This window comes from Eriocheir sinensis, chromosome 43 (assembly GCF_024679095.1).
Source record: "Eriocheir sinensis breed Jianghai 21 chromosome 43, ASM2467909v1, whole genome shotgun sequence".
Taxonomy (NCBI): Eukaryota; Metazoa; Arthropoda; class Malacostraca; order Decapoda; family Varunidae; genus Eriocheir; species Eriocheir sinensis.
This window is the reverse complement of record NC_066551.1, coordinates 1-70,825: the sequence shown is the minus strand read 5'-3', so window position 1 is coordinate 70,825 and position 70,825 is coordinate 1. Positions and strand designations below refer to the sequence as shown.

At 43.3% G+C, this 70,825-nt stretch overlaps 4 protein-coding genes and 1 long non-coding RNA gene across 16 annotated transcripts in view; 3 read left to right on the top strand and 2 right to left on the bottom strand.

Moving 5' to 3' along the window:
* LOC127010282 (calpain-9-like) overlaps positions 1–12,384 on the top strand; it is a 15,156-nt gene extending 2,772 nt beyond the window's left edge. Inside the window, exons 2-16 of the mRNA XM_050884139.1 lie at positions 891–1,071; positions 1,176–1,242; positions 3,409–3,526; positions 4,076–4,213; positions 4,819–5,005; positions 6,371–6,508; positions 6,902–7,021; positions 8,112–8,346; positions 8,547–8,737; positions 9,166–9,377; positions 9,656–9,698; positions 9,821–9,962; positions 10,070–10,191; positions 10,852–11,053; positions 12,157–12,384. Coding sequence (XP_050740096.1) covers positions 910–1,071; positions 1,176–1,242; positions 3,409–3,526; positions 4,076–4,213; positions 4,819–5,005; positions 6,371–6,508; positions 6,902–7,021; positions 8,112–8,346; positions 8,547–8,737; positions 9,166–9,377; positions 9,656–9,698; positions 9,821–9,962; positions 10,070–10,191; positions 10,852–11,053; positions 12,157–12,245 — 2,166 coding nt within the window. The 5' untranslated portion in view covers positions 891–909 and the 3' untranslated portion in view covers positions 12,246–12,384. The remainder of the gene's footprint in view (positions 1–890; positions 1,072–1,175; positions 1,243–3,408; positions 3,527–4,075; positions 4,214–4,818; positions 5,006–6,370; positions 6,509–6,901; positions 7,022–8,111; positions 8,347–8,546; positions 8,738–9,165; positions 9,378–9,655; positions 9,699–9,820; positions 9,963–10,069; positions 10,192–10,851; positions 11,054–12,156) is intronic.
* Positions 12,385–12,732: 348 nt separating this feature from the next.
* Positions 12,733–18,733, bottom strand: LOC127010283 (annexin B9-like). Its single transcript, XM_050884140.1, has 7 exons — positions 18,568–18,733; positions 18,206–18,385; positions 16,411–16,583; positions 15,775–15,947; positions 14,632–14,796; positions 13,814–13,995; positions 12,733–13,311 (listed from the first exon to the last, which is right to left on the bottom strand). Exons 1-7 carry the CDS (start codon positions 18,574–18,576, stop codon positions 13,252–13,254), a joined length of 942 nt encoding a protein of 313 aa, XP_050740097.1. The 5' UTR covers positions 18,577–18,733; the 3' UTR covers positions 12,733–13,251.
* Positions 18,734–22,827: 4,094 nt separating this feature from the next.
* On the top strand, positions 22,828–34,680 carry LOC127010281 (trehalase-like). Of its 10 annotated transcripts, XM_050884137.1 has the most exons (4): positions 22,828–22,947; positions 26,814–28,640; positions 33,712–33,746; positions 34,410–34,680. In XM_050884137.1, the coding sequence occupies exons 2-4, from the start codon at positions 26,829–26,831 to the stop codon at positions 34,426–34,428; spliced, it is 1,866 nt and encodes a 621-aa protein (XP_050740094.1). In that variant the 5' UTR covers positions 22,828–22,947; positions 26,814–26,828; the 3' UTR covers positions 34,429–34,680. The 10 variants fall into 10 exon arrangements, with proteins under 10 accessions (XP_050740094.1, XP_050740095.1, XP_050740093.1 ...); XM_050884138.1 differs by lacking the exon at positions 33,712–33,746; XM_050884136.1 differs by having other exon boundaries at positions 33,712–34,680.
* Positions 34,681–42,571: 7,891 nt separating this feature from the next.
* Positions 42,572–45,802, bottom strand: LOC127010280 (uncharacterized). Its single transcript, XR_007763014.1, has 2 exons — positions 44,963–45,802; positions 42,572–42,776 (listed from the first exon to the last, which is right to left on the bottom strand). It is a non-coding gene; the product is annotated as an uncharacterized LOC127010280 (long non-coding RNA).
* A 9,583-nt stretch (positions 45,803–55,385) lies between these two features.
* Positions 55,386–70,818, top strand: LOC127010279 (DCC-interacting protein 13-alpha-like). 3 transcript variants are annotated; one of them, XM_050884124.1, is made up of 15 exons: positions 55,386–55,803; positions 57,551–57,718; positions 57,870–57,944; positions 58,337–58,453; positions 59,229–59,351; positions 59,938–60,116; positions 60,462–60,626; positions 61,065–61,250; positions 62,216–62,357; positions 62,586–62,791; positions 63,017–63,129; positions 65,469–65,486; positions 68,670–68,865; positions 69,708–69,894; positions 70,324–70,818. In XM_050884124.1, exons 1-15 carry the CDS (start codon positions 55,741–55,743, stop codon positions 70,531–70,533), a joined length of 2,148 nt encoding a protein of 715 aa, XP_050740081.1. In that variant the 5' UTR covers positions 55,386–55,740; the 3' UTR covers positions 70,534–70,818. The 3 variants fall into 3 exon arrangements, with proteins under 3 accessions (XP_050740081.1, XP_050740083.1, XP_050740084.1); XM_050884126.1 differs by having other exon boundaries at positions 55,387–55,803; positions 57,551–57,709; XM_050884127.1 differs by lacking the exon at positions 65,469–65,486 and having other exon boundaries at positions 55,388–55,803.
* The last annotated feature ends 7 nt before the right edge of the window (positions 70,819–70,825 follow it).

Below are 70,825 nucleotides of genomic sequence, written 5' to 3'. Positions count from 1 at the left end.
GAGCGAAGACAGGGAGAGGAAAGGAGGGGGTGGGAGACAGAGGGAGGAAGGGTTAAGCAAGCGTTATGTGAACCGTGTCATGTAATAAAACCAGGGGGACAGAGCGCTGGATGATAGTATTAGGCACGGTAATCATGAAGTGAGTGGCAGCCAAATAGACACTGATGAAAGCCTTGATAAGCAGAAGGATAGAAAAGGTAGGTGGTGGTGGGTTATAGAAATTCCCTAACCTTAGCCTACTGTCTGGTCTCCTGCAGTTCGCCAGTAGATATTGATGTTTTACTGACACAAATAACTATACTACTACTACTACTAATAATAATAATAATAATAATGATAATAATATCTATACTAGTACACGATCCTCCCCACACACTACCCTCATTTCACGTGACAAAGTTCTCGCAACATATAATACCTTTTCATGCTCTTCCAAGGCACTAAAAAAGAGGTTCCAAATACATGTTCTGACACCACGCTGATAAGATTATATACTTACCAAATCGGACGGATCACGAGCCAAACCCATAGTTGTGAAGTCATTGCGTAAGCCTGGAGGAACAATTGTAGGGGAGACTAATGATTTTGTACGGTGGGGTAGGAAGGGGTTGTGTGTGGGGAAGGGGGCTCTGTGTGTGTGTGTGTGTAGTAGTAGTAGTAGGAGTAGTAGTAGTAGTAGTAGTTGTAGAGGAGGTAGAAAGAAAGAAGACTCATTACTAACACAATACACTTATACTATTGTTAACACTACTACTACTACTACTAATACTAATACTACCTACTACTAATACTAACAATAACACTAACACCAACAACAAATACTGATAACACCACCACCACCACCACCACCATCACCACCAACCCTTACTCAGCCTCCTCTCCCTCTCCAGGCGAGCGAAAGCCGTGAAGATGACAGTCACCAAGGGCTCGGTCAGGCAGTTCCGCGGCCAGGACTACGCCAAGCTGCGGAGTCGGTGCCTGGCCGCGAACACGCTCTTTGAGGACCCCGAATTCCCCGCCAGCGAGAAAGCTCTGGGCAGCGAGAAATGTGCCGAGTGGATGCGACCGACGGTGAGGGTTGTCTACGTTGTTGTTATGTGTTGGTGAGGGTTCTTTTACAGTATTAAAGTGACCACCTCCTGCCAAGCCTAACGCCGTTCCCTTCCCTTCACCAGGAGATAATGGATGCGCCCAAATTCATGGTGGACGCGGACAGGTTTTCAGCGATACAAGGCGATCTGGGTGAGTAGATAACAGGTAGATGGTAGAGTAGATAGAGTAGATAACAGAGTAGTTAGGTAGGGCAGAGATAGGAGAGGGAATTAGGGAAAAGGGGATGAAAGAAGTATGGTATAATGCTTGCCTCCTGTCTTTCAAGCTTACCAACGAGTATAGGAAAGATGATTTGTAACATATTAGTTTAACCCTGTCCTAATATGTGACGAGACCTTTTCATGCCAAACAAAACTATCTCAAATCAATATACACAATGCTCTCAAAGTCAGAGCGTCCCTCGAGCCTGAAAAGACGCCTCGAGAATACTAGTTCACAGGAAAAAATAGCATAAAAGACTACCCACCAATTAGATTTCTTCCTGTAACATACGAGAGTTCACTAAGATGATTATGAATAGAACAAGAGCAACAACAGACAAGCCAGTGGTGGTGGTGGTGGTGGTGGTGGTGGTGAGGGGTGTTGAGGTGACTGATGAGAGCACAAGAGACACACCTGGCGAAGGGGATACAAAAGAAAACACCTGCTCGCTGTCTCCTCATTAGCATAAAGTACCTACCTACATCTTACTTTCATATATTATTATTATTATCATTATTATTATTATTATTATTATTATTATTATTATTATTATTATTATTATTATCATTGCTATCATCATTTTTTTAAGACGTGGTTCGCCGGTTAATCCTGACACTATATTTCTTATGTGGCTTGCGATAGCGTCTCTCTCTCTCTCTCTCTCTCTCTCTCTCTCTCTCTCTCTTATCGCTGCAAGAAGATAACAAACATAGTCAATCAAATTCGCTGTAATGCACGTAGCTTAACGCGCCGCCGCTATCAGATTACGAACGTTATGTGTGTGTGTTTGTGAAGCCGTAACCCGCTCGCTATCTTGTTGCGGGGGGCGCCTCAATATAGCAAATGGCCCAATGCGACGGAGATAAGCACCGAGGCAACGCGTAGCTATAGCGTGTGCCCCCAACTTTACCTTCGATAGTACTGTGCATCGGCCATTACTCGTGCAGGCTAGAGGTCTTTCCTATTACTCTCCTTCTCTCTGTGATATTTCCGTAATCATTTAACATCTTCGCTTCACCCCACGGCTGGCATAGGAAAGAAAGACCACTGAGATATTTCCATAAACATTAAACATCGTCGGTTCTCCCCACGGTTGACGCAGGAAAAAGATCACTGAGAAATCTCCATAAATATTGAGCATTATCAGTCATATATACAACAAGTGAGATGAACGAGGGAGTGAGGGAGCGAGGGACCCACAAGTGAGAAACGAGGAATAGAGGGAAAGCATCTCACGTCTCAAGTCCGTCCGTCTCACCGTGATGTCACCCTGCGCCGCCCCTCGCCCCACGCCGGGAAGGGAGATATAGGGTTGTGATCCTTCTAAAACCATTACCCATCATTCACTACTCACAGGGACGAGGGCGCAGTTTAAACACAGGTGACATGCATGTAGGGTCGCTCTTCCGTCCGTCCTCGCAGCCCGAACCGAGATTTTCACGGGCTAAGGCGACGAGAGCGTAGCAACACCCATCCCTATGTTCTGCTATTGAAGCTCTGAACTCAATCCCACACGAGGACGCGTATACTGTGCGTCCTTGCGTGCCCCGTACGTAGGACGTGTCTCCTGCGCCTCGCGACGCACTTGCAAGCCTCGGGGCAGAGCAAGATGCAAGTTTCCAGGTCCTCCCCGTCGCCTGGTAAACGTTTGAGGCGACACGTAAACACAGCCACGTAGACGGAACACGGGAATGGTTGGAGAGGTGAGTCCAAGTCGTGTGTGTGTGTGTGTGTGTGTGTGTGTGTGTGTAGGCAGAGGCTAAGGTGTGAGGAGACTGACACCTGACACCTCTGATAGCACCTTTCCATCGTTCCTTCTTTCCCTTCCCTTCCCGTGATGTGCCTCCCTCTCCCCTACGCCTTTCTTCTCTTCATGTCTTCCTCCTCTCCCGCCTCGTGCCTCCCTCATCTCCCCCCTTCGCCCCCCTCTCCCCTGCCTCCCTAATCTCGCCCCTTCCCTCTCACCCTCCATGTGGCACTTCCTTCCCCTCTCCCTCGTCTCTCAAGCCTCCCTCACCTCACCCCTTCCCTCCCTTCTCTCTCTCCCCCTCCCTCCTCCTCTATCATCCCTCCCTCACCTCGCCCCTTCCTCAGGTGACTGCTGGTTCGTGTCGGCCCTAACGGCCGTCACCCTCAACCCGGAGCTCCTGCGTCGAGTTGTGCCTCGGGACCAGAGCTTCTCCGATCAGTACGCAGGGATCTTCCACTTCAGGTAAACAGAGTACGCGTGAACCAGTCTCAGACGCTTTGGACTCTCACAGCAGATATTTATCGAGGCCAAAATGGAGGTTAGTCGTTTCTCATGGCTCAAAAAACTACCCATGGAAACACCCACAATAAGGTCCGCCGGGGAGTTAATAGTGACCCTTCGGGGGATGCTCTGCGGCAGGGCCTGAGCCACCGCCTGTAACCTCTACGAAAGTCTCAGGGTGTTTTTCACGTCCATGGTGCAGAGGCCTTGTCAAACTATCACCAGGCTTATAAAACTACCCATGGAAATACTAACACAGCAAGCTCTACGAAAGCTTCATCAAACGTGGGTGTGTAAGCCCTGAAATGGAGAATATGGACCCAGGATCCCTACATTTACTCACTACTCGCTGGAATAAATACAAATAAATACAAATAAATACAAAAGGAAACGAAAAAAAGAGCCACTAACCTGTTGATTGTCGGTGATTTCCAAGTTGCAGGAACAGACAAGAAGAGGAGGATTTCGATGCAGCGGTGGATGATGACTTATTGAATGTGTGTGTTGCAGGTTCTGGCAGGGCGGGGAGTGGGTGGACGTGGTGGTGGATGACCGTCTGCCAGTCAATTACCTCAATCAGCTGTGTTTCTCCCACTCCAGCAACGCCGAAGAGTTCTGGTCCGCGCTCCTCGAGAAGGCCTACGCCAAGTGAGTGCCCGTGGGCTTGGCTGTGAGGGAACCTTGTGGTATAGGATTAGGCCGCCCCCGTGTAGGCATATTGGTGTGTGTGTTGCCTTATGTGATGGAGCTTCAGTCTGAAAAGAAGAGGAAGACCATGTTACATAACGCTACGCTTCACCATGCTTTCGAGAACACAGGGATGAAAGAAATAAAAAGACACACAAAGACGAAACTTACTAAAGTGTTAATGGCCTTGTTTGTCATAATACGCCCTAATACCCTGTTGCCGTACCCCAATACACTGTTCCCAATACCTCGCCTTTCATGCACTGCTCCCAGCCTTGTCTTAATGCTTTCATATCAGCCTAACCCTTCCCGGTATTGTCTTACTCTAATGCACTATTTCTAACCTTTCCCAGGCATACTCTGTTATCAGTTTTACGGTCCCTAACCCTTCTTAGTATTGCCTTCCCTTTTATGTATGCACTGCTCCCAGCCTTACCCTAGTGCTCCTAATCATCCTCACCCTCCCTGAATTGCCTTACCCTAATGCCCTGTTCCCATCCTTCCTTTCCATGCACTGTTCCCGGTCTAACCGTAGTGCTCTGATATCCTCCTACCCCTCCCCACAGGCTGCACGGCTCCTACAGTGCCCTGGGCGCCGGGAAGTGCTTCGAGGCCACCGAGGACCTGACGGGGGGCGTGACGGAGAGGTTTCAGCTGACGGATGACGCTGCGACGGCTGACCTGTTCTCCATCATGGTGCGCGCCAGCCAGCGAGGCTCACTCCTCACATGCAGCGTGCCCTCGTCCAAGAAGGTAAAGGGGAGATGCGAAGTAGGTGTTGATTCGTGTGGCCAGTGGTAAGGCTAGGCTAGGTCCGTATTAACATAGTAAGCATCTCTCCACCCGAAATTGACCTCTCTTTTGGCCACTCTTTATTTTTGTCTATTATGGGAGCGGTGAGTAGCGGGATTTTTTGCTACACTCTTTTTGTTGCCTTTGAGCGGTCTCCTTCGTTGTAAAAAACAATAACACTGTAATAAAGTCATTTAAAGCTGGGGGGGGTTTCGATGATAGGGAATTTCGAGGTAAGGTTTAGGGCGTCACTATATATAAAAAACCGTAAGTAATGATAAACAACTGACATATTGACACACACACACACACACACACACACACACACACACACACACACCACCTCCCATCGTCATTTCCCGCAAGCTCTTCCTCACCACCAACCGCTTTTACCCAACCCAACCCAACCCAGCCCAACCCACCCCAAGTCACCTGTCCCATCTCATATCCGCCGCCACACAATTTCTCACACTCGGGCCTCGCTTTGGGGTGTCTCGGGCCTGACGCAGCGGTGAATAGCGGCGGGAAACGTGCTCAATACTATCGCTCTTTATCCTCTTCGACAAGCATGGATCTCTTATAAGGCGAAGTGTATGGATTTTAAGTCTTCAGCGTCACCTTGAGGGAAGATAATGTACTAGGGGGTAACAATGAGGCAGAAGGAGGAGAAGGAGGAGAAGCAGGAGTTGGAGGAGGAGGAAGAAGAGAAAGAGAGGGAGGAAGAGGAGGACAAGCGGCTGAATAGGAAGACGAGGACAAGAACGAATGGAGGAGAAATAAGAACAAAAAGGGAGACGGATATTACATTGAAAAAAAAAAAAGAGGAAAAAACGGAAAATAAACGAAAAATAAGAAGTAGAAGCACAAATCCACGTAGAGAAAGAGGAGAGAATATGAGAATAAAAAGAAAAAAATAGATAATGAAGATAAAGAAGGAGGAACAAATGTAGGAAGAGAAAAAGTTGAACACAAAAGGAAGGGAGGAAGCGGAACGGTACCCTGCCTAAGCCAATCAAACCTGACCCAGCCTAGCCTTACCTAACCCAGCCTAACCCTACCTAACCTTACCTTACCCAGCCTAACTTACCTTATCCCAACCTAACCTTACCTAACCCAGCATAACCCTACCTTATCCCAACCTAACCTTACCTAACCCAACTTAACCCTACCTTACCTTACCTAACCCAGCCTAACCCTACCTTACCCCAACCTAACCTTACCTAACCCAGCCTAACCCTACCTTACCCCAACCTAACCTTACCTAACCTAAGCCAACCAGCCTACCTTGACCTGCCCTGCCCTCCCCTGACCCTGTGCATGTTCCAGGCGGCCTCGGACCCCCGCGAGAAGGGCCTCATCTCCAGCCACGGGTACTGCGTGACAGGGGTGAGGCGTTGCAAGGTGAACGTCCCCTGGAAGGACTATGTGGACCTCGTACGCCTCAGAAACCCATGGGGAGACGAGGTGAGAGGGGGGAAAAGGAGGGGATCGGGGTGGGGGGATGAGTGTGTGTGGGGGGAATGAGGGGGAAGGAAGGGGGACGGGGCGGTGGAGCGGATGAGTGTGTGTGTGTGTGTGTGTGTGTGTGTGTGTGTGTGTGTGTGTGAGGAGGTGATGAATGAGGGGGAAGGGGCTGGATGGGAAAGATGAAAACGATTACTCTGTGCATGGGAAGGATGAAGGAAAGAAGGGGAAGGAAGGGAGGGAGAGGAGGAGTAGAGTAGGCTAGGAAGAGGGAACAGGGAATACGTGAATGTATGTGTGTGTGTGTGTGTGTGTGTGTGTGTGTGTGTGTGTGTGTGTGTGTGTAACCCTACCCCCCCCCCCCCCATAACACTCCTACACACACACGCACAGACGGAGTGGTGCGGCCCGTGGAGTGACGATTCGGAGGAGTGGGGTCTGGTGTCTGCCGAGGAGAGAGGGAGACTGGAACACACGGTGGCGGGGGACGGGGAATTCTGGATGGCATACGAGGTGAGAAACAGACAAAGAAACAGTGGTGAACGAGATGAGGAGGTGCAAGGTCCAAGGTAAGCGATGCAAAAGAACGGAGTGATAAGCGAAGTGAGGAGGTGGACAGCCAAAGGAACATAGCGGTAAGCGAGGTGAGTATAAGATAGATAGCCAGAGTAATAGAGGTGAGAAAGTAGAAAACCGAAGGAACATAGCGGTGACCCAAGAGTTGCGCGCATATCCTCCCAAGGTAAGAAATGCAAAAGAACGGAGTGATAAGCGAAGTGAGGAGGTGGACAGCCAAAGGAACATAGCGGTAAGCGAGGTGAGTATAAGATAGATAGCCAGAGTAACAGAGGTGAGAAAGTAGAAAACCAAAGGAACATAGCGGTAAGGGAGGTGAGTATAAGATAGGTAGCCAGAGTAACAGAGGTGAGAAAGTAGACAACCAAAGGAACATAGCGGTAAACGAGGTGAGTATAAGATAGGTAGCCAGAGTAACAGAGGTGAGAAAGTAGAAAACCAAAGGAACATAGCGGTAAACGAGGTGAGTATAAGATAGATAGCCAGAGTAACAGAGGTGAGAAAGTAGAAAACCGAAGGAACACAGCGGTAAACGAGGTGAGTATAAGATAGGTAGCCAGAGTAACAGAGGTGAGAAAGTAGAAAACCGAAGGAACACAGCGGTAAGCGAGGTGAGTATAAGATAGGTAGCCAGAGTAACAGAGGTGAGAAAGTAGAAAACCAAAGGAACATAGCGGTGACCCAAGAGTTGCGCGCATATCCTCAGACACACTCGGCTCTCACACAAATATTTTCTAATGCCACAAAGGAAAGCAGTCGAGTTCTCATGAGTGTTTTCCCGTTCACAGTGCAGAAAACCTTGTCAAGCTATCACCAGGCTCATGAAACTACCCATGGAAATACCCACACCTACGAAAGCTTAACTAAATGTGGGTGTGTAAGCCATGTAATGTTTGAGGATACGTGTCAGGTAGAGAGATAAAATTAAAATCTTTGCCAAAGCAGAAACAAGTACACTAACATCAGACAAACAAAAGAGTAGTGAAGGAATATAGCAATGGTTGATGCGGTTGATGTTTTTTCCCAGGAATTCAAAAAGAACTTCGACGAGCTCTACATCACAAGCCTCAACCCGCAAAGCCTGGAGGACTCGGCTCGCCAGCAACTGTTCACGCTGTCCGAGGTGGTGCAGGAGGTGCTCATGTACCCGGAGAAGGTCAAGGCGGGACACCACGCCAGTAAGAGGTGGGAGGAGGTGAACTACAACGGCAGCTGGGTCAGGAACTCTACCGCGGGAGGGCGACCCCAAACAGGAGGACTGGGTGAGGCGCCCAAAACCTTCCCCCATCTCATGGCTCTACTTTAGCATTGCCCTGCCCTCCCTAATCAGCCTATCTATCTTTGTATTACCAATAAGAGTTTTTATCTGTGAATTTTCAGCCTAACGGATGCCAAAGATTAACAAACCTTTTTATTATTATTATTATTATTATTATTATTATTATTATTATTGTTATTACAGACCTGTTCAGCAGCAACCCGCAGTACTTGCTCCACCTGACGGAGGCCGACGACATGCTGGAGGTGGAGGAGGCGGGGGTGGGGCAGCGGGGCGGGGAGGGCGGCACGTGCACGGTGGTCATCTCCCTCAGCCAGAAGAACAGGCGCGCCAACAACCTCGACCTCCTCACCGTGAGCCTCTGCGTGTACGAGGTGAGGGACAGTGAGGGGGAAACTTACTTACTGAGATTATCTGCTTCAACAAGCCAGTGAAGAAGACACAGTAGCAATGGTCAGGGCTCATACGTAAGGGAGAGGACAAGAGATGGACAAGAAGAGTGACAGACTAGGTAATTACTGATACATAGACCCAGGGGATCTTTTTTTCTCCCTCTCCTCTTCCCTTTCATCCCTTCCTTTGTCCTTCCTCTCTCTCATAACCTGACCTTCCTTGTATAACCACTGGGTCGCCACTACTTCATAAACAGACAGCTAAACACCATGATTATGCTGCGCGGCACACAGTTCTCAATGCTGCATGCCAGGAAGCATGGGAGGGTAGTACCTTTATTATAACTGGTCAGCTGTACGGAACTGGTCCGCGCAGGCTGTGAGCACACACGCTAACGGTCACCCAACAGGTGGAGAAGGAACGAGCACGGCGCCCCCTGTCAGCCTCCTGGTTCGCCCGTCACCTCGCTCTCAACCGCCTAGTGTTCAAGAAGACCCGCACCGTCACCTTCCGCCTGCGGCTGCCCCCCGGCCACTACGTCCTCGTCCCGTGCACCTACGAGCCAAACAACGAGGGCGACTTTCTCCTGCGGGTCTTCTGTGAGAAGGCCGCCACCATGGAGTAAGTGGACAGCAAACTCTGGGACTAACCTTCTTGTGAATTTCCTCTCGCCTACGATTCAAACTAACACGGGACGCATCGCGATACCTCTCTAACAAACTTTGATCACGGTCTTTTCGGACTAATCCTGCCTATTGTTATATGGGTATTGGTATTCACGCAGAGATACAAAATACTGTAATGCTGCTTTCAAGGCCGATATATTTATGTAGCTTTGCAGTAAATGTAGATAAGAAATTTATTAGTCTTGATTTTTTCATACATGTTCGATCTTTCAGGGAGAACGACGAGGAGGCGAAGATTCTGGACTTGCAGGACGACGTAAGTGAACTCTTGATAACAAAAGCATGAGAAAAAACACCACACTGATCGCTGAGTTATCTCTCACTCAACGGGGGCAACTTCTGTTAAGAGTTGCGGTACTACTTCTCTCTACCCCCCAGGAGCTGACGGGCGACACAGTGGACAGCGGCGTGGCGGTGGAGCAGCGATGCAACCTGCGGGATGTGTTCTGGAGGGGCGCGGGGATGGTCGGCAGTATTGGTGCGAGGAAGCTTATGGACGTTCTCAACACCGTGTTCTCGGGTGAGGGAGTGTTCGTCTCTCTTTGGTGTGCTCCATCCTGCTCTGTGGTCACGGCACTAATATCATCTTTCCACCTGGTTCCACGTCTACCTTCACCTATTCCGCAGACGAGGTGGAGTTCTCGTTGGACCTGTCCCGCAGCCTCCTGGCCATGGTGGACCGGGACCTCTCCGGCGGCGTGGACTACTACGAGTTCGAGCCGCTGGTCTTCTCGCTGAGGCGCTGGGTGGTGCGTTGACCTTAGTACAGTGCAGCCTTGGCCATCCTTGGAGGCTTGGGAGCAGGTGGAGGAACTCGACTTCAAGGGAGGGAGTGACGGAAGCGTGTGTTCTGGGCTATTTTCAAACACTTATGGCTATTTCCACTATTGCTATTCCTCCTCCTTTACATATTACAGCCACTCGGTTTTTTCCTCCTCCTCTCTAGTTGTTGTTTTTGTTCTCCTTTCATTTATTTCCATCTCCCGTTTCGTTTTCTTTTTTCCATTTCCACACTCCACTATAATCAGCCATTTCCACGGATGTTATTCTTCGCCTTCAGATCTTACTACTCTTTTTCCACTTCCTCCTCCTCCTCCTCCCGTTCCTTACACATTTACTCTCCACTGTATTCAGCCATTCCCACTCATGTTATTCCTTCGCCTTCAAATTTTATACTCCTCCTCTTCCTCCTCCTCCTCCTCCCGTTCCTTACACATTTACTCTCCACTGTATTCAGCCATTCCCACTCATGTTATTCCTTCGCCTTCAAATTTTATACTCCTCCTCTTCCTCCTCCTCCTCCTCCCGTTCCTTACACATTTACTCTCCACTGTATTCAGCCATTCCCACTCATGTTATTCCTTCGCCTTCAAATCATATACTCCTCCTCCTCTTCCTCCATTGCTCAGGACGTGTACAACCGTAAGAAGCACCAGGAGGATGGCACTTTCTCCGGTCACGCCTGGCAGCTTGGCGACGCCCTCAAGGAGCTCGGTTACCAGGTGCCGCGTCGCCTCCAGGGGCTGGTGGTGGTGCGCTACGGCGACGACGAGGGCAACATATCCCTCAACGACTTCCTGATGGCCACCTGCAGGATCTCCGTCATGCTGGGTGAGTGGGCGACGCTGGGTTCCTATCCTCAGACGCTTTCGGATCCAACGTTACCTGATTCTCGCACTCAGTCTATTATATTTGCCGATTTCCAACCCAAAAACCGTCTCCTCTACCCCAATAGTGAGACTCATATATAGGTATCTTTATAATCATTAATTACTGATGTTTTTTTGGCAACAGTTATGGGTCAGAGGCCGGAAAATACGATGCTCTGAGTACGATAATCTGGCACGCTGTTCGGATCTCGCAACAAAGATTCCAAAGCCACAAAGGGTGTTTTTCACGTTCACGGCGCAGAAGCCTTGGCAGGTTATCACTATCTACTATACAAAGGGCGACTCGCGTCCGTCTGTATGTCCTTTATAGACGTCCAAACGGTGATAGCTGCAGACATAGGCTTTATATGTTTTTGAAGCGTACTATGCTCCCGAGTAATCGTGGCACATAATATTAGGACATTAATATACAACTTTTTAAAGTTATTTAGTAAAAACTATCAAAAATGGTCCAAACGTTGGGACCATCGGCGTTTTTATTTTATTAACCTCATTTTTTTTTATATTGTGAAATACAATTGTTTATCATATAAAAATCTGTTGTTTTTCTGTGTTTTATTTCTTCCGGGCAGCGCCGGATACTTCAGCTAGTAGGCTCATAAAACTACCCATGGAAATACTAACACAACCTCGACGCAGGTTAGATCTAGTAAAGAACAGCCAATAAGCGACGCAAGAGACCGTCACCCAAGCAATGGTGCCAAGTCCGCGAGTCCACCCCTGAGGATTAGGCCCGCCAGCTCTCGTAAAACCGACTACAGGCTCATAAAGCTACCCACGGAAATACTGACACGACCTCGACGAAAGCCTTGTCAAATGTGGGTGATTAAGCCCCGAATTTCTCTGGTAGCGAATGGATGCAAATGGGAAGTCTGAAGCAATATAAGAAGAACGAAAACTGGGATTCTTCACCGGTGTCACTCGCATACTTCCTGGTCTTTAAAACGATACGGAGCCTCAGTGAAATAAAGAAACCTCACTCTTCTTCTTTCTTTAGGTCTGTAAACCAACATACGTGTACTGAACCCTTTTGTCTTTCCCCAGAGAGGTTCCAAAAACACAGCGGAGGACCGAAGTGTGAGCAGGCAACCCTCCTCCTCAACGACTGGCTACAGGACACCCTCTACTGCTGAAACTACTACTACTACTACTGCTACTACCACCTCTACTACTACTACTACGACTACTACTACTGAAACCGATGCCAGTGATAGTTTACTTAATGGCGCTTCTGTGATTTAATTAAGGTAATACAAGACACTGTTCACTGCTGATTCGTCTTTTTCTGTTCCTAGTGTTAAGTCTGAGGACACTGTTGCTCGTGTTGGAACCCTCTCCTAGCCAGATAGCGAGACCCTCAATGTAATTACAATAAGTAAAATATTAGGATAAGAATGTATCTCTCTCTCTCTCTCTCTCTCTCTCTCTCTCTCTCTCTCTCTCTCTCTCTCTCTCTCTCTCTCTCTCTCTCTCTCTCTCTCTCTCTCTCTCTCTCTCTCTCTCTCTCTCTCTCTCTCTCTCTCTCTCTCTCTCTCTCTCTCTCTCTCTCTCTCTCTCTCGCACACACACACACACACACACACACACACAGTAACTATATGACAGGAATTAAAATCACGATTGTTTGTCTCTTTGTAACTGTTATCATTTTTTTATTATTATTTATTCGACATCAAAATATATCTTGTTAGTCGTGTACTCGTGATATATCATTTACCTTTCCGTCCAATTCAAAGATAAAATCAACTACGCACTTAACACGTTTTGGCAGTACGAGAAGTTGGATTTATTTTTCCTTTCATGCAAATTACACATGCATGAATCTATTGACACATGACATTTTAACTTCCAAGAAATATCCTCCATAGGGTTGCAACAGAAGCCTCATATACATTGTCTGACGGTGAAATACATGCGTCAGTAGTCAAAGGGTTACCGTAGTCATATTAAGTAAACATTGCTCTTCTCTACAGTTTCTAAAGTAAGTGTGTTCTAACTAAATAGGATATGAATAGAAGGAGAAAAAGGAAAAACTGAGACTCGGAGAAGATAAAACTTAGGTGGAGAGAATGGAAGTATATTTCTACTGTAATCTTCCATGCACATAAACGGGACGGGACACCAGCCTTCTGTCCTGCACTAATAGTTGTACTGCGTGAGGGCCAGCAGCACCTTCTTGTAGTCTCCGGAGGTGTCGTGCTGGAGAACAGAAAGAAGAAACACCATTAGCATAAGTAGCAGCAGTAGTAGTATAGATAGTAGTAGTAGTAGTAGTAGTAGTAGTAGGAGGAGGAGGAGGAGTAAAAAGAAGAAATAGCATTAGCATCAACAAGGAAAGAGAGACATGAGAGTTAACGTCAATGCTCTTATCATAATTATCACCACTATCTCTCCTCTCTCGCTCTCTCCTCTTCTAACAATATAAAAATCAATATCACCAATCTAATCATATCACCCTCCTCCTCCTCCTTTTACTACTACTACTACTACTACTACTACTACTACTACTACTACTACTACTACTACTACTACTACTACTCCTTATTCTTCTTTACTAACATCTACCTCCTCCTCCTCTTCAAATCAAAATACTAAACATCACCTATCCAATCATATCACCCCCCTCCTCCTCCTCCTCCTCCTCCTCCTCCTACTCCTCCTCCTCCTCATCATCATCATCTACCCCCCCCCCCCCACTCACCTGGATGTCTCCCTCGAGGGTCTTGTTGTACATCTTGAAATACTCGTCCTTCACGCTGCCCAGGTCCACCTCAGAACGGGACACCACCAGGCGGATCAGGTTACGGTCGTTGGTACCCGGCCCGGCCATCGAGTCCCGCAGAGCAGCGGCCAAGTAGCCACTGCGGTTCTCAATGCACTTGACTGAAGGGGGAGAGGGAAGGAAGGGTTGGTAAAGTGGAGAGATAGAGGTTCATGTTTTTAGACACTTTCGGCTATCACAAAAACTATTTCCGAAGGCCTCAAAAGAGAGAGAGGGAAGGGAGGGTTGGTTAAGTGCGGAGATAGAGGTTCATGTTTTTGGATAGTTTCAGCTTTTACAAAAACTATTTCCGAAGGCCTCAAAGGAGAGAGAGGGAAGGGAGGGTTGGTTAAGTGTGGAGAGATAGAGGTTCATGTTTTTAGACACTTTCGGCTTTTACAAAAACTATTTCCGAAGGCCTCAAAGGAGAGAGAGGGAAGGGAGGGTTGGTTAAGTGTGGAGAGATAGAGGTTCATGTTTTTAGACACTTTCGGCTTTTACAAAAACTATTTCCGAAGGCCTCAAAGGAGAGAGAGGGAAGGGAGGGTTGGTTAAGTGTGGATAGACAAAGGTCTGTGTGTTTTCTTTTTGCCCTTTTTCTTACAGCAAAGGAGACGGCTCAGGGGCAACAAAAAGAGTGCAGAGAAAATGAAAAAAAAGCCCGCTACTCACCGCTCCCATAATGGACAAAAGAGAGGTCAATTTCGAGCTGCTTCCCTTGCTAAACAAAAAAAAACAAAAAACAAAAAAATACTCACACAGGGCCTGCATGTTAGCCTTCTCTTTCCCCTTAAACTCCAGACCAAATGCCTCGCCCAGGGTCCTGCCGGCCAGCTTGTAGTACTCCAGGAACACGTGCCTCAGCTGCTTGAAGGACAGGGTGGAAAAGGCCTTTACCACCTCGTCCTTGTCCACGCCGTGATCTGGAGGGAGGGAAATAATGAGAGTCAGTAAGGTTAAAAATGAAGGGGGTTGAAGGAGGGAGGGAGGGAGGGAGGGAGGGTGAGGAATGGAAGATGTGAAGGAAGAAATAGAGAAGGGAAGAAGGAGGGGCGTGAAATGAGAGGGAAAGGGAGGTTGAGAGAGAGAGAGAGAGAGAGAGAGAGAGAGAGAGAGATTATCTAAAACACACACACACACACACACACACACACACACACACACACACACACACACACACACATACCAGCACTATCAACAGAGAGAGAGAGAGAGAGAGAGAGAGAGAGAGAGAGAGAGAGAGAGAGAGAGAGAGAGAGAGAGAGAGAGAGAGAGAGAGAGAGAGAGAGAGAGAGAGAGAGAGAGAGAGAGAGAGAGAGAGAGGGTCAGACCGCCTCGTCATTTCCTGAGCCGCCGCCTTCTCTTATCTGTCAACACTAAGATAACAAATATTTTATCGACGGCCCGACAGGTAAACGCCCTCCCCCCCTTCCCTTCTCCCCCTCCCCCTTCCGGCTGTAGCTTGTCACTATGTGTTACTTGGCGCATACGTGGCAGAGTGGAGTGGAGATAAGGAGGATGAGGAGACGGAGGGAGAGAGGAAGGGAGGGAGGGAAGGAGGCAGGGGGGATGTAGATAGATAGATACATATAAATAGATAGATAGAGAGAGATTAAAACTTTTATTCACCAATTTAATAAAATCCGTATCTGTGAAAAAAGACTTGACGACAGAGAGAGAGAGAGAGAGAGAGAGAGAGAGAGAGAGAGAGAGAGAGAGAGAGAGAGAGAGAGAGAGAGAGAGAGAGAGAGAGAGAGAGAGAGAGAGAGAGAGAGAGACACACACACACACACACACACACACACACACACACACAACCCCTCCCCACACACACACACAACCACCCCTCAGAACAAGTATACATCCCACAACCACCCACCACCACCACCACCGCCACTCACCGTCATTGTAGATAGCCCGGGCCACCGACACGGCCACATCCTCGCTGCAGTCCTCCCCGCGTTTGCTAAGCACGGTCGCAATCAGCACGTCCTCGAACACACCCTTCATCTCGTCGTCAAAGTCCTCCTCCAGCTTGTCGTCGTTCGCGCTGTCGTAAGCCGCCTTGATGGAGCTGAGGAGGGAAGGGCAGGTCAGGAGGAAGACAGGGAGGGAAGGGAAGGCGAGGGAACGGAAAGGAGAATGAAAGGTCAGGAAAGAGTAGGGAAGAAAAAGGAGAGGGGAAGAGTAGAAAGGTGAAAGAAATACATGGAAGGAAAGGCATGTAAACAGAAAGAAAGGACAGGAAGGGAAGAAAAAAAAAGCGCAAAGTATGGAAAGAAAAAGGAGAAGGAGAGAGAGGGGAAGAGTAGATAAACAGAAGTAGTAGTAGTAGTAGTAGTAGTAGTAGTAGTAGTAGTAGTAGTAGTAGTAGTATGAGAGTCGAAGTAGGTAGAGAGGAAGGAGTTCCCTCAATACCTGAAACGCAGAGAAAGAAAGAAAAAAATATTGAAAGCGACGCAAGAGAATGAGAAAGAGGAAAAGAGAACAAAGCTTACAGAAATGGAGGAGCACTAATAAGGCCTGGCGGCTCTCACCTCACTCTGGCAGGATCACTGGCGAAGATGATTTGCACGACGGAGTCTCCGTCCTTCCTGTTGAGGGCGTGCTTGAGCTCCGTCGCCAGGAACTCACTGGTGGGCGTCATGAGCGCCAAGACCACATCCTCGAAGTTACCCGCCAGCTCCTTCTTCAGGTCCTTGATGAGGTCCTGCATGAAGACGTGCGACAGAGGTTAGGTCAAGGACTTTTTATATCTCCTTCTACAGTAAAGGAAGAAGCTCAAGGGCAAGAACATCTGAAAACCAAAAACCCCGCTAAGCTCTGCTCCTATAAAAGAGAAAAGTGAAGAGCGGTCAAAGGAGAGGTCAATTTCGGGTGGTGTCGTTGTTAATTTATTGCTTTACGGTATACGAGGCTAAACCAAGGGACGAGTAACAATAAAAAAAAATAAAAAAGAATGCCAGAAAAATCGCTGCTCCTGTAAAAGTAGAAGACACCGAAAAAATATGACCCCATTAGTGCAAGAGCTGCCATGACACGCCCCTCCTGAGAGAATCTGCTGTCATGGGAAGGAGAAATACAGAGGAAGGGAGATGGCAAGAGAGGCAACACTGCGGCAGAAGTTAAGAGGTTAAGATAGTCGGTAATAAGCGGCATTGATGAGGCCCTTGATATAAGATCTGGGGGCGTATTACTTGACATTTCGGCGCCCAAGTTCATATATTTGACAAGGCTTTCGTAAGAGTTTGGGGCATTTCCAGGAGTAGTTTTATGACCCTGGTGGTAGTTTGACCCTTCCTCTGTACCGTGAACCTAAAGAAACACTCATTAGAACCCGACTGACCCCTTCTTTGACCTTTAGAAATAGTTGATGTGAGAAGCGAAGGTGTCTTATATTACCGTCCCTGGACTCTTCTCCGTCTGTCTCTCGTAATCTCGTGCCACAATCATTTCCTTGTACTTGACTGATCTCATTAACCTTAGGAGCATGTTCCCAGCGCCTGTCTAATAGTGTTTGGGTATTCAGCATTAGTGAAGCAGCAGCGTTTGTGTGTTGTTGTGCAAGAGTTATCCTGACACACAGCATTTTGAACACGTTCCAGTCAATGGTGTTGTGTTTGGGACAGTCTCGGTGGCCACACAGGGGGGCGTGTTCAAGGGACCCAGGAATGTACCGGGCCACAGGGTAAGCATTTCACCAGGAAAGAAAAGAAAGAAAAGAAAAAAAATAGAGAAGTACAGGGTTGAGTAGGGAAGGAAAGAGAGAAAGAGAGGGGGAGGAGAAAGGTGGAAGCGGAATAAAGGAAATTTGATCCACTTATATATATATATATATATATATATATATATATATATATATATATATATATATATATATATATATATATATATATATATATATATATATATATATATATATGCCATTTAAACCCCTTACTGTTTCGTTAAGGGCTTCATGGGGAGGTGTCGAGGGGAGAGTAAGTCAAGGGGGAAATGCCAAAGGGAGATAAATCGAAAGGGGAAAGGTCCAGGGTAAATGTTAAGGGGGGAATGTCCAGAAGGGAAAAGGTCTATGGGGACAGCTCCGGAGAGAAATGCCTAGGGGAAAATGTCTACAGGGGAAAGGATCCGAGGAAGAAAACGTAATGGGGAAAATGTGTTCAAAGGGGAGACCTTCAGAGGGAAATATCCGAGGGTGAAAATGTCCAGCGAGTAAATGTCCAATAGAAAAAGTCTAGGTGGAGGAAAGTTAAGGAGGAAAAGTCCCGGGGTAAGTAAATATCACAGGAGGAAATGCCCCGGGGTCAGCGTACTCGACTCGTGCCTTACCCTGTCGAAGGCCCTCTTGTACTCCTGGATGAGGACCTGACGCTGGTTGTTGGAGCAGCTGGTCAGCACCTTGATGATGGCGGCCTCGTCTGTGCCCATCCCCTTCATGGCCTTCCGCAGCACCTCGGCCTCCTGCGCTACCGGCAGGGGCACGCGGGTCCTGATGGTTGGGCGGCACTCCTGGAGGGCGAGAAGAGGATCGGTGCATGAGTGAGTGACGGGAAAGAAACGGAACGGAGTGGCAGCTCTTAGTGCCGCCGAAAGTATTCAGAATGGGTCGTGAGGATAATGCTTAAAATAAAAATGGGTCATAGCGAGAAGTTTTAAGAATCCTTCAATAAACTGACGACGCCCGAGGTTACCTGACTCATGGCTGGTGTTGGTGGTGGTGTTGAGTTGTAGGGGACAAAGAGGCGAGAGGGAGAGAGCGGGTGGCAGTGGCTGCGGCAGGACAGACAGACTGTGTGGACGTGACCGCCAATCGCCCTTTATCAAGGATGCAGAAACAGGAAAAAACTCACCACCGCCCATAAGATGACGAAGCCTCCGATTGGCTGCCCACGACAACCCCACGTGGTGATTGGACGCCCACACTGACCCAACCGGATGGCTGCTTGATAAGATAGTGACGCATCTGATTGGCACGCCGCGCTGGCGGGATGAAGGTGAAAGGCCTAGCTGCTGTCATGCGGAAATGGATTGATGTTTTAGTACGTTAGAGGAGCCTTTTCCGTCACACTGCACCATATATAATACAACTCCCTGCCTGAGAGATGAGGTCATGATATGTGAGAAAGGGTCGCAGAGAATAACGTCAGAGCAAAAATGGAAGACGGGATAAAAACACAAATTAGAAGATTAATTCAGCTCAAGTAAGACACAATATAACCTCCCTACTGAGAGCCACGAGGTTATTTGTGTGCAAAGGCTGCGCGGAATTACACGATAATCGAAATTTTACGGTGAAATAGAACAGTAAAAAAAACTCGAGGGCCACGAGGTGTGTGTGTGTGTGTGTGTGTGTGTGTGTGTGTGTGTGTGTGTGTGTGTGTGTGTGTGGAGGGACCACACGAAGTAACTCGTCGGAATAAAAGAAGAAACAAGACAAAAGCACGTGAGGTAAGCAGGAAAACGTTACCCCAAACAGAAACATGTGGAAATCGCTTCCATCAGAGTATCACGTATGTTTGACCGGTCGAGAATATGTTGAGAAGGGGCACAGTAGGAAAAGATTTTGAACAATGGTTCTTGGCTATACTAAGAGATGTGTGCCTCATAATATCTACTTTAATATTTGCTTGTCTGCTCATGAAGAAGTGGTGACCCAGGGAGTAGTAAGGTTGAGTTTGGCGAGAAAGGAAGATGAAAGAAAGGTTCTCTGGACATCCAGCCGCCCCGGCGAGGAGGGTTTACATCGCTGCACACCGGCCACACACAAGGATGCACAAGGATATAAGGGCACTGCAATATGTCAACCGGTCTACGCATGGTGGCTCCTAAAAATTAGTTTCTCACCATTAAGCCTCCCTGGCCATAACTCTATTTGCTCAATGGAAACTTTTAATCGTATTTGCATCAACTACATATTTTGCATAATTTAGTCTGTTCCACTGCCCAATTCGGGAGTTAGTTAGTTCTTTCATGTCTCCTTCTCATTCCTGTGCTTGAAATTATCCAAAATGTACACACTGCCACGGACCCTAATATATATATGCGTGTGTGTGTGTGTGTGTGTGTGTGTGTGTGTGTGTGTGTGTGTGTGTGTGTGTGTGTGTGTGTGTGCACTTTCTCCTTCCATTCATTAACACTTCCTCATCCTGCAGGCGCCAGACTCTACTCCCCCTCTCCGTCCCCCTCGCCGCCCTCTCATCCTCCCCTCCACGGCCTAAAACACGGCCCTTATCGATCACCAGGCCTCTCGCTGCCAGCATTACAAAGCCTGCCGTTAATTAGAGAGATAACCTTGTCACGAAAGACTTAGACTCCATACAACGTTGTATCCAGTCATCATCAGATATACAGCGAGCAGAGTGGTCGACTATTAAGTAACTTATTATATAAAGGAAATCTTACAGGAGTAGTAAAGAGAAAATGAATATAAGGTCACCACTCCTCTACAGATACACAGCCAACAGAACGCTTGATTATTACGTAAGTTATCATATTAAGAAAAGGTTACAGAATGAATAAATGGTAAAGGAAAGAGGGGCGCAGCAGTCCTCTGCATATATATATATATATATATATATATATATATATATATATATATATATCTATATATATATATATATATATATATATATATATATATATATATATATATATATATATATCTATAGAGAGAGAGAGAGAGAGAGATTGATAGATAGATAGATAGATAGATAGATAGATAGATAAATAGATAGAGATAGATAGGTAGATAGATAGATGGAAAGATAGATAGACAGATGTGTGTGTGTTAGTATCAAGACACCTCTCCTGTCGAAACTGACCTCCCATCCGGCGCCTCAACTCTACATACATTTATAGGAGCAGCCCTCAGCGGACTCCTTTTTTTTTTTTTTTTGCCCTTGAGCTGCTTCCTTTATTGTAACAAAATATAGATAGACAGATAGATAGATAAATAAATAAATAAGTAGGGATTTCGATGTTCAGATAATAAGTAACTTGCCATACTACGAAAATGTTACAGTAAGAATTAAGGGAACCAGTCTCCCGGATGGACAGAGCGAATGGAATGTTCTATTTCAACATTTTTCATTACTTACAAGGAAAGTTTCAGAAGTGGAGAAAGGGAGCAAGTAAAGGGCAAACATGTGGGGCCTCACCATACCAGGGTTTACGAGATCGGCTCTACCTTAATCTTAACCCTTTTCAAGCCCTTTGATTTCCATGGATGGGAAGCAGAAACTAATCTAGAAGCCACATCTTATTCCATTTGTAGTGCATGTTGTCTGGCAGTAGCATTTCACCTTACTATACACAGCTGCTTATCTAATATGAGTCATACATTCGGTATATAACACCAATAACATTATATAAAAACAAACTGGCGGAAACATTATTTTTGTTTTATCCGTCTGGTTCATAAATTATAAAAATCCATACACATGTTTAAAGTTCTCTTGTCTAGAGCCTCTGAAGGGTAATTCAAGTAACTACGGTAGCTATCCTCAGGCGCAAACTGATATGTTATCCCGCCACCCCCAAAGGCGTTGATCTGAGTGTTAAGAGCCACTGAGTTGCCTTTACGTGTCTTTCCTACATCATGACGAACTTTATTTCAAGAGAGGAAATATCTCCCTCCACCTTCTCCTCCTCCCTCCTCCTCCTCCTCCTCCTCCTCCTCCTGTATATCAATCTGTTTTGGTTAGCACAGTGTTTGACTCATTTCACAGGCGTTACATAATATTTGAACTTCCCTTTGGGGGGATTAGAGAGAGAGAGAGAGAGAGAGAGAGAGAGAGAGAGAGAGAGAGAGAGCACAGGGTGAGGGGTGGAGATACGTATAGGAAGGGGGCCACACTTATTTGAAAAGGCTCTCCTGCAAGTTATTGGTATGTTCACGAAGGTTTAGTTATCTATCTATCTACCTTTCTATCTATCTATCTATCGATCGATCGATCCATCTATCTATTTAGCTATCTACCTGCGACACGTTGCAGAAATACACGAACGAGGTGATCACCGGCACAGCAGCGGTTCGGCTGGCACCTACATCTCGCCCACCCACCAATTATTTCAAACCACAAGTGTTCCGTCTTATTTTCCCGGTCCCGCTGCCAAACACAGCCCTCATATATTTTTACACTACATTACAGATATATAACCACAGCTTTTATATATATATATATATATATATATATATATATATATATATATATATATATATATATATATATATATATATATATATCCTGGTTAATTGGTTCTTACCCCCCAAAGGTTCAAGGTTCAATACGACGGAGAAGAGCACGGAGGCCACGCTCACCTATAACTCGTTCCCCCACCTATACTTTTATCATAATTAGTTATCGCAGAAGGAGCCACCGAAATATCATGTAATGAAGAAAGGGGGGGGGGGGGGGGCGATAAGACAGAGAGACGGATATGCTACCTGTGATAAAATACACGAGTGGACTAAACAAATTTTTAACTCTCCATACATTTCGTTAGTTTTTATAAGCAGTACGGTATCCAGAATCAAGAGAGAGAGAGAGAGAGAGAGAGAGAGAGAGAGAGAGAGAGAGAGCCGGTGCTGCGAGAAATACCTCCTCGCAGAAATAAGTCGCTCTATTGTCCACTACGCATGCGAACTGGGAAATACACGGCAGGGAAACATATTAATTTGTCTGGTTGTATTCTAGTTTGTCCACCTGTGATCTTTATGATGGTTGATATTGCCAGCACGGCAACAACACACCAGACCAACAGACCAAAACCAGCAAGAACTGAGTGAACATCATCGTGGGGTATAATTATTTCTATAATCTACCCTATTCGTTTGTTATAAAGCCTTCTCTTGATTAAAAGTATTTCTCTGATGTGTGTGGCGTATAACAGAGCTGAAATAGGACAAGTAAACGATAGCGGTGAGTGAAATAGATAGAGTAAGTATTTCTTATATCTGACAGGAGGTATTTCTCGCAACACCGGTGGAGAGAAAGCGAGCGGTGCAGAGTGCAGACTAGGGCAGCGGTGGAGGCGGAGGTGAGGAAGGCTGCCAGCCCTCCTCTGCTCAGGTGACTATTCCTAAACACCGAGGCAGGGCCGGGATTAATTAATACTCCATAGTGACGGGGCCTTACTCTGACAGGTAGAGCCGGAAGACTAGCAGTGCGTGTTTCCGCCCATTACTCGGGACACTGAAGGTTACCGGTCCTCATTTTCATTTATCATTATAGTCTCATTACAGCAGAGTGTGGGCGTGGGTTGGGGCACGCCAGGCCCTCGCTCATACAGCCTGTGTGAGGGTGAAGGGACGTGGTGGTATGGGTGGTTATGTGGGCGAGAAAACGGTTGCCAACGTGTGTCGGGCTGAGTCACCTCAGTTTCCTGTGCTGGCACCCCACAGGTGTGCTCGCCACATCAGATCACCTGGGGAGAGGGGAGAGGGAGATAAAAATCGTCGCCTCGCGCAAGGAGGGACCCACTAACTCAGGTACTCTCGCTGGCCTGGTATGCAAAGGGCTGAGGAGGAACACCTGGCTTAGGCAGGAGTTAGGAGCAGCACAGTGGCTTGGTACAGCCGGTACATTGCTGCTTTTGTTGCACCAGTACAGGCTCAGGCAGTGTGGGGGCCAGGCTGTACTGCATCACTTGGTCAGGTGGTGTGCCAGCTATTACATCTTGAAAAATGGATTCATAGGATATTTATTTTTGTTGATGTTTTGTTAAAGGTCACTCATGGATGAAGCTGTTTTTTTCTGGCATTTTGATGTTTAGTTAAGTCTGATAACCATTTCTGTCTTATCTTAGTGTTTTACAGTGACCCCCCTATTCCTTGTACTTCAATATGTATCTGCTAGTTATAAGAATATCATAAACGTTATCCAGATCTTTCATTTGTCCATAGGGGCCTTGGTTGACTTGATGCAGATAAATGAATGTTTACTGTAGTAAATATATTGTGAGTGACAATACCATCTGTTTTTGCTCATGTTATGTTGCAATGAATGTGAGCTCGATTAGCAATCATTGGAGGACATAGAAGAAGGCTTGACCAATACCAAACAACCAGAAACAGTAAAACTTTGAAGGGGTGAAGGGGGGAGCCACCCCATAGGAACTATTATACTTGTCTTTTGGTGATCCAAAGGGAAGCCTCCCATACGGAAGAGTGTGCTCTTGCCTGATTGATGTCCCTTCGGGTCTGTAATAGACAGGTTACACCCTCCAGGACCCCCTAAAGCCTTACTGCTTCTGGTTATTGTTGTTCTACCCTTCTTCATCTTTCAAGAGCCACTCCTCAACCAGCTCTAGGACCTGTGGAAATTCACAAAGAATATTTCTATCCCACAGCAACACAGAAATATGTAGGCAATACTTCTCACTCCGAGTGATTGCTTTGTGGAATAGCCTGCCAGACACAGTTATCCTGTCAACATCCTTAACTGTATTTAAGAGAAAACTAGCAGAGTACCTTAGTCAAAGATTATACGAATATTAACCCCTACATACTAATACCAATGTTTTCTCATATATAATTTCATATGATCTCATTTTTAACTATAGTTCCTAAACACTCTTGTCACAAAACATCAACTCTAAATTACTTTATTTTACTTACAGAAATATAAATATAAATACTTATTTTACTTATATACATATAAGTCATTATATTTTATAACTAGTCTTTACTTAGTGCAATCAACACACCTTCCAGCAGCGGATTAATAGTTTTAGTGCTAAGATAATTACGCAAATATGCATTCTGCTGGTGTGTTGGTACTTGTGGGGTTCCCTTCTCGTGGAACCCGTCTAGGTAAGATGTCTAGGTAAGCTGTGCACCATGTGTTGCCGCTGAATATGTTGTCCCTTCATGGTCAGACCTGAGACTGGGAGCTTCTTTAGTTCATATAATATTTATTACTTTGAAATGTAAGGTTTGCACAAAATATTAGTAAGTATACCCTCACACAGAGCAAAAATACCTGGTAATGGGTGAGAGTACCATTAAAAAGTATGATGGCATACCAGTTTATACATTTTTTTTTTTCATGTGTCATATCAAGCTGGCTGATTCCTGCTGTGCAGTTCTCCATTCTAACCAGTAAATTTGGGTTCCCTACCTCTATTTTATGGCTAAAGCACTTAAAACTCCACAGAAAAACTTGATTTTTTTATGAATGGAATGATTAAGATGGCAGAAAACACCTTTTGTTCATTAATGCTACACTTTATAGTTATTGCTGACATGTTAGGTTGATCCAGGCTGGCAAGGCATATAAAGTAAATAGCTTACACAACACTCGGTAGTAAGGCAGGGTAATAAAACTTGATGATTCCCTAACCAGTTAGCAGGTTCAAGTTAGTGACCTGTCATTAAGGAACTGATGAAGGTTTAGCCACAGATGTTACGTGGGAGCTGTCGTGCAAATTGAACTGAGAAAATAAATAATTCAGTATTGCAGTTTGTGGAAATGCTCATAAAATCCATCTAAACATTCCTGTATTTTCTTTTCATCATAATTGCCATAGGTTATTTGGCTTATGATTCATTGTGATAGAAGTTAAGACCAAGTATCATGTCGCATTTAAGGCTTGCTTGATAAAGTAGTATTTTTCAAGACTTCATTATATCATAAGCCTCAGCCATCACCTTGCCTTGCTCTGAACACATTTTATGAACACATACAGTTAATACAAATTGTGAGAATTAAGCCCTTGGTTCATTAATTTGTCATTTAATAACTATACCCATCCCTCCTCAGCTCTCGCATCCTGCTTTTACATTCCACGTTCTCAGTCTCTCTTGCTTTTGCCACGATGAGGGAGTTAGCTGTGGAGTGGCACAGATCATCAAGTGAAACATGCTGAGTTATTTGGTCACACACAGAATAGGTGGGGCTGAGATGAAACAAATTTAATACGGTATAGTTGATTAGATGATGAGAATATTTCATTTATCCCTTAGGTCACTGGGTTATCTCCCCAACTTGATCATTCCCCTGCCTCCCTTCCATCCTCATCCCACTGCCATAATCAGGGAACCAAACAACAGCCAACCTCTCCCCCAGCTGTATGTACAAAACTTACTCTTATCCCAGCACAGACAACATGGGTGAGTGTGTAGATGGGAGTGTTGTGCTGGAGAGTTATTCAGGCTTGATGAGTGGATAGTTTTATTTTTTTTATTTATCTGTTTGCCTCTTACTGCTCGTTTGTTCTGACTCAGAATATTGTATGGTATTTCACGTAATGAAGATTGTTCTTTGATTGATTCGATAAGTTTTCCCCTGCCATAATTTTTTTAAAGTGACATGCAAGTTTGATTTTTGTGTGTGTTGGATCATTTACAACCCTATAATGTAACAGTGGCTGCATAATTCATGAGATAAGCTATCAAATGAAATGCATGAACCTCATAATATGCATGCATTGATTTAGCTTAACTTTACTTCCACCAGTGTAACCAACTCTTAAACAAGACTAGCTTCACTTTAGCTCCTGATGTTTGATTGTACTAAAGTCTGCAGTACTGTATGATATTTATTTTATTTCTAACTTACTGCAGCAGTTCATCACACTCACAGCATGTCTGCCCCATCACCATGTGGACAGTCTGATCAGGTGGCAATAAATATCACGAGTTACTTGTTCCGAGACATTGACACATTGTCACATTTGGATCTTTTTTCTTCCATGTAATTAATTTTTGGATGGAATTCCTGTAATCATTTTCACTTCAGATTCCAGTTCTTAACAGGCCACTAGATCAAAGCAGAGGCAGTAAAATCCCACATTGCACCGCTTCCCCAGACAAGGAGCAGAGGTTGAATTGTTCACTCAAATGGGAGAATGAGAGACCATGTGTGTGTGTGTGTGTGTGTGTGTGTGTGTGTGTGATGATGAAGGTAGAGAGCTAAAGGATGCCACTTTCTTCCAGGATTGAAGGAGATGGATGCGGGGCTGCCTTTGGAGGATGAAGTGCCATGCTAGAGTGTCTTTGTGGTTCTTCTTGGTGATGGGAACAGGCTGCTCTGGGGGGCCCAGGCATGTGGCTCATCTTGAACTTGATGCAGTAAGTTTAGGAGGCCCAGCCATGGAGGGCTGTAAGATATTCTGTAATAGTAAGGTCCTTCATTATGTCCAGAGGGCAAGGGTCTTTAATGACAGCAAATTCTTTGTTGACATGAAGCTCAAGTATTCACCAGAAGAAACTGAAAGTCGGTTTGATGACCTCCTGAAGAAGACAAAAGATTCTCCGAAGAAGGAAGAAGTGGAAAAGTTCCTGAATGACAACTTTTACCCTCCTAATGCAGAGTTTGAGCTCTGGACCCCAGGAGATTGGAAGCCACAGCCAAATTTCATCCACAATATATATGACCAACCTCTCAGGAAGTGGGCCCAAAATGTGAATGAGATTTGGAAGTCTCTGGGTCGCAAAGTGTCAACAGACGTGCGGGACTATGCCAGTCACTACTCCCAAATTTATGTGCCTAAACCCTTTATTATCCCTGGTGGAAGGTTCACTGAGCTCTACTACTGGGACTCCTACTGGATTGTGGAAGGACTCTTACTGTCAGAGATGCAAAGCACAGCCAAAGGCATGATTGAGAACTTCCTTTATTTGGTGAACAAATTTGGCTACGTCCCCAACGGCACGAGAAAATACTACCTCGGAAGATCACAGCCACCCTTCCTGATCCCCATGATGGACTTGTATTGGAAGATGACCAAGGACATCAAGTTCTTAAAGGAGTCAATCACTATCCTGGAGAAAGAGTTCAAATTTTGGCAAGAGAATCGCTCCGTGAGTGTCACCATGGACGATCGGGTGTACAAGCTCTTTCATTACCGAGTGAACACCACCTACCCAAGGCCAGAGTCCTTCTATGAGGATGAGATGCTTGCTGATGGTGTCACAGACCAAGAGAAGCTGAGGATATACTCTGGCCTGAAGTCAGCAGCAGAGAGTGGGTGGGACTTCTCCTCCCGCTGGTTTCTAGCAGATGGGAAACGCAGCAAAAAACTCATAGATATTCACACCATGTCCATCGCCCCTGTGTGCCTCAACAGCATCATGGGCCTCAATGCGCGGCTCCTTTCTGAGTTCCACGAAGCCTTAGGGAACACAGTCCAGCGTGACAACTACAGAATGCACGCAGACGAGAGCAACACCACCATGAGCCGGGTGTTCTGGAGTGACCGGGATGGGATCTGGCTCGACTACAATATAGAGACGGGTGAGCTCATACCTGGCTTTTACCCATCTAACCTCATGCCCCTCTGGACCGAGTCATACGGCAAGGAGAGAGCCCCGGAGTTTGTCATTGAGCAAGCCATTGCATATCTGGAAAGGCACAACATCACTGCCTACCCCGGAGGCATTCCGACCTCTCTGGTGGGTAGTGGACAGCAGTGGGACCTTCCTCTGGGCTGGGCACCCATGCAGTATGTGGTTGTCATTGGGCTGCAGAAGGCAGCAAAATACAACCCAGAGGCAAGAGACCTGGCACTGATCTTTGCCAAGCGCTGGGTGCTCAACGTGTACGAGAGCTACCTCAACACAACTCCTCACAAGATGCTGGAAAAGTACAAGGTGACAGAAGTCGGGGGAACCGGGAATCATGCTGCGGGAGAGTACGAGATGCAGGTGGGCTTCGGGTGGACCAACGCTGTGGCCATGAAGTTCCTGAGTATGTACGGCCACGAGATCAGGACCCGGGAGGTGTACGACCCCGTGCCACTCTCCCTGGGACTCCTGCTGATGGTAGTGTCTGCTGTGTCTATCCTGAGCTATGTGCGGCGGGTAAACACCTGCCTCCCCAAGCTGTTGCAGGATGTTGAGAGTCCTTCCTGAGGGCAGCGAGCTAGAGCATTGCACCAGCAGCTTGTACAAGCACCCTTTAGTTACATTCATGCTCAGTTTTTATGTTGGTGCAAGTTTATTTATTGGTATGGTGCTAGTAGAGGGTTGTTACAGATTGATTTGCAATAGCTGGCCTTGAAGGATTGCATTTGCTTGTAGTTATGAAGTTATTTTGATTTACTTTATTTTTATTCAACCGAATCTTTTTAATTTATGTTTTCTTCTGTTAGTTATATAGTCACTTGAGTATGATAGTTTTATCATTGCCTTGCACTGGGCTGCTGACCGTGCTGTGCTTTAGCAGAGGTGAAAACACACAAGAGGCTGATAAGCTCATAAATAAAAACTAATATGGTGTGAATAGGAGGATAGGGGGGTGGTAATGCATAGTCACCAGGTGCTGACTGGCCTCTTGGGTCACTCTACCTTCCACATCATACAAAACATTATATGTCCACATTGCATTGCTGGGTCAGGTGGCAGTCAGCCATTTCCAGCAGTGAAAAGAATTTGGTATCGATTTTGCCTTTCCATCTCTATAGAGAGCTCATGTAGAGACTACTTGGAATGCTGAAACAAATATATAAGTAGTCAAAATGTGATAATAATGATGAAAATTATAGTAATAATAATAAGCATCCATGATTTGCAGGCAGCAATTGGCTACATTGTTCATAGAAGCCAAATCACAGTCTGCACTCTGCTGCACTTCCGTCCACACAGTCACAGTGATGCTGATGATATTTAACACATAGCACACATATAGACATATATTTTTATTGAAGATGTATATAGTTGATGAAAAATCCTGTAAGAATTTAGCAGAATATGACGAACTAGAATAGTTCAACTCAGGAAGCAAGGAATTCATGGGTAGTGCCATTGCTTCCACATTTGCACTGGGTTTGTTCTCCATATTCTGTTTGTCACACATAGAGTTAAGTGTATTGTAGTCAAGTGAGAGGATGACTAAAAGACTATATATTTTATTAACTTTGTAACTGGTGGGTACGGTTGCACAGTCACTGTTACGAAAAGTATGTATGATGAATAATTGGCCGACTAAAAATTTTAAAAATAGTCATGGTTCTTATACAAAACTGCAGTTTGTTTAAAAAATGGACCAGTTGTGTTTCAGGATAATGAACTGACAGTTTTTCATGTTGTGTTGCAAACGACTGTCTAGTATTGAGTATGCCTCAACCATACGTAGTTTAGTTAGAACTTTGTGTTACTTGTCACATTCCTGATGTATTTATTATCTTTAAGCTACTCATTAATATACATACAGCAAAGCCTTAACTGGTCTGACTGAATCAGGTCATTCCAACATAGGACCTTTGGTTAACAATCACCTAAATGTTTACTTTGTATTAATGAGGTTGTGGATTTGTAGTTTAATTTATTGAGGCTGTAGCGTTAGGGCTTAAATGGCATGTGATATGTTGTTTGTCCTATCTTTGGGTCTTATTTTGGGGTGGTTGTCCACATCTCCCCATTCTCTCTCTGTTGTGTTTTTAGGAGTGAATTGTCCTAGTGGCAGGCACCATGGGGGACAAGGAAGGCAGAAACAATGGGAGGGAAGACTTAGATCAACTTGGATTCATTTCTTTGTGTGCCGATTAGTTTTTTTTTTTTTTTTTTTTTTTTTTTTTTTTTTAATGTTGTAGCCTATTGCGCCGGTAGGCATCTTCCCGGTGGGGCCTGATGGTCGGCCCAAGTTAAGATTTAAACTAATGGAGCAAAATTTATATCACCATAGAAGCTGCCACTAGTGGGTTACTTTCATAAAAGTGGATAACCATTTAATGACCCACACAGGAGTTGGTACAGACAAAGAACATCCACAACTTCAAGTTGTTAAAGGTAGATGTGAAGACGAGTCAACATGAGATTAACTCAAATTCTTTATACTACAACTCGGTAGTAAATATGTCTTGATGCAGTCCCTCCCTTGCTAAACACAGCCTCATAATTAAAATATATAGAAATGTCATATTTCCTGAAATATGCTGTGGTGGCCTTTGGTGAGCCCTGAGATTCTCATCCACAAGAGAAGTAGTGGAGATAGGGATCATAATGAATGTTGCTTCTTTTTATGAGAGTTAATTTATTGGTTCACAATAGTGAACATCAGTTTTAAGCAAGCTACTCTCTAACCTTTCTCAAAAGGCCTTTCTGTCACTTCAGGAGATGCTTCACTAGTTACAGTATTCATATGGATAGCTGGGGTTTGGATAGAAGGGTACATCTAACTAATTAACAATGCCTGTGTGGGCAATAGGTTGTCAGTAATGTGCATAATGTACATTTCAGGGATCTAGATATATTCTTTGATATGTTAGGTCTGTTTTTTCTTTATTTTTAATAGACTGGATTTTAGTAAACCACAATAATGCTGGGTTGTGCCTTCTTTTTCTCCTCTCATCTAATTTCAAGCTTAGAGGCAAAAGCCAGCTATAGTGCTAGGCTTGTTCCACAAGGAGCCAGAGAGTAATGAAGATGCCTTCAGTAAAAGGTTTCCATCCATATGATCTCACACACTGAAATTACTTTGTATACTTTTACAAGTAAATACTTCCCTCGGAAATATTTCACAAAACTAATAACATTTTTTTCCATTAATTAAATAGAGCACACGAGAGGCAAGTTCCTTCCTTAAACTTGAAGAAGTTATCCTTTTGGCTCTCATGCAGCCTTTATGTAGACAGGAGGAAAGGCTGGGGGCCTTAAAGGGCAGTGAGGGATGTGTGTAGACAGCTTGTTTACTCACTGAATAGATTATGTGGACGGTTGGAACCACAAATCAGAAGATGGCCAGTCACTAAGTACAAAGACAAGCAGGATATGCACTCACAAGGCACTGTCTTCTGCTTTGAGGAGGCATAAGGATGTTTCAAATGACTTGAAGAGAGTTTGAAGTACATCTCAAATCCTAATTAGATCAAATTAATAGTATGTGGTTGATAAAAAAGGGTTTTCAGATTCTTTGTGCTTTCATTTGCAGTAAGAAATTCAGTATATGGACCATTTACAATGAGACCAGAAGCACAAGACAGACTGAAGTATTTGGGAAAGGCAGTGAAAGGATGAATTTCCACCATTACATTATATAGAGAAACCAACCCATTAATTAATTTAAATGTATGTATTGAGATTAATGGGGTTATCTCATGAAATTTTAAGCTGCATTGAAATTTTTAGTAATTCATTATTGTTAGGCTATCAGTGCAAGGGAATGAGGTTTGACATACTCATATTCTCATAGTATGTTGTCAGAAATATATTCAAAGCTTTTCAGGCTGAAAGGGAGTGTTAATGTTGTATGGCAGGACACAAAGAGGAGTCAAGTTTGAGCTGCTAACTCACTTAAACAGTTTTCAGTTTTACCAAATTAATGATAAAATGATGAGTTGTATTTGCAAGTTTCCTCTTCTAAAGATTTCAGTACTATAATAACACCATAATGAAGAGCAGTCCTGCAAATATAACAGCTAAAATATTATTAACTTGGTACATAATAAAACTATGTCTCGTTGAATTTGCTCCTTACATTTTAGAGTCCTCAAATGGTACCATAATTACTGTAAGTGTGGAACTACAACACATTTTAGATTGAGATGTTGTGCTCGCTGTGAAGTTGTGGCAGTGGAAAGGCTGGGCATTGGTGTATAAAGGGCTTGTCATAGATGAAAACTGTTGGTTGTGATTAACCAGCAATTACTGATGAAGACATTTGTTTTCTTTGGTAAATGTGTTTAATGCTTATTTATTTGAAATGTTAAATGTGTAGAAAAAAATTAAGATCAAGGATATATTGTGCCTGAGTAGAAGTGTTCATGCCTCCAAGAGCTGTCTTGCCACTGCTTGTTGCGTACTAATTTCTGAGAATGTTGAGTGCATGATTACCTCCGAGGCATGATGGAAAGTTGTTTTATGAGTTTTATTAATATCATCAAATGAATTATCTGGTTGATGAAATGACAGATTTATGCACTTAACTTATATTACACAACTGGATTTGTTCAGTGTACATATGAGAAAATATTTTTTAATGATAGTTTGAAATATATATATATATATCTAATTATTTTTGTTATTGTAGCCACTTTGTTTTCAAGAATCAATAGATTTTGTTTTGTTTGTGTGGATTTTCTTTCCCTTGCTCTGGTTCACTACTAGAGTGAATGCCTGAGTAGCCTTGCATCTGGTCTAGTGGTCAGGTGCATGGTGTAGCTATGGTGAATCTAGTCTGAAGGCATAGCCCCTTGCTCTCAGCTACACACTGGCTCATGGGTTTTGTGATAAGACCAGCATGCTGTTTGCCAGGCAGTAGAAAGAAATGAATGGAAGATGTATTTCATTACAAATGTATAGTAGACTACCTGAGAGGAAAATGGGGTAGAAGGAACGGACTGAAGCTTCTAAGGATGGAATTTATGACAGGACCACAAATACATGCTACAGCCACATCTGAAGGAAGTTCTAAGACATGGATCAGATTAGATAAAAAGACAAATGCACAATGGCTGAATGCTTTAAACAATACTGATTTTATTTTAGTTGAATAGTGAGTATCAGTTTGCTTATAATGGCTTAACAAATGTGTTGAGGTAAATGGGGAGCCAAATAGATTATGTGTTCTGTGAAGGTAAAGAGTCAGTCTGCAGTAACTGTTGCAGTTTGCTTCACTATTATGTGTTGTTGTGAGTGGCCAGAAACAACCTCAGTCTAGTGGTCTATACAAACATTCTGTCAGCCACATAGTTAGTGGACTGAGTCTCTCCTCAGTGGATAAATTTATCGTATAATGCAAACAAACCTCCTGAGTCTTTCAAAACCCAGTAATAGCCACTGAAGTACAAATGAGAGCAGGGGATCATGCAGCTGAATTCTCTGAAAGCAACATTTAATGTACAGCTGCAAATCAAGATACTGTGACCACTTCTAATTCTTTGCTTCCTCATTCCAGACTGAACTACATCAGTCGTGTCCTCTGCTTGAAACGTTAGTAACGGTTGGAGTACCTGTTGCCCCTAGAGTAAACTGATAAAAGAGGAAGCTGTGAATGTTGCAAGAATTGGCCATAGTATGTGTTGGCTTTTGGAACGTTCATTGTAGTCCAGTATTTTAATAAGTTTGTTTGTTTGTTTGTTTCTGCAGCTGTACATGAACTGTTATCCTCCAAAATAATACCCAAGTATTAGTCAAGCCTACAATATTTTGCTGGAATGGTTAGTGCTCAATATGATAGGGTAAGGGTATGCATGTTGTTGCTGCAAGATATAAATGTCTACCTAGTTGATTGGTTCATAGAGCAGAGGACCTGGTTAAGTGGCCTGTACCCTTTATGTGCGTTATTATAAATTCATCACTGAGTAGATTATGAGTGGCCTTACCATAAGACTGCCCAGTAACTGAACATTACCACTGATTGTTCTTGGTTCACAGTCTGGTGCCTTTTCATATTCATGATGACACTTAAGCTGGCATAAGAGTTGTTATATCAACTATTATTTTACAATCGAGAAACTATTTAGAAATATTAATGACACATACAAATGGATTGAAGCCCAAAAATATTTCTTATCCTGCATCAGATTTTATTAGATTAAAAAATGTGCCTGAACACCTTACTAACATATCTTCTCTTTTATGCACGCTGCCAAGGATTAAAGTGAAGCGATGACAGGGTTGAGTATTGCGTGCTAGTGGGTCGTTCCGCGCGTTGCTTGCGGTGCCAGCTCGTTACACGTGATTGGCTGTGGTGGTGACGGGGCTCAGGAATACTTAGGCTGTTCATGTAATCAAAGGCACGAGAGTGGGTTTCTCGGGTCATCTTGGCCACTAGAGAAAGTGGCTGATGAGTCTGCACACGCGGAGTCGTGGACTGACAGTTGTGCGTGAGATGCGATACCGGCAGGTGTGGTGGCAGGCGGGCAAGGCTCAGTAGGCCATGGCGACCAGACTTGGGCTGCTCCGCCGGCAGTGTCGCCTGTGGGGCAGGAGGCGTGGCCTGGTTGTGTTGCTGATGGTATTGGTGTGCATGGTGTTTGCCTCCTCCTATGTCCGGAGGCTGCGCGGGCAGGGGCGTGGCAATGAAACGCCCCCGTGCATCGTGACGCAGGAGCAGCGGCACGAGCTGTACCCGCTGCTAGCTGCTGTCTCGTCGCTCCTCACTCGGCTCTCCATCACTCACTTCCTGTGCTTCGATTCACTGTGGGGCGCCGTGCAGGAGTCCGGTCCGCTGCCCTGGGACCCCCACGCCCACCTCTGCGCCCTCAACGAGAAAGTATCGCGCCACGACGAGGCGGAGCTGCTGCGGGCGTTCCGGCGCCGCAACCTACTACTGGAGTACAGCTCGGCCGAGGGCCAGTACACTGTCAGAAACTCTTCCGCCGCCCGAACCACCTTCGAGGCGCCGACTGTGCGGGTGGTGCTGTTCGAGGAGGACGAGCGGGTGCAAATGTTGCGTCGTGTCGGGTGGCGCCGTCGCCTGCTGCCTCCAGATTGTGACGCCCACCCCAGCCTCCAGTGCTTCCCGCCCAACCTGGCAGCCCCGCCCTTGCCCTTGAGGCCCTTCGGCCCCCTCAGCCTCCCCGCCCCCCGAGAAGACATAGACCTGCTCAAGTTCCATTACCCTGAGACATGGTGGCGACCCCTGCAGCCCCACTGCTGAGCGGGAAGACGTGTCTGTGTGTGTGTTTGTGTTTAACTGTGAATGTTTGCATAACGGGCTGCTGGCAGGAATGGCTGCGGCTGCCTGGACCTCCTGAAGGGCATTGATGAAGCATTATTCCAGGGGATGTATAGAGTGAATACAGGTGAAAATAATAAACAGGGCGACGAACGTTATTCAAGAGAATAGTAATCCCTTCCATTATGGGTTAAATAAGGTTAGTAACTTGGTTCGTGGTCGGAATCAACGGTGGCCATAGACGCTTCCGGTGGAGATTATAAGGTCGAACGTTGAACCTTCCAACCACATGAATATTAATGAAAATGAGCCAGCGCTGGTCTAAAGTAGGCGAATATTTAGAAGTGTCATGGAAGTTTTTTTTTTTTTTTTTTAAGCAGCTAGCGGATGTAGTTTAGTTGCCAGGCCTGTTATCATTTTTTTACTAATTATATTAGAATTATAACAGCATCGACTGGTTCAACCAACCCCCGATTCAATAAAACTGGCACCAGCTTCTTTACGTCACGCTGCTTTGCAGTCATTAAGAAGGTCATACTAACTGTGTATACAACTGTTAGCAAGTGGACAGTCAACTAACAAAATGACAATCCAAAAATATTGTTGTGGAAGTCAGGGCAGACTGAGAACTGACAGGCGGATAGATGGATTAGAACATTTGCGGGAGCAGTATATGGAGTTATCAGAGATATATGAAAAACGTTTGGAAGCCTTTTTTTTGTACGCAACTTTTTTTATAATTACCGATGATGACCTTTAAATAAAAGGGTAGGGCAAATTGTGGTAATACATATATTTTAACGCTGTACGTAATGGATAGTCTTCGGGCACCTCAGTGTGGCCAGACAGGAAGACGAATTAAAAAGAGCGAAGGGCATAACAATATCACCCATCACCTTATATCCCATTGTGTTACTGGAGACCTGAGTATTAAAAAAAAATAACTCAATTTTTTTGATTGACTATGACAGTCCCCCTGATAGTACTTCTTCCTAACAATTTATAAACCTGAGGTGCGTAAAGTGACGTGCCAAAATAATCATAAACGTCAATCTAAGTGATTCAGGTATACAGTATGTGCTCTATGGTGATGAGATGGAGGTCACTTAAAATTGACGTTTACGATTATTTTGGCACGTCACTTTAATTGTTAGGAAGAAGTACTACCAGGGGGACTGTCATAGTCAATAAAAAAAAGCGATTTTTTTTTCAATACTGAGGTCTCCAGTAACACAGCTGAAGGTTCACAGAGTTATCCGATAGTATTATAGCATCATGAATCAATCCGGTATTAACCCCTTAGGTCTAATTATTGTAGAATATTCGCCCATATTTGAGTTTACTTCGCGCTCATATAATAATCCCTCCATCAGCATGACCTTTAGAATTTACCGGTAGTGGATAATAAGGAACAGGCTTCTTGTTTAATAAATGCGAGCTCATTATTTGAATCAATCTATCTCTCTATCTATCTTATTTAGTACGTAAACTAAAAACTTGTATTTTGAGGTGATTATTACAACAAATTCGGCTTCATTTAAATTCATTCTACCCCACAGTCCGCGAGTTTATTAATTTAGGACCGGATCACTGCGCACTTGGACAGCTTGGATAACCTAATATATTTACTTGCTTGAACATAACTCTACCTATAGCTACTGACCCAGGGAAATAATTACTTTGCTGCCAGTTTTGTTCTGAACACGGTGCAAGCACTGAACGTGTGTGTGTGTGTGTGTGTGTGTGTCTTCGCTGAATAGGCCTACAACGTTCTGTTGAATTCATTTATCATTGTCACCTCATGTCATTTTGCTTTCCCTGTTTTTTTTTTTTTTTTTTTTTTTTTTTTTTTTTTTTTTTTCCTCACGTGTCTGTATAGCCTACACATGGGTTCACCCTGACAATCGGTTCTGTCATAATGAGCTATCTATTCCCTTCAAGCTTCCAGTGCGCCTTCGTCGATCAGTAAAGAGCGTGGAGCAGAGTCGCTTATCAGGCTATCACTGTAATGAATAAATGCTTTCCATGAAACTCTCTTTCCGTGTCCTGCATGCTTTCAGTGGAAGGAAGTGAGTAGTAAGTCAGTGCTCTTCAACTAGACTCATTGCTCTCGACTAACAAGTGGGCAGCGCAGTGCAGGTGAGAGAGAGAGAGAGAGAGAGAGAGAGAGAGAGAGATCACCAGCAATCACTGTACGTGAGTTTGTCACGGGATAACTCTTGGCAGACGGTGACCGATGTCTCACGAGTAAAATCACCCACTGGCATCTTTTGGTATTTTCGACCAAAAATTGTGCTCGTGTGACACTGACACCTTCAGAGATATTTGATGAGCTGCTTTGAGTGGAGCTGGTCGCATAGACCATGACACGCCAGAAATGTGCTTTTGTTGATGTTTACCCAGCTTTGGGGCAGTAAAGGAAGCAGCCCAAGGGCAAAAAATAAACAAAAATAATAATGAGAAGAAAAGCCCACTAATCACTTCCCCTATAAATATCTCTAGAGGCTGTGACTCCACAGCCTAACTAGCCCCATAAAAAAACACCCAACAACAACCCTATAAATATTTTTTTAAAAATCAGGTAAGAGTAGCGTAAAAGATATATCGATACTCTCCTCTAGCTATAGGCTTTGGCATCCATTTCTGAGGCTCTTATTATTTCCTCTACATACAGGTAATGTTTCTTAAGATAAAGTGTATGACTGTGATGTCCTTTGAAACATCCCTTGCCTCGACAAACTTTAAATTCACTTTGGAGTAAGAAGGACCACCACAACTCCACAAATCTGTCAATATATAATGGTTGATTTCTTTCAAGACAACTGACCTTCATCACTGCAGCTTCTTGTGGTAGTTTTGGAGCCTGGCCCTGGTGTGGATCGTTTTCAGGTCCCTGACACCGTGGAGGTCACTGACGCAACACCTGACATTAGTAAACACTGAACTGACCGCCCTCTTTGTCTTTATCCCGTATCTCCATTTAACACACTCGACGATGTATATGAAGATTTAGATGGGATGGTTGATTTTATTACTCATTAGTATTGTTGATATTATCAGTTACGTATATATTTTTTTCCTTAACACTATCAATATACACAACCATTATGGGGAATTCCTGGTTTGTCAGGTATTTAACTATTGTCGTATACCTAATGCCCGGGCAATAAGACATGAACATAAGGACATTAGGCAAGAAATGAAAGAAATAATCTGACTGGAGTTTAGCAGGGCACGAGGTAATCTTTGGTAATCTTACAGAACTTACTGGTTATTGTTAGGACCTTATTAGTGAGCCTCTGTTCAATATTATGACCTTGGTATTATATGCAATATAACCTAGTGTGTGAAGGACGTTTCTATTGTGTTATGCTGAGGAAGACATTCTGTGCTATGCCTAGAAAATAATAAAAAAAAATGGATGAAACTTTTTTTGGCAAGTTTATTATACGCTTTGAATTATTTTTAAAACTCATCACAGATCAGTACAGTTTCCTCTCACATCAAGGGGAGCTATTTAAGGTTTCTCCTGCTGAGATATATTATTACTACAATGTTCATGTTCACCAATATAACATTACCACAGATATAGCCCTCTTGCTGAACCCATTAATTTCACTCCTTAATTTCAACAATATGTATAATGCAAGTTTGTTTTTGTTCACTGAAGTTTTATTCAATTGGCATCAAATATGAAAATGCTCCTCTTGGCTTTGTAAATTTTGGGTCTGTGGGCAGGGTTTAACCCCTTGACTGTGGATTTCCTACAAGACCTCACCAAGCTACAGAAATGTAACAAAAAGTGGCTGCTACAATTCAATGAAGAAAAATTTAAAGTCCTGCACCTTGGGAGGGCATATCCAGCATACCAATACCACATGGAAAACACTCCGCTATCAACCACAGAGGCAGAGAAAGACCTAGGACTATGTTACCAGGCTACCAGTGAAAGCCAAATCCATGCCAATTACAGCAGATGGGTTAAAATAAAGCTCCAGTAACAGATACAGCCAGTGTTGGTATAGATTGTACAATTGTGCTATAGATAGGTTTAATAAATTACCTAGAAATAATTTTAAATTCTTTATTTTGTACACTTACTTTCCTGTTGCTGGGCAAAATAAACATTATTATGATCATATAAGTGGCAGCCTATACCTGTGCCACAGAGGGCATCATTGAGATCATACAAGGGTAGGCGGTGGCTGAGTGGTAGCGTGCTGGGCCCACATTCACCTTGTGATGGACGACGCGGGTTCGAATTCCCACGCTACCACCTCGGATTTTTCAGTCACCGCCGAGTGGCTTAAAACTACCCATATGCTGTCCTGAAGACCACCCATCAACCCGGACTCTAGAGGAAACCGTCCAAGTGTATCAAGAACGAGTTCCGGGGGTCAGCGCCACTATAAACAACTGTCTGTGCCATGACGGGCTGGGGCCGACTAACATCCAGGCCCTTCAAGAGAGCCTACCAGTGCTATAGGCGTACACACACACACACACACACACACACACACACACACAAAAAAAAAAAAAAAAAAAAAAAAAAAAAAAATTGTATAGGTAAGACAAGACTCCAGCCTGGCAAAAACCACTGGCTGATTTAAGTACCAGCAAAGTTTCACCTCCCACCCTTTACTGTAATGTCACACTTGGACAATGTACCCAGATGTTCCCCTCATGAGAAGTTTATTGAACACCTTCCAGTAGTTCATCCTATCAAATCCCTTGCCAACATCCAGGAAGCAAAGATAGACAAGTGAGCCCCTAGATGTATAGTAATGAATGTTATCCTTCAATGACCACACACATCTCTGCATTGTGCCCCCTCTTATAACTCAACAGGCTGTGGTTATGTAAAGGCAACAGCCAGTGTATAGGTACAATAAGATCTTGCAACTAACAAGTACTAGGTACCAAAAAACTCTTGCAACTAACAAGTACTAGGTACCAAAAAACTCTTAAGATGTGAATTCATTAGATACAAATACATGAACAGATAGGGGAAATTATAACAAAAAGAATGGACCAAACCCCTATTTTGGCCCTACTTTTGCTCAATATTTAAGTTATTGGTGTAAATTCATCATATAATCATACATTTTTTCATTAAATTTCAGTTTCCTCATCAGATATGAATGTGGGTGTAGAATAACAGTCATTAGATGCAAATACTTTAGATGTGAACTCATTACATGCAAGATCTTACTATATAGATTATCTTAAGTCATAAAAACCTGTATATATAGTTTCAATCTATATAACTTAAGGAGAAAGTCTGCCGTGGATTAAAATTGCATCTATGGTCATGAATAATTTATATGTTGTATATATTAGTACCTTTGTTATCATATGAAAATTTCAAGCTGATCAGATGAAATGAAGAATTAAGAAAATTATTTTTCCATTGTTTTCATGAAAATTTTGAATTACTTTTTCTCAGCCGTTTTTTTACTGACTTACTTGTGACATGCATATCTGATAATTCATTGTTACTCTAACAATGTCACGATGTTTTTTTGGAAAATTGTTTTTGTTAATCTAAGTTTTTTTAATTGTTAAAAAAAATTGGATAATTTTCCCATATATTGAAACTATGCCGTTTTTATATATATATATATATATATATATATATATATATATATATATATATATATATATATATATATATATATATATATATATATATATATATATATATATATATATATATATATATATATATATATATATATATATATATATATATATATATATATATATATATATATATATATATATATATATATATATATACTATATTTGAGAAAAATGCGATTAAAGTTTTGCTAAAGTTCTTCGGCCCAGTGAGGGTACTATATTGTCAATGCTACTTTCACATGAATTTTATGGGATCAGTAATCACATATCAGTGAGTGCATAAAAGGATCAGGCACCTTGTCCCCCCTTATAAATGTATTAATCGCTCAAAGGCGAGGGTGTCAGGGCGTACCATGCCCCTCATTGTTGCAAGGTTCGATCAGTACTCTCCAGGTGCATAGCTATCGGTTGGAATTCCTTTGTCTGTCTTCCTCTTCTTTATTGTTTTCTTCGGTGTAATTTTTCTCATTTCTCTCATTTCTAATCCTTTTTCTATGTATTCATTTGTTCCATACACCTCCTGTAAGTTAATTAACTTGTTTCCCCTAAAGGTTGTGAAGGTCTTGGGTGGTGCATGGCAATAGTTATGTTTACAGTCCTCGCAACGAACATTGTATGATGTGCCCCATCTGTCACACACAGCCCAAGCTCTCAATTGTCCCTTGCACGTTTTGTTGCGGCAACATACTCCAGCAAACAAAGCCTCTAACTGGCTTTCTGTAATTATGAACTTACGTTCACATAATTTGTTCACGTCAGGAACACGGGAAGACATGAGTTGAGTACGTGTCAGATATGTGGGAATTTTGGGTGGCGGGTTGGCTGAGGTTGTGGGTGGAGGTGAGACAGCAGAGGTTGTGGGTTGAAGTGAGGCAGCTGAGGTTGGGATTTGAGCTGAAGCAGCAGAAGTAGAGGGTTGATGTGAGGCAGTGGGTTGAGGTGGGGCACCTAAGTGTGTAGGGTGAGGCATATCATGTGAGGCTGTCAGTAGCATAGTTGGAGGTTCATGACCTTGAACTGAGTGGTCTCTGCTGCCCCATCTGCTGCTTCTCGCTGCTGCTGCCCTCAGCCTAAGCTGCTTCTTGTGTTTTCTACTTATTGGCATACTTGAAGTACAACTCTAAACACCCATGGAAGTGAGAAAAGGGAAGGAGCAGAGCAATGTGCGTCCTGCCTCCGCTACGACTTCCCGGCTAGTAAGACACACGGCGCGGCAGCTGGCGGCGCATGCGAGTCATTCCCTCATTCCCCTGCGTCGCCCACACAAAGCGGTCAAGATACCAGATTCACTAAAATGCATTTATGTGATTATTTTAGATTATTCATTGAAAAAAATGGACAGTATTGTCTGCCAGCTAATGCGCCGCAGTCAGCGTGCCACGCCCACGCAGTAGCCAGTTAAATCTCCTCACTATTGGCATTTAAATTTATGTCTGACTGAAAAAATTCTACCATTCAAAAGCCAAAGGATAGGGTGTTGCCATAGAGCATACAAATCAATTTTTGTATTTTTTGAAAATTATTTTCATATTTTCACGGCAGACTCTCTCCTTATAACACTCATTATTCACAAGTGTTCAGGTGTGAAGCCCGTGATGGTTGGTGGTTATGCCTCAGATCAGCTGATGCGCCCCATACTCATCCTCGCCCCGCCCCACTGCAAGACGTGTGATGCTTGGAGGTGTCAGGTTTCTCTTCTGAAAATGAAAGGTGGAAAAAATGAGAAAATAGAAATTCACACCAATTTTTTTTTTACACCACTAAGGTCACACACACACACAAAAAAAAAAAAAAAAAAATAAATAAATAAATAAATAAATAAAAAATAATAAAAAATAAATAAATAAATAAAAAAGGCCCACAAAATCCCTAAAAGCATATCATTACTTCAGAAAACTACTGCATCATCCACCTAAGCATGATGAGGTCATACCTACTGTACCTTTTTTATAACACCCAAAATTGTTTTTCTGTCTGCCTCACTCTTACTCACCAATGGTTGCCCACATGTTAAAATGTCAAGGATTCTACTACACATGAGTTAGCAATGACTCAGGTGTTTGTAAACTCCTTATTGCTCTTCCACACTTAGAACTCCACTGCACCCTTCAGAGTACAGGGATGAAGAGATGTGGCTCTTAGCTAAGGTTTATCCCGAATTTACAACATCGGGGAATATTCACGAAAGTGTAGCCTACTAATTTTGAGATGGTGACTGCTTATTTATGAAAATATGATGCTGTTTATCATGGAGATAATATTTTTCTCCGGATATCACTAAATGATTGACTTTTCAATGCCTTTTGTGGACCCACCGCTGCAGCCGCAAAAAAGCTCACAGAGAGGTTCAACTTGGACAGCCGTGGGAAATCGAGGGTTTTGGGTGGGGGAGTGTATTTAAACTACTCCAACTGAACTTTACAAAGCCTCCTAACCAGGGGGAGCTGCGCCCCTGCAAGGAGGTATTTCTCGCAACACCGGCTGGACCGCCGCCAAAGGAGGCTACACTTTTGTGAATATTATCCACAACATTTACTTGACCCCACCAAATAGAGTAACCCAGCAGTGTTAGGGCTGTATGGAGACAAAAAGGAAACAAAGAAGAATTGTAAACCTAGCAAGTGTTCCAGATACAATGCTGGGAAAAAAAGGGCACAAATACTTGAATAAGTGCACAGAAAAGCAATGACAATAAGTAATTCAAGCAACAAACTGAAAATTATAGTGTGATAATGCATTGCAGTGAGCAAAGTTGTTATACAGTACCATTGAAAAGCAAAGTGTGAATAAAGAGAAGACCAAGAGGAGGAGGACCCAAGAAGCGATACAGAGCGTTACAGGTCAAAAAAAGAAGCCCGGTCACCATGTAAATAACTATTAACATTACCACCAATAATATGGATTCATAATGTAATCCAACACCACCAAGACACCCAACCACCTAACTGATTAACCTAGTCACAATGTTATTATTGAAAAATTACACCAAACTCACTTGGGTAGTTTAGATTTTAATGGGCAAGGTTTAGTTTGATTAATATGCTCGTTTCCTAATTTATTAACTAATCTTCTGTGGTCATATGTCCTCTACTAACCTTTAAACCTCTTGGAAAACCATGGAGAATAGTAAATTTGGGTATCATTGGAGTGAAAGGACATTTACATTGGGGTATGCTTGGGGTATCCCTGGGTTAGAAAGTCTACATCTGGGGACCATTGAGGTATAAACGTCAAATTCTAGTAATGAGATATTGGGCTAAAAAGGACTATACTGAGGTGCAGAAAGGCATCACTGGGGTAAAAAGACGTCTACATTAGGGATCATTTGGGAGGGAAGTTGGATGTAATGCATCATCTCCTGAATCTACCACCAGGCTAGTCTGAATGCACCAAATTTATAGTCCGAATGTAGTAATAAATGGAAGTCTCGTTCACCAGTGTGTTACCAAGAGTGGAAAAAGTTGGAAAGTTTCGTTTAGTCGGCGCAACATCTGTGGTCATATGCCGGAGAAGGGAACAGATCCCAGGAGACGGGACACAACCCCCGATTTATACCCGGTACCCATTCACTGCTGGGGCGTAGGGTATCGTAAAAGACGCCCAAATTTTTCCACTCCGGGAATCGAACCCGGGCTCTCTCGGTTGTGAGCCGAGTGTGCTAACCACTGCACCACGAAACCCCCTTTACCAAGAGTGTAACAGTAAATTAATACAAGCATTTGGGAGTTTCTTGTTCATTGGGGTGACCACGTGCTGCTGTCCACCCCTGAATGCCTCGCTCTCACTCCTCGAAATCAAGGTAGGATTCTGACAAATCTTGCACATCTCGGGGCTCACATGGCTTCATTTGTGTTACATTTGTGGCTACTGGAACATATCTTACCCATCAGAGGAGCCAGCGGCAGTGGGGAGGGAGGAACAGACACAAGTACACCCAGCATCCCCGCCAAGATGCTCCGAGCGAGTGGCCGAGGGAAGAGCAGGGAGAGGCAGCGTTGCCAGACGTGTAGCTGAAAATGGACAGACTCATCCCGAAAAAAGGACAGAAAAGGACAAACATATATATTAATTTCCTTTTGCCTATTGATCGTTTATTAATATGGTACATATATGTTTTTTCTTTAAATTTCTTTAACAGTCACCCCCTCACTCTTCAGTCAGCAGATTTTATTAAAAATAATAGGCTATGTTAATGATTAACAACACAAGTTATGCAGCAGGAGTATAATTTTTGGGAAACAAAGCTATGAACAGAATTTTACTTTACATGTTTCAATACTGAATTGACAGAATTTCTTCATAGGAGTCCACTTCATTATCCTCGTCGCCATCAGGTACTGCTGACGTGGTAGCAGAAGCAGATCCTGATGCACTACATTCTCCAATACCTTCCTTTCTGTACATGTTGCTGTTGAATAGGGCAGCATTTTGTTGCTTACTGTAAAACTTTGGTAGCAGTTTCCTCGATCTGTGTAGGTGTGTTCTGACTCTTAGGATGGCCTCAAGAGATCCTGAACTGAGTTTGTTTCTTGCTTTAGTTTTAACATTAACATGAAAGTGATGCGTCCTGGACGTGTTCGACCGGTGCTACACCCGCCAGTACACGTACCTGCAACATTATTATATGTGATTTATTGCTGAATAATCCTTATTGAAATTTATATTTATGAACCTAGCATGGATTTTAGAAATAGGACAGAAAAGGACAGTTTTAAGGTTGTCCTTTTTTCATGAAAACTTGCGGACAGTTGGATCTCAAATAGGACAGACTGTCCTTAAAAGGACAGACCTGGCAAACCTGAGAGGTGGAGAGCAACGTTGCCAGATCATCGTACTCAGAGCATGGTATTTATCGGTTTCTGACGCCTAACTATTGCCAAGAAACATCAGGAATTAACTATTTTAACGATAATTATAAATAACATGAGGCTGAGAGATAGGAAAAGATTGATTGATAGTTTATTATTGCAGGCAAACAACAAGGGAGAAAGGAGAAACATGCCATCCCAAACCCCAGGCAGGGCAGAATGTGATTATACAACTAGTAATACATGTGGAGGCATCACGTACCATGAAACTAAAAGGATACAATGGTAGGAATGAATGCACAACAAGGGAGGGGGGATTTAACAACGAGAGTACCTACGGCGTGCATCATGTGTGGAGACGAGCTGGAACACATGTATTAATAGTTGTATAATCACACTCTGTCCTGCCTGGGGGTTGGGATGGCATGTTCCTCCCTTCTCCCTTGTTGTTTACCTGCAACAATAAACTATCAATCAATCAATCAATCAATCACTTCATCTTGCAGTTGCACTGCCCGATAGGGGTGGGCAGGTACCGGTACCAGTACCGGTACTAACGGTACCAGCTAAACGGTACGGTACCGGTACCAGATTGCTCGGTACCGGTACCAGTTGCTCGGATTTATTTATTGGATTTATTGATAATTCTTCATGTCCGATTTTTTTTTTAGGTTGCTACTAAATATTGTTATTGTTATTAGACTATGATCGAGTACATCCATAATAACTATACATGCTATTTTTTTATCGAAAAAATAAATATTCACTTCATTCAGAGAGAGAGAGAGAGAGAGAGAGAGAGAGAGAGAGAGAGAGAGAGAGAGAGAGAGAGAGAGAGAGAGAGAGAGAGAGAGATTTACATAGATTTACATAGAAAATCAGACCACACAGACCCCATGGTCCAGACTAGGTGGTCTGTCCTTAAACCTAAGTGATTTTACATTAATCAGAAGGCTCCTAAACGTTGCATTTCTACTCTAGTTGATATTAAGTTGAAGGAGAGAGAGAGAGAGAGAGAGTTTTCTTTACAGGAAATTTATTTGGGAATTTCATCAGAAGTCATTAAGAAAAAAAAAACTCCTTCGGGTACCGGTACCGGTACTAACGATACTTGAGTTTTCGGTACCGGTACTACCGGTACTCAAATTAACGGTACTTGCCCATCCCTACCTATCAGGCTAGTCGTCACTACAAATGTGCAAAACTTTGTTGCCTTGGCCCACAAAGGGATAACCACGCCCTCAGAGCTGTTATTTTCGCTGCAAGTCCTAATTTATGTTTTTTTGCATCTCGTATGTAATATTGTCAGGGTGTATCGTAAGCTCTCGCTTCAAAAACGTGCCAATTAGCGAGATGTAAGTTATTTCGGTGACGCAGCGATGCGCGGCGAAGGTGTTGCCGTATAACACGATCACCACCGAGGCTCTGGTGCTGGAAAAGGAGTGTGACCACACATTTTTAATTTGGTTGATTTATATTCAGATATTATGCTTGTGAGAAGAGAAGGAAGCCATAATACCAAAAGTTTTCAGATATTTCTTATAGTTCTCCTTTTATTTTTTCCCCTTTAAATATTGAGAGGATACTTTGTCCTTATATAAATGTTTTGTAGAAGATATAATCTTGTTTATTAGCCAAACTTAAGTTATATTAATATTATGGCGAGTATTATGAGTGTCCGTACCATATCCCACCTCCCTGGCCGAACCATCACCACGGGCGGGGATGATTCGGACGATTTAGAAACTTGTCTTTTACCACCTACATCTGAAAACTGGAAATAGCTACGAGTGTCATATTAGCAGCCAAAAGAGCCAAAGGATGGAGGAACATTTTGAGATCAACAAAATTACACTACTACTTAAACTTCTTTTTCTAAAAATATTTTTCTAAAAAGTATCTGAATCATACCGGCTCTCCCACCCACTCCAGTCCGGCCTGAACCGAAACACCTCTGCAATGAGATGGGAGAGATAACACTGTAATGGCATACCCCGGCAATAGTTGATACATTGTAACCTTATTTGTGATGTGTCGTGTCCTGCCAGTGATCCTTTGTGGTTTACCTTTCTTGCCCCAACATTCCTGATTGTGATTGGTTACTTTTAATTCGTTCTTGTGTTTCTTAGTCGGCACATTGTACCTCCTCGCAGCTCATTTTTTTTATCCTCATTTAGAGAATCTGGAGTTCAGGTGGTCTTTAGGACAGCATGTGGGTAGTCAGCTTGATTGATTCATTGATAGTATATTGTTGCAAGTAAACAACAAAGGAGAAGGGAGGAGCATGCCATCCCAACCCCCAGGCAGTGCAGCTTGTTTGTATACATTTTAAGAGTTCAATTCCTTCATTTTCCTTTGATTTATCCCATTTTTTATTATCGTTTTGTATCCATTCTCAGTTTTTAGTAGTTTCACGGGGAGGGGGGGGGGGAGGCTAATGATATTTGTTTGTTATGGTTGTGTGGTGAATAATTGATTGATTGATTGATAGTTTATTGTTGCAAGTAAACAACAAAGGAGAAGGGAGGAAGTAGTTTGTGTATGTTTGGTGGTTCGCTCCCGCTCATGTGTTTCGTTCCCTCTGGATGGCTCGTTTCGGATTCGCTTAGCACGTCTCGGTTTATTTCCCTCAGAAGGTGACGTTAGGTAGCTGATTCAGAGCTTCAAGCTTTCGCTGTCTGTCTTTTCTCTAGACAACACCTCCAACCTCTTTCCTTCCGTGTGTCTGGGTGGAAATTGCTGTGTGGGTGGGTGTGTTAGTGCCCCGTCTTTTACTGTGGGTGTGTGTTATGGGCCCATCTATACTGTGAGGGTGTGGGTGATAGTGGCCCATCTATATTGTGTGGGTGTGGGTGTGGTGGGCCCTGGTGTTTTTTTTTTTTGTGGTGGGGCCTGGTGTTTTTTTTTTTGGTGGGCCCTTTTTTTTTTTTTTTTTTGGTGAGCCCTGGTGGGTTTTTCTGGTGGGACCTGGTGTGTGTTTTTTGTGGGGCCTGGTGTTTTTTTGTGGGGCCTGGTGTTTTTTTGGTGGGACCTGGTGTCTTTTTTGTGGGGCCTTGTGTTTTTTTGTGGGGCTTAGTGTTTTCTTGGTGGGGCCTGGTGTTTTTTTTTTTGGTAGGGCCTTGTGTTTTTTTGGTGGGGCCTGGTGTTTTTTTTTTTGGTGGGGCCTGGTGTTTTTTTGGTGGGGCCTGGTGTTTTTTTTTTTGGTGGGGCCTGGTTTTTTTTTTTTTGGTAGTGGCTTTTTTTTTGGGTGGGACCTGGTGTTTTTTTTGTGCGGCCTTGTGTTTTTTGGTGGGGCCTGGTGTTTTTTTTGGTAGGACTTTTTTTTTTTTTTTTGGTGGGGACTGGTGTTTTTTGTGGGACCTGGTGAGTTTTTTGGGGGGACCTGGTGTGTTTTTTGGTGGGCCCTGGTGGGTTTTTTTTGGTGGGACCTGGTGTTTTTTTTTGGTGGGGCCTGGTGTTTTTTTTTTGGTGGGGCCTGGTGGGTTTTTTTTGGTGGGGCCTGGTGGGTTTTTTTTTTATGGGGCCTGTTTTTTTTTTTTGTGGGGCCTGGTGTTTTTTTTTTGGTGGGGCCTTGTGTGTTTTTTTGTGGGACCTGGTGTCTATTTTTGTGGGGCCTGGTGTTTTTTTTGTGGGGCCTGGTGTTTTTTTTTTTGGTGGGGCCTGGTGTTTTTTTTTGGTGGGGCCTGGTGTTTTTTTTGGTGGGGCCTGGTGTTTTTTTTTGTGGGACCTGTTTTTTTTGTGGGGCCTGGTGTTTTTTTTTGGTGGGGCCTGGTGGTTTTTTTTGGTGGGGCCTGGTGTTTTTTTTTTTGGTGGGGCCTGGTATGGTTAATGTTTATAATGATGCCATCTTAGTTGGCACATTCTACCTCCCCGCAGCTCATTTTTTTATCCTTATATAGAGAGAATCTGGAGTCTGGGTTGATAGGTGGTTTTTAGGACAACATGTGGGTGGTCTTAGGCCATGCGCCGATGACTTATGGTGGTGGTACGTAGTGATGGTGGTGGTACGTGATAGTGATGGTGGTGGTACGTGATAGTGGTGGTGGTGGTACGTGATAGTGGTGGTGGTGGTGGTGGTACGTGATAGTGGTGGTGGTGGTGGTGGTGGTACGTGATAGGTGGTGGTGGTGGTGGTGGTGGTGGTACGTGATAGTGGTGGTGGTGGTGGTGGTGGTGGTACGTGATAGTGGTGGTGGTGGTGGTGGTACGTGATCGTGGTGGTGGTGGTGGTACGTGATAGTGGTGGTGGTACGTGATGGTGGTGGTGGTACGTGATGGTGGTGGTGGTACGTGATAGTGGTGGTGGTACGTGATAGTGGTGGTGGTGGTGGTGGTGGTGGTACGTGATGGTGGTGGTGGTGCCCTTGCCTTGCCTTGCCTTTCCCTTGCACTCAAAAATTTTCTTGATATGTTACTGGGGAAAAAAGATCTGAATATGTAGTGAAAGTTGAGTGAAAAGTGTAATAGTGGAAAATAGCAAAAGCGCATAGGCAGGCAAATCAGGGAAAGAAAAGGACAGTTCTAAGTTCAGGATGAATGCTTAAGCCTTGCCTTGCCTTGCCCTTGCCTTGACTTAATTGCCTTGCCTTGCCTTAGACTTAATTGCCTTAATTGCCTTGCCTTGCCCAGCCCTTCCCTTGCCCTCTCCTGCCTTGGCTGCCAGCCTTGTGCGTCTCGCCTTCTTGGCTGGCTGGCCTTGTGCGTTCCCTGACCTTGCCTTCTTGGCTGGCCAGCCCTGTGCGTCTCGTCTTCTTGGCTGGCCATATATAGCCCTGTGCGTTGGTCTCCCTTGCCTTGTCCTTCCCTTGCCCTGACCTTCCCTTGTCCTGCCCTTCCCTTCCCTTGCCCAGCCCTTCCCTTGCCCTGCCCTTCCCTTGCCTTGTCCTGCCTTGGCTGCCAGCCCTGTGCGTCTCGTCTTCTTGGCTGGCTGGCCCTGTGCGTTCCCTGACCTTGCCTTCTTGGCTGGCCAGCCCTGTGCGTCTCGTCTTCTTGGCTGGCCATATATAGCCCTGTGCGTTGGTCTCCCTTGCCTTGTCCTTCCCTTGCCCTGACCTTCCCTTGCCCTGCCCTTCCCTTGCCTTGCCCTGCCCTTCCCTTGCCTTGCCCTGCCCTTCCCTTGCCTTCTCTTGCCTTGCCTTGCCCTTTATTCACTTGTAATACTGAGCACTTCATCCTGAACTTAGGTTTTCTGTCCATTTCTTTCCCTGATTTGCCTACCTATGCGCTTTTGCTATTTTCCATTATTACATTTTTCACTCAACTTTCACTACATGCTCAGATCTTTTTTTGCAGCAACATGCCAAGAAAATTTTTGTGTGAGGTATTAATTTCACTGCTTCCTCTTTACATCCTTATGGTCCTAACACGGTACTTATTCCTCCGTCTTCCTCCTCCACTCTGCTATGCCACTCCTCTTCCCCAGTGATCTCCACCACAGATGCTAATAGCCTTTGCCTCTCCTCTTCATACCCGTCACAGGCCACTATCAGGTGCTCTTTTTGTTTCTTTTTCCCCTATACAAACACTGCAGTTTTTGTCCTCATCTCTGCTTCTCTCCTTTACTTGTTGTTCCAGTCCTTGCCTTGAACAGCAGCTTATTCCCCCAGTCTCCCTGGTACCAATTCCCTGGCCTCTGGGTTATACGTCTTACGACAAGTTACCAAGGAATATTAAGGTACATGGGAATATATAAAAGAATCGACTAAACTATACATAAGAATGGAGTAGAAAGGTTCTGACGTATATGTATATATCTAAGTGTTGTAAGGAATATTTTTAAAACTTAAAGTACCAGGTTATATTTTAATGCATGTACGTACTACGCGATATGTTTACGCATCTATGAAGTCTCGGGTTATATATTTGTAAGTGTGCACTGTTGCTCCGGCTATCGCAACCCTTACTTATGCTACCCATGTACTGCCCAGACCTTTAATATACCCCAACTTCAGCATCTCCATTTAAGAGAAGCACTGGGGGGCAGCATGGGCCAGGCAAAAGTCGTAGGAACTGGCACGCGCTATAGATAAAATCTGCTTTGTGTTGTTGCTCCTCGTACTGTGCCAATGACACACGGTACCAAACACCCCGTTATACAGTGTCTGCAGTAGGGGTTATGTGATGATTTCTATACGCAAGTAAATATACGTAACGAAAAAAGGTTGATTAAAATGCTTTGTTTCCTTAGGGATGATTCTTGATGACCTATGATTGTAGGTCTGCAGGAAGGGTTATACGTGATGATTTCTATACATAAACTAATATACATAACAGGAAAATGAAGAATGAGATGTTTGTATAAGGTCAAAAGGGCTGATTCTCGATGATGTGTGTCTGTGTTGCATTTTCCCATATATACACTCCAAGCTTACATGAAGAGCTATACGTACTGAAATTTATAAAATCAGTTATACATAAAAGGAAAATGATGAATATTCATCAAGAAGTTTGTATAGGGTCAAAAGGGCTGATTCTCGACGATGTATGTCTGTATTGCTTTCTTTTATACGCTTCTTGGCTTGTAGGAAGGGCTATAGCTACGCACCGAAATTTATACACGAGCAATTATACTTATATTTGTAAGTATATGTACGATGCGACATTTTAAGCGTACGTTACTGGGTTATATTTGTAAGTATATGTATGAAGCGATATATTTACGTATGTTTAGGTGGTATAGTTTAAGCAAAAGGTACTGGGTTTATATTTCTAAGTGTGTGTACTAAACTATATACCTAACTTCCTCTTCGACTATTCACATTAACCTTTTTGCTGCTGCTGCTGCTGCTATTAACAACTATGTATGGTTTCTGCATGACAATATTTGCTGCTACGGCTATTTACAATTTCTACGGATTTTGGGTATTGCAACAAACCCATACACTGTTGATCGAAACAACCCCGCAAGCTTTTGTTACAACACCGCGCACTTTCGTTACAACCACGTATGCTTTCAAAACAATTCTGTACCCTTTTGTTACAACCCCATGTGCTTTTATAACAATGTGCACTCTTTCGTAACAATTAATTTCCTGACCAAATAAGAGGATTAGGCCTACGGGGGACACCTCTTGAAAAAAAAAACGCGCCAAGACTTTTACCTCAAATCAAGGTGGTGTGGAAATAAAGTCAACACACGAACACACACACAGTACCATACACCCCGTTATACAGTGTCTCCGCCATACGAAGACACATATACGGTTGAGAGGGCTGATCCTTGATGTATGGTTGAATGTCTGCAGTAAGGGTTATACGTGATTTCTAAACGCAAATAAATATACGTAACGAAAAATGGTTTATTAAAATGCCTTCTGTTTCCTTAGGGATGATTCTTGATGACATATGATTGTATGTCTGCAGGAAGGGTTATACGTGATGATTTCTATACACAAACTAATATATATTACAGGAAAATGAATAAGGTTAGTATATAAGGTCGAAAGGGCTGGTTCTCTGCGATGCATGTCTGTATTGCATTCTTTTATACATCCCATGCTTGCAGGAAGGGCTATACGTACTGAAATTTATACACAAGTAATTATACGCAGCAGGAAATGAAGAATGGAATGTTTGTATAAGGTCAAAAGGGCTGGTTCTTGATGATGTGTCTGTGTTGCATTCTTTCATACTCCATGCTTGCAGGAAGGGTTATACCTTATACCTACTGAAATTTATGCAAAAGCAATTATACGTAACAGGAAAATCATAAATGAGATGGTTGTATAAGGTCAAAAGGACTGAATCTCGATGATGTGTCTGTGTTGCATTCGTTCATACACGCCATACTTGCAGGAAGGGTTATACGTAATGACTTGCATACACAAACTAATATAAATAACAGGGAAATGATGAATAAGATGTTTGTATGAGGTCAAAAGGGCTGAGTCTCGATGATGTATGTCTGTATTGCATTATCCCATACACCATGCTTGCAGGAAGGGTTATACGCATAGCTGGGCACGATGACAGAAAACCTTATTCCCGATAACTGATAATGAAAAACCTTAACAAGATCAAAAAAATAGACCAGGTCTTTTCACGCATAGGTTTTGACGTTATCAAAAGAGATAGAGGGCAGAGAGGGATAGTGAGCAGGCGGAGAATAATAAGGAAAAAGAAAGATAATTCATGGGATACTGAAACCGTTACTAACGATACCAGCTAAACGGTACGGTACCGGTACCAGATTGCTCGGTACCGGTACCAGTTGCTCGGATTTATTTATTGGATTTATTGATAATTCTTAATGTCCGATTTTTTTTTTTTAGGTTGCTAATAAATATTGTTATTGTTATTAGACTATGATCGAGTACATCCATAATAACTATACATGCTATTTTTTTATCGAAAAAATAAATATTCACTTCATTCAGAGTGGTATAGGCTGTGTGTAGACGCTGAGTCACTGCCCCGCTGACCGTCTCCCCAAGTTCCCACCATTTTGTCCTGCTTTCCGTTTCCATCACAGCTCCCGTTTCCATTATTTTGTTATTTTATTTATTGGAGTTACTGGATAATTCTTCATGTCCGATTCTTTTTCTTTTTTAGGTTGCTAATAAATATTTTTATTGTTATTAGACTATGATCGAGTAGTCGAGTACCCATATCACCGAGATATCCACTTACTAAGTGGTGATCTCTCTCTCTCTCTCTCTCTCTCTCTCTCTCGTGGAAAAGAACAAGGAAGAAAAATTAGGTAAGACTGTTGGAGAAGAGGAGGAGGAGGAGGAGGAGGAGGAGAAGTAGGAGGAGGAGGAGGAGGAGGATTTATGATTATGGAGGTGAAGAGAGAAAAAAAGTGTTTAGGAGAGAGAAAAAGAGAAAAGTTAGAGAGAGAGAGAGATTTACATAGATTTACATAGAAAATCAGACCACACAGACCCCATGGTTCAGACTATAAGGTGGTCTGTCCTTAAACCTAAGTGATTTTACATTAATCAGAAGGCTCCTAAACGTTGCATTTCTGCTCTAGTTGATATTAAGTTGAAGGAGAGAGAGAGTTTTCTTTACAGGAAATTTATTTGGGAATTTCATCAGAAGTCATTAAGAAAAAAAAAACTCCTTCGGGTACCGGTACCGGTACTAACGGTACTTGAGTTTTCGGTACCGGTACTACCGGTACTCAAATTAACGGTACTTACCCATCCCTACTGCCCGAGGAGAGGAGCAGCATCCCTGGCACTGCAGCGTCCATACCAGCAGGACGAAGAGGACACCATTGGAAGAGCTCATTTTGAAAACACAAGAATGGAGACAGTAAAGACAGTGCTATATAAATTTTGGCAAAAATGAGAAAAGAAAAGAAAGGAAGAGGAGACGTATGCCCTGCCTGCGGGTTGGGATGGGATGTTCCTCCTTTCTCCCTTGTTGTTTACCTGCAACAATAAACTATCAATCAAGAAATTTAGAGACTCAAAAGACCCAGACCGAGAAAGTCCACACCAGAAAAAGCTACATCAGGGAGTGCCGTTATAAAGGCAAGACTCCCGACCGACAATTCGACTCAACGTCCTATCGCCAGAGTGTCAGCTGATGTCTGATGGCGGCTGGCTGTTTGTCCGTCTGCTGCCCTTCACCCCGCCTTCTGCCGCCCCCAGGCCCTCCCTCCGGCCCTGCAGACACCCCCAGGGCACCACAGCCTCACAGGGTCACCGCCATAAGGAAAACAACACCTCACTAATACAAGAATACGTCACTGCCCAACAGACGGAGAAGAAACGCGTCTATGTCTTGTAGTGTCTGTTTGGTTAGGTCATCCTCGCCACACCCGTGACCCACCAGGGAGCCCCGAGTCTTCACGCCCTGTTGACCAGCCCTTCAGGAGGCACCCAAGGTCAAGGCTACAGGAACCATGGCAGCCACAGCGACCTTTGACAAGCTGCCCCTGGAAAACGCACTTGACGACTCTCCACAAGTAATTATTTTTATCGTATATCTGGGAATAGGTCACCGTATTAAGGAGTTGGGTCATGTTTCTTTATACGAGAGCCAAATTACCATGACGTAAACCTTTGACAAGCTGCCCCTGGAGAATGCACTAGATGACTCTCCACAAGTAATTATTTTTATCGTATACCTGGGCGTAGGTTGCCATATCAAGGAGCTGGGTCATGTTTCTTTATAAGGGAGCCAAGTTGATGGTTTAGCCAAGGACGTGAGATGGTACGGACACTCGTATTACTCTGCACAATCTTAATATAACCTAAGATTGATTGGCTAATAAACAAAAAAATATCTATTACAAGAAATTTTTATAAGCACAAAAGTATTATACTCTCAATATTTGTAGGAATATATATATATATATATATATATATATATATATATATATATATATATATATATATATATATATATATATATATATCAACCAAATTAATCATTTTATAACTGTTGCAACACCTGTACTGTTTAAACTTTTAAAATTAATACAAATCATGAAAAATCAACTGTCCAAATCATCACGACTATAAAAAATAAATGGGTGGTCACACTCCACTTCCAGCATAGGAGCTGCATGTTCGTTATTTACGGCAATGCCTTCTCCGTGCATCGCTGAGTCACCATAATAATGGACATTTCACTACTTGCCATATTCCTGAAGTGAGATGCAGAAAAACATAAAATCTGACTTACAGCAAAAAGAACAACTCTGAGGGCTTGTTTGTCCCATGTGGGCCAAGGCTACAGAGTATTGCACATTCACGACGTTTTACAATAAATGCGATGTCCAGACCATCCCACCGTCTGAATCATCACCGCTCTCCCCTACCTGGGCATAGGTTTTCCATATTAAGGAGCTGGGTCATGATCTAAGAGAGGCTGGTTTTTTTTTTATAAGGGAGCCAAGTTACCATGACATTAGCCTTTGACAAGTAAAAATTTATCTCATACTTGGTTGGGCACATGAGGTCTAGGTTACCATATGAAGGAGCTGGGTTGTTATTAAAGACAGGCTTTTTCTATTTAAGGAAGCCAAATTATCAAGACATTAGCCCTTGACAAGTAAAAAATCATCATATATATACCTGGGCATAGGAGAGCTAGGTTACCATACTAATGATCTGGGTTACTATTTGAGAGGGGCTACTTCTATATACTAAGAGAGGTAAGTTACCATGACATTAGCCTTTCCCGTAAACAATGCTTTTTGTATGTAAGAATTACCACTGAATTTTTGCTGGAGGGCATGTTATAGGCCTGTGTTGAAAGCATTGATTTGTATGTCTGCCTCTGACTGTTCTTATGGTTTTATGTTGCCTGGATTAAATTAATGTCTTGTCTCTTGAAGGTGTTTTATGCAACCATATATCAATCAGATACTTCAGTTAACTCCTATGAGTGAGTTGCTTCCCATTTATGTTCACTACCTCTGTGCTGGTGATAAGCTAAGCTGCCATAACTAATGATGATAGGTTTGTCATTAGCATAATGTTAGATTACTGATTTAGCAGCAATAGGTTTTTGTCCCTAGATAGGTTATGTTAGGCAACAGGGGTTGGTTAGCCTGAAAATATCAAGTGTGGGGTTAGGATTTAGTTGTTCACCTAATGTGCCTTCATATCACAGTTGCAGTAGTGTATTTCATGGATGAGGCACATATCACATAGCCAGATGAATTAAGGCATTTCTGTATCACCACATGTTTGCCAACCTTTCAGCTTCGCACGCTGGTGGGAGTGTTTGCCGCTGACTCCCAGGCACTGAGGGACTATGTGACCACCCTGCACCAGCTGTCCTCTAAGCTGGTAGCTGCCCATAACCAGCTGACCTCAGCCTACCAGGACCTGTCCAAGCACCTCAAGTCATACAAGAACATTGTAAGTGGGGTATGTTCAACTGACGTCTTTCTGGAGGGTGTGTCATGATTAAGTATCAGAAGCATTTAATTTGTATATCATACACATATGGTTAATAGGACAGAGGCAGTATCTAAATAAAATAGGGAGCATGATTCTTGGTTGTCTTTTCTTCTTGCAGAAGTTTTCTGTGGACAATGACAAGGGAGAAGTTGTGGCCTCAACCTTAGAGAAGTTTGCATCCCACATCTCAGAGGTGAGACTTGTGTGTGTTGAGTATTACCTTATTCCTTAACCCGTCCATTGTGATTGGCATGGATTTGGCTTTCACTGGTAGCCTGGTAACATACAATCCCAGGTCTTTCTCTGCTTCTGTGGTGGATAGTTGAGTGTTTCCCATGTGGTATTAGTATGCTAGATATCCCCTCCCAAGGTGCATGACTTTACAATTTTCTTCATTGATTTGTAGCAGCCACTTTTTGTTCCATTCCTGTAGCTTGGTGATGTCTTGTAGAAAATCTGCAGTCAAGGGGTTAACTTGTTATTCACCATCTATCTAACCTCCATTTGAAACTTTGTGTCATAGCATTTGTATTAGTTACCCAGCTGTTTGATTTAGTTCATTCATCCAGGACTTGTCCTTTCCAGATGAGTTCCTGGGAGCACATTGTTGCCACACAGATTGCCGACGGCTCTGTGTATCCTCTCTCAAGGTTCATTGACACAGAGCTGCATGAGATGGACACAATGGCATCACTGTATCAGGTACAAAAATTTCCTCTTGTTTCAGCTTTGTTTGATAAGGTATACCATAATTTTTTTTCTATGATACAGGAGACAGGCCATGACAAAAAAAAATGCCCTCAGCCCACTTCTCCCATAAAATAAGATTTAAGATGCAAAAACAGAATGTTTTAACTCAGTTCCATAGATGTTTTTATACACCCCTCCTGAAAGAGTTTACCACAGGAAGGTTGGAGTATTGTTGAAGGAAAGTTATTTTGAAACTTACCAGTGCAAGGGATGACAGATTGAAGATACTGGTCATGTCCTGCATTACTAATATTGACAACATAGGGATTACCTTCAATAGACAGTCTGGTGGTGCTCTTGAGACTAAAGTAGACTCATAATAGCTCTCCATTATGAAATGTTTGATAGGATAACAACCTGTGCCTGTCATTAACCTGTCCGCTGCGATTGGCGCGTATTTAGCTTTCACTGGTAGCCAGGTAACATATACTCCCAGGTCTTTCTCTGCCTCTGTGGTGGATAGTGGAGTGTTTCCCATGTGCTATTGGTATGCTAGATATCCCCTCACAAGGGGCATGACTTTACATTTTTCTTCATTGAATTGTATCAGCCACTTTTTGTTCCATTCCTGTAGCTGGTAAGGTCTTGTTGTTAGAAATCCACAGTCAAGAGGTTAAATGGGACAGAGATCTTTACTGCTGCAAAAGTATTGGCTGTCTGGGCTTCTCTTACTTCAGTTACAGAAGTGTTGTCCCACACTGTAGCTAATTAAAAGTTGATTTTCCAGACTGCTGGCCAAGATATGGAAAAGGCCATCAGCCGCTACAGCCGCTGCCGCCGGAAAGACCCAGAGGTGGAGCGGCGGGAGGCCAATGAGGACGTGTATGTCACAAGGAAGAAGTTCCACCAGGTGAGGCATCAGGTTTAGGGCCCAGGGAGGGGTTGTTGGGGCAGCATGCGTGTAGGTATTCCTGTACCCCATATTCTCTGTCTACTATCTATTTTTAAGGCAGTGGAATTTTGATTCTATCAGGCAATCAGTATTCAGGATCTGTATAAATAGCTTGACTAATTTTTTATATATTTTCTAGTATTTCTATGGTTTAAGGACACTAACTTTGCATGCTTACTCCATCTCTTCCTCTGGTAACAGTAGTGGTTTACATTGAATAGTGAGTATCAGGTAAACTTGGGGTTAAACTTAGGTTATTAAAGCTAAAATAACAGTCAGAATCACTGCTCTCAAGGAAAATAAAATTTCCACTCTAGGTTTTAACAATAAAAGGAGATTTGTGACATATGTTGATATTTTTCTTTATTGCTGCATATCTTAGGAAAGACGTAAAGTAGATGGATCTTGTTTAATAAGTGGTATGAGTACATATACAGCAGATGTCGAATAAGAGAGTATTACAGAATCGGATAGGAAGGAGTGGAGTGAGTAAGCAAGGAAGGAGAGTATGAACAGGCCTGACTGAAAGCTCTATAATTTTCAGATGGCCCTGCACTACTATGCCAAGATGAACCTGCTGCAGTACTCCCACAAGATTGCCCTGCTGGAGCCAGTGCTGGGACTCCTGGTGGCCACACGGGCTCACTACAACATGGGCCACGACACCCTCTCTGTGCCGGCACTCGAAGACTTCCTCTCCAACGCGTCCGTGTGTGCCAAAACGTTGGTGTTCTGAATGCTATTACAAGTGTTTTTATTATGTGTGTGTGTGTGTGTGTGTGTTGTGATAAACACTGTGTATATAAAGTGACTAAGAAATGCCAGTTGACTTATACAATGCAGCTTCTGAGAACCAATACATTCACCATTATTCCTCCTCAACTATAAATCTATCTGACTTCCATTATAATATTTCAATTATGTTTGCATCAGCTACACAGGTGATTAATTTCTTCCACTGGAACATTCCCTTCTGGGAGCTCTCCAAGATGCAGACATCAGAAGAGTGTACAATTATATTTAAATGTTACACTTCCAAAGATTAACTTTTTCTCTTTTTTTTTTCAGCATCCATGAGGACCAGGTGAAGGAGAGGGATGAGAACCTTGAGCTGATAGACAACATCATCACACAGTCACAGTTGATGTACTATGCTCAGCCTCCCCCTGACATCGCTGCCCTGCCACCAGACACCACGCTCACCACCAAGAGTGGCTACCTCAACGTGCAGAAGTAAGATACACTGGGAGAATTTCTTAGGCTTGTTGGTCAATGAATAAATACTCAGCAGCATGCAGGGTTGTTTGACTTAAATCAAGTTGATTCAAATCACTAATTTAAATCAAGATTTAAATCACTTTATACAACAAAATTAGGTTATTTATTGTTGATTTATACCATAAGTTGCTGGCTACCATGTGTTTGAAAGATACTTTAAACTTAACCTAATGTCACCTAACAAAACCAGAACAAACAGTATAGGTCTTGACTCAGAAAATCCATATATGCTTCTTTACTAATGAGTCTTTCTATACAACAAAGTGAGGTCATTCTTTGTGGATTTATACCATAATGTGCTGGCTAAATCTAACATTAAATAGAAAATGCTGCTGCTGATGATGATGATGTGCTGCATATGTTGTACTAAATGAAAGCTTTGTCTCATTCCAGGAAGTACATGGGCGTGATGAGTTCATGGGAGCGCCAGTTTGTGTTTGTGGAGGGCGGGAACCTGATGGGGGTGGCCAAGGGCGAGGCGGTGGGCTCCTTGCTGCTGGAGATTGACTCCTCGACAGTAGTGCACGCCACAGACACTGACGACCGCCTGCATGTCTTCCAGGTGGCCACCAGCAAAAAGTGAGTCGCTGGGGAGTAGGAGTTGACAACCATAGGTGTAGGATATGTCTTGTAGTTTGTACACAGCTTTCCAACCAGTACTCAGATCATGAAAAAACTGTTCTGGATAATTGAATTGAGGTGTGCAAATGAAGTGATAAGTGTTGACCCCTTGACTGCAGATTTCCAAGACATCACCAAGCTACAGGAATGGAACAAAAAGTGGCAGCTACAATTCAATGAAGAAAAATGTAAAGTCATGCATCTTGGGAGGGGATATCCAGCATACCAATATCACATGGTAAACACTCCACTATCCACCACAGAGGCAGAGAAAGACTTGGGAGTATATGTTACCAGGCTACCAGTGAAAGCCAGATCTGTGCCAATTGCAGCAGACAGTTTGAAGAATGGTTATTAATTATTATTTTAACAATGGTACCTCAGTTTAATTTTCCAGATAAGGATTTTTTTTCTAATATGAGCACTGTATGAAATGGTGCAGAGGAATTGCTAAGTATGCCTTTTATATTTCATTGATGCTTAAGATTTTCAAAACAATGGGGGATGGCAAACTTTAATAATTTTACATCTTTTTCCTGTCAGATTGGCTACCATCCATTGCTTATTTCTGTCTTAAATGAGTGCCACATCAGTCTGAGTGCCATTACCCTAAGTCTTTGATCTTTTAACCCGTCTGCTGTGATTGGCATAGATTTGGCTTTCACTGGTATCCTGGTAACATATACTCCCAGGTCTTTCTCTGCTTCTATGGTGGATAGTGGAGTGTTTCCCATGTGGTATTGTTATGCTGGATATCCCCTCCCAAGGTGCAGGACTTTACATTTTTCTTCATTGAATTGTAGCAGCCACTCTTTGTTCCATGGGTTGGTGAGGTCTTCTTATAGGAAATTCACAGTCAAGGTTAAGTATGTTTTAGTGTGCATGGAGGTAGAGGTGTGATGGTGATGTGGGTGACCCTGCAGATACGTCACCCTGCAAGCACTCAATGACCGGGAGAGGGACGAGTGGATGCTGACCATCCACAACCTGGGCAAGGACGGCGGCTACATCAAGGACGAGAAGGTGGTGCCGCCCTCGCTGCTGTCGGGTGTGGGGCAGTTCTTTGTAAGTGTTATTATCATTATTATTTTTTTAGCATTATTATTATTATTATTATTATTATTACAATTTTTTTTTTTTCAGCATCATTAGTATTACCTCTGCCACCACAAAAAGTTATGGGTTATTTCAACTTGTCTTGATATGACTTACTTTCATTTTTTTATCTTAAGATTATGTGAAAACAAAGAAAAATCATATTGCTGCTGCTGAAGGTGCTGCCCTCCCTCTCAGGCAGACAAGTTCCATGCCGCCTCTGCTGCCATGGGGTCCTCGCCCCCGACCCCAACCCCCGGAGGCTCCACCACCACCCCGGCCTCCACTGGGTCCTCAGGAGTGACCAGCAGCCCCCCGGAGCTCACCGCCATACCCAGCGATGCTCCCATCATGTTTGACCTCCTCACGTCCAGCGAGGAAACCTTCACGCTCAGCCTTGACATGTGAGTGCCAAGACCAAGGCTGACTTTTCTTTTTCTTTTTCCTACAAGAAAGGAAGCAGCTCAAGGGCAACAACAACAATAAAAAGTGTAGGAAAAAAGCCCACTAATCACTGCTCCTACAAAAGATAAAAGTGAAGAGTGACTGCTGACACGGGCACAAAAATAAAGGTACAAGAGAAACCTGCCTTAGCAAGTAACAATAAAGAGGTGTTTTGAACATTACAGCGGTGCAGAAAATGACGAGACAGCCGGCAAGGAGGCAGCAGCAGAGGAGGATGTGTCTCGGCCCTCCTTTGGGGTGCGCTTCCTTGGCTCGATGGGCGTCAACGTGGACAGAGGTGAGTGACGGAGACTAGCGTGGCTTACTTGTGGCACTGCTTACGGTGAATCCTAAGTAAACACCGGCGGGCACTCTTTGTGGCACTCTAAAGTTTTTATAAGCACACTGTAAAGTACTCTTATAAAACTCCATTTCATGCACAAGTCACCCCCACCTCTGCCCCAAGGTGGTGACAGGTTCCCCTAAACTTGGTCTAATAGAAATTGTTACAGAAAACAATTTCCGTGACTCTGTATGGTGGAGTTTTATATTTTTTTCTGATGGAGTAGTTTTTTTGTAAACAATATCGATGAGTAAGACCAGTTGTTAACAAATCGGCCTCAACTATAATGTAATTTTAGGGCTGCCTCACCAACTTCATCTCACAAAATTAGTATTTCATCCATTTTAAAACTGGCAACCCTTTCCCATAAAAATAAAAATGACTCGTCCCCACATATAGGTCCATATTTTTAAACGCCTTGGGCTCCCACTACGACTGTTTTCCAAGACCGCAGGGAAGATTAACCTTGTTTTCATTGGAAGTTTTCCAGTTCAGGGTGCAGAAGTTGAGTAAGACTATCACTAGGATCACAAAACTACCCATGAAAACCAGGTTAATCTTCTCTGTGGACTTGGGAAATAGGCGTAGTGGGATCCCGAAATTATAAAAAATATGGACCATAGTCTCAATTAGTAAGCCAGTCCCACAAAGTGAGTGACCTCGCCCCATGAAGCAGCAGGTCTGCCCCATGGCTGTGGTGGCCTGACTCAGCCTGCATGAAGGCCTTTGGCACAAACATGGCGGCTGCTGGTGTTTATTTATGACCAGCCTTGCTTCCAAATGTCTCTGCACAGATGGCAATAGTATTTTAGACAACACAACTCATGCAAACAAACATCCCAGGGTTTGTGGTGTCCTGCAGACAGTCAATCTGCTTTATGCTTCCTGTGAGGATACAAGTAACATGGTCCGTCAGTGCCACTCAAGCCAAAATCATGATCAGTCACTTGTTGCATTCCCCTAATCTACCATTTTCAGGAAACAGGACAGAGAACCTGAGATGCAATGGGGACAATATGAATGAAATTTTGCTATTTTGAAAGTTGCAAAAGTTTAGGTGTGCTTTTATTCCTCTAATGCTTCTCCAACTGTGTTTTTAATAGCTTCATATTACACTGGGTCACAGTTTGCTTAGTTTAGAGATTACTTGAGGTTTGACTTCAGTTCCCTTTGGACAGATAACTGAGAACTTTTCTGCAGGAGCTTGACTTGGTTTCAGTGCTAAAGTCTTTGGCAGAGTCATGCGTCCGCCCTTTTTAATGTGTTGTTGGCAATGCACATTCTGATGATGCTTAGCTTCTGTCAAGGAAAGTAATAGCAGGCCATAACCCATAACCAGCACAGAGCAACATGGTCTGTTATATTTTTATACTGTCATGAACAATTATCTAATGCTATAGTAGTTTGACATGAACCAGCAGCAGCAAGGTGAAGTCTTTCTGCTGGCATAACACTCAGCATGCAGCCAGCCCCTGCCTCCTCCATGATCATGTGCCTAGAACAGTGTTTCTTAACCTGGGGTGCGGCACTCACCAAGAGGCTGAAGCTGATATTATGTGACGCTTTGAATGTTCTTCAGCCAAGTACAGTGCAGTGCAGTTATGGCAGTCAGGCTCCAAATCTGGCATTGTGCTGTTGGTTTTGAATACTACCGACATCAGAGGTATCTTACGGTTATGGAGAATGAAGAAAATAAATTGGCATACAACTTCTGGTGATTGATTGACTCTGAAACATCCTCCATTCCTTCTGTATTTCCTCCTTGGTACATCTTTCTGTGTAGGAGTTAACCATTACCATCTCTTTCACCCCTTGCACTGCTTAAACTCTGGGACGGAACAAATTCCTTTTACTCTGGTGGCTAGTCCTTCTTGGGATACTTATGTTCTTTTTAGGAGCAGTGTAGTGTGGGATTTTTTTTTTTTATATTGATTAGTTTCTTTATCATCAATAAATTCTAAGCATCTATGACTTGCTAATGCTATAAGAGTACAATAGAATGTTGATTTATCATGAGATAGGTTCCACTCCTTATTACAGGGGAAAGTGGAGCCTTGCCAGTATATGCAGATGCCAAAGAAAGTTGAGCTAAATCACTTTTGTGCTAAATTGACTGTAATGTAATGTAAGGCTGTGGAGAAGCTGTAGTCCGGAGTAATACACATGTTATTAGTGATCATAGGGAGGAAGGAGGTATCTTCTACTTTTTGTGTGTGTGTATTTGTTTGGCTAATTTACCGACTTCACTCACATGCATTTACTGAGTGGTATTTAATGTAACATCTTCTTTTCAGTTGTATCTTTCATAAATGGTAAGTCATCCCAGTAAGCCGTTAACACTGATTGCTTCCATGTTACTTTTACCGCCTCCAGCAGCATGCCACCCAGCCAGCCCAGACACTGCATCTTTAATGTGTTTACTAATGTGTGTGTTATGCATTACTCATCATTGTACCATCAGCAAAGGCATGATAATAACACCCCTCTCTCTCTGCCTATCTGTCTCTATCTCTCTCACACTTGTGTTTAATTATATCCAACTGAAAAAGATCATAATTTATTCCAACAATATTTGTGAAGACCATGTATAGATAAAAATTTTACTGTTCAATACCAAATCCATTATTGTCTGTCATAACCATTGTCATCATCATCATCATAACTACAGTCATCAACCTCGGGCAAGTTAGATGACAATGCCAGCCACAAGACCTCCGGCAGCATTAGGGTAGGGACAAAGGTGGAACATGGTCCTGCTTTCCTGCCTTGACTAAGCCTTCCTGCAGTGGAAGGGGTGCCAGCTCCAGTCTTCTTGGCACTGTAAGCTGGGCTGTGTTATTGTGAGGCCTCTTAATGCACACCAATCTATACTTGCATAGATGAACCCCGAATATTACACATCAAATAAATGGTTAATATTTAGTTGAAAAAATATTTCACATGCTCTTAGAGGAGGCCAGCAAGTCTAAGAAACAATATCAGTTCATTTACTTCTGGCAGGACATTTATCAAAATATAATCAATAATTATGAATGACCCATAAACAGGATTATGTTTTATGATGCCACGGCAAGCCTTGAGAGCTGTGAACTGTGGACAGTGTGTCACCTTGCATGGCACAGTGACAGGCAGTGTTTCTAATTACCATTGGTGTAACTCCAGTAGCAGAGCTTGGTATATATATATATTGGTAGATATTTGGGAGCCTCTCCATACCAAGAGTTCCCAAGTGCTTGCATGTATCACCTGTACCTAGAACTGGCCCGAGTTGAAGCCTCTGCCAGCAGGATGTTTCACCTTGTAATAACTCCTGCCATCCACAGAATACCTTGTAGTGTTTGTGCTTGTTGATGCCTTGATGTAAGTCCTGCCTGTTGTCACCCACTGGTGTGAGCCCTGGCCCTCAGTAGGCAACACCTCCTCCCCTTACTACTCTAAAATTGCTTTTAATGCATACCTCTCTCTAGTCTTATATTGTTCAACACAAGAAAGAGATTTATGTAAGATGGAAACTATTGATGACGTCAGTTATACTCAGTAGCATTTTCCTTCTCTCAGTAGTAATAATAATAACAATAATATGTAGTTAATAATAAGAACAATAATGATAATAATAATGTTACTGTTATAATAGTAATGATGCTAATAATAATGGTATTAATAACTAATGATCATAATAATAATTTTGATAATAATAATAATAGTAATAATAATAACAATAACAATAATGATAATAGTGGTACTAATTGAGGGGTTATTCAGGCCAGAACTTGGCTCATATTGATGCCCTGGATATACAAGTAAGGTAGAAAATAAAATTACTCAATAAAAACAGTTGTAGAAAATATATAATTAAATAAGATGTACCAGAAACAGGTTGGACACATGTACCAGAATTCACATTACTTATACTGAACACACACTTAAACTGAACCTGTGATTACTTTTTTATTTATTTTTATTTATTTTATTTTATTTTTTACGTCTTCGCCCATAGTGCCGGTCGACTTTTCTTCAGAGGCCTGGTGGTCAGCCCAAGCCCCTCATGGCGCAGGCAATTTTTATAGTGGCGCCATTTAACGTGTCAATGTTAGAAGGATATAATTTTTAAACGAAACATTTGTAAACTCAACTTCACTGTGGATGTATTTAGCCTTAGCAGTAGACAGAGTATCTTTAGGTGTGTATACATGATTGAAATTGTTGCAGTTGCCAGTGCTGTTAGTAGTGTGTTCCTTTGTTTATTTACTGATATGGTTTATGTTGCAAAGTAAGTTCAGGCATCCATTTGTCCCAGTCTGATTATATTTTCCAAGAGTGTATCAAGACACCTCTCCACCTGAAATTGACCTCTCTTTTGGCCACTTTTTACTTTTGTCTGTTATGGGAGCGGTGAGTAGCAGGCTTTTTTTTTCTGCACTCTTTTTGTTGCCCTTGAGCCATCTCCTTTGCTGGGGTGGGGGGGGGGAACACGTCTGTGTCCCTGCAGTGAGAAATTGAGCAAGTAGGAGAAAACTAAGAAGCACTCGTTAACCCTGAGACGGCGGCAGTATTTGAAGAGTAGCTCCCCTCAAAAAGAATCATCTATATATAGTCATTGCCAACCTTAAGACCTGTAAAAAGATGGTTTGAGTAGTTCACAGAGGGACAAAAGTGAAGCTGTGAATATGATGAAGTTAGTTGAAGTTATGAAAGTAAATAGGATCAGTGTCTGTCAGCATCCTCTTCAATGTTTTATGGAGTAGTGTATTGGGGGCATTTTATTTTTATTTTGTTTGCCCTTGAACTGTTTTGTACCTCCCGCGGCCCCGCTGCACACGACTCAAGCTCATCCCTGTACTGTCCAAATCCGTTATGCAAGAGTTAACCAACATCTTCATTCCTTCATCCCTATACTGTCCAAATCCCTTATGCAAGAGTTAACCAGCATTTTCATTCCTTCATCCTTGTACTGTCCAAATCCCTTATGCAAGAGTTAACCAGCATCTTCATTCCTTCATCCCTGTACTGTCCAAATCCCTTATGCAAGAGTTAACCAACATCTTCACTCTTTCAACCCTCACGCTGGTAAACTCTGTAACAATCTTCCTTCTTCTGTATTCCCTTCTGCCTACGACTTGAACTCTTTCAAGAAGAGTGTATCAGGACACCTCTCCTCTCGAAATTGACCTCTCTTTTGGCCACTCCTCTTGACTGTTTTATAGGAGCAGTGATTTGTGAGCTTTTTATTTTATTTATTTATTTATTTATTTATCTATTTTTATATTTTTTTTTTTATTTATTTATTTATTTATTATTTTTTTTTTTTTTGCCCTTGAGCTGTTTCCTTTACTGTAAAAAAAATAATAATAATAATGAAAGTTTTAACAGCATTCACCGAACTATTGATATATTTAGTATTGCAATTCAACAATTTTTTGCCGTACAAATGAACCTCAAGCCTCAAGTCTCTCCTCAACATCTCACCTTTACGTGGCTGGCTGGTCTGGTTGCAGGGCAGAGCGTAGTGTGTGAGGTGATGCGAAGGATCCTGGCGGCCAGGGCCATCCACAACCTCTTCACCACCACCGAGCTCAACCTGACCATCACCAACACCCACCTGGTGCTCATTGACCCCGCCTCTGGTATCCCACGTCTCCAGCACAGCCTCAAGGACATTGCCTACTGGGCCGCCCACTCGGAGAACCACAAGTGAGGCCACAGCTTGTATGTGTAAAGATAGAATAGAATAAATAAACTTGCAGTCAGTAAGAGTGTATGAATGTCTGTGATGTAACAGAAGGAGAATGATATATGCATACAGTCATCCCTCGATCTTTTAGGGTTGCGTCCCTGATCCCATCGTGAAAGTACAAAAACCATGAAGTGCTGCTCCCTTCCTGAGCCCTGTGTATCCTACAGCAGCTGACAACTTATTCACTTGACATATTCATTATTAACCCCTTCACTCCGGCGATGCCGACGTCGGAATCCGACGGCGTCGCTGTTAGTCCTCTTCTAAACCTCTTAATCCCCTTCCATTTCCTCTTAATCCACTTCTAAACCTCTTAAGAGGAAATGGAAGAGGATTAAGAGGAATTTAGAGGAGGATTGAGAGGTTTAGAAGAGGATTAATCCTCTTTCATTTCCTCTTGACTCTTTCCATACTCTGACGCCGACGTCTGCGTCACGGATGGAAAGGGTTAACTTAGCACATCATATAGCAGCACAGTATCATAGAGAGTATTACACATGCACAACCTGCTGCTGGGGAGAGAGATGCACTCCAGACTGCCTGGGGCATCACCTGTGTACGGGACACTTGTACTTTTGGCTGTGTAACTTGAACTCTGTGTCACACGTTTGCTCCTTTATGATTCCATGTAAATTATTCTTTTGCCAGGAGAATCTGCAGAAGTATGAAACTGCAGATACTTACACTATGAAAACAAGGGGTAACTGTACTAATTTTCCGATCAGGGAGAGGAAAAGGATCAGAATGCCTTACTAACTCCATTTTTTATGCATTCATTTTTATACTTTGCTCCTCTCAGACTGGTGGGCTACATTGTGCGGCAGAACGATGTTGGCGGCCTAGACAGCACCAAGTATTCCTGCTTTGTGTATGAAGCAGATGTCAGCGGAACGGACGTATGCGCGGCCCTGGGTCTGGCGGCCAAGACAGCCTACGAGCAGCTGCTGGAGAAGAAGACCTATGAGAAGAAGAGGAAGCAAGAAGCTGTAAGAATGCCTTTATCTATTAAGTTATCTTTTTATTATTTTGTGTGTTCACAGAGTTGTGGTATACAGGGTTAAGAGTTAGTCTCATGTTATCCTGTTTCCATATCTACTTTAATGCGTCCGCTGCAATTGACATGGATATTGCTTTCACTGGTAGCCTGGTAACATATAGTCCCAGGTCTCTCTCTGCCTCTGTGGTGGATAGTGGAGTGTTTCCCATGTGGTACAGTGTATTGGTATGATGAATATCCCCTCCCAAGGTGCAGGACTTTACATTTCTCTTCATTGAATTGTAGCAGCCACTTTTTGGTGATGTCTTCCTGTAGGAAATCCACAGTCAAGGGGTTAAAGTAGTTATGGAAAAAGGATAACATGAGACTTTACTTGCCACTCCGTGGGCTGCTACACACATCTTTGTACCCCTTGCAGCGGCTCCTCCTTGACAACATTGCACAACTGCCCGACATCAGCGACCCGCCCAAGGTCAGCTCTGACGGCCAGTTCCTCATCCTGGATGGTGACCTCCCCGGTGACTCGCCCACCCACACGCCCCCTGTGGTCCCGCGCCTCACCCCGCCCGCCCCCACACCGCGCATCCCACCCCCTGCAGAGGCTGAGGACCCAGAGAGTGAAGCTTAGCACCTCTCACAGTGTTCACCCTGTCGCCATGCTTGCCCATGCCCGGCTGAAGTGTGATGTAGAGTGTCTCCCAAGAACAAGGTAGGAGCAGTTACACAGTGAACAGAACATTTACATGACAAATACAAAATTCTTTCCAATATATAAGTAACAAGTTATGATTGCAAATACAATTAAGAAAACCAATAGACCTCTTTCCAAAGTTCCTCCCCTCCCTCAGATGTCAGTTCTCTTCTTTGAAAGCAGGATGTTTTGCAGCTTAAGTTTATTGAGAGTCAATAAGGCATTGAAC

Bases quoted from the DNA above. Each gene is read 5' to 3' on its own strand.
- LOC127010283 (XM_050884140.1), bottom strand. The intron at 14,797-15,774 runs GTGAGTGGCGGT...CCCTCCCTCCAG, and splicing joins CCGGGCTATCTACAATGACG to ATCACGGCGTGGACAAGGAC. The intron at 13,312-13,813 runs GTGAGTGGGGGG...TCTGTTCTCCAG, and splicing joins CCCTCGAGGGAGACATCCAG to CACGACACCTCCGGAGACTA.
- LOC127010281 (XM_050884128.1), top strand. From the start codon at position 26,829: ATGCGGGGCTGCCTTTGGAGGATGAAGTGCCATGCTAGAGTGTCTTTG.
- LOC127010279 (XM_050884124.1), top strand. From the start codon at position 55,741: ATGGCAGCCACAGCGACCTTTGACAAGCTGCCCCTGGAAAACGCACTT. The intron at 60,627-61,064 runs GTAAGATACACT...GTCTCATTCCAG, and splicing joins GGCTACCTCAACGTGCAGAA to GAAGTACATGGGCGTGATGA. The intron at 69,895-70,323 runs GTAAGAATGCCT...TACCCCTTGCAG, and splicing joins AGAAGAGGAAGCAAGAAGCT to CGGCTCCTCCTTGACAACAT.